The sequence below is a fragment of the Peromyscus eremicus genome, chromosome 15 (genome assembly GCF_949786415.1).
Source record: "Peromyscus eremicus chromosome 15, PerEre_H2_v1, whole genome shotgun sequence".
Classification (NCBI taxonomy): domain Eukaryota; kingdom Metazoa; phylum Chordata; class Mammalia; order Rodentia; family Cricetidae; genus Peromyscus; species Peromyscus eremicus.
In genome coordinates, this window is record NC_081431.1 from 39562050 (window position 1) to 39632923 (window position 70874).

The window sequence follows — 70874 nt, forward strand, 5'->3', positions numbered from 1 at the left end:
TGTGAGGGTTGAATGAAACCGATGTTTCTCATTGGTATGGTACAGAACACACGGGACTTGCTCAACAAATAAATGCAATTCTAATAGTTATGGTGGAGGCACCTGCTGCCCTGTAGAACTCATTGACGGTCCAGTTGATTTGCCTTCATCTCCTTGGAGATTTCTATGTTTGTTTGGTTGGTTTTTGTTTTTGTTTTTTGAGACAGGATTTCTCTGTGTAGCCCTGACTGTCCTGGAACTCACTATGTAGACCAGGCTGGCCTTGAACTCAGAGATCCACCTGACTCTGTCTCTTGAGTGCTGAGATTAATGGCATGCACCACCACTGCCTGGCCCTTGGAGGACTTCTCAATGGACCACTTCTGTGAGGGCAGGATTTTCCTGTCCTGACTGCGTTCCATCGGTGCCCCTCTTTGGACACTTGTGTTTGTTTATGTTCTATACTTTTTGTTTCCCGGTTATACTGTTAATTCCTGGAGGGAAGAATTGGTATCTGACTCATTTTCCACTTTCTGACTTTGCCCTATATCTTGTTCACGGTAGATGTTCAATAAACATAAATCTTCTCCATGGATGAATGCCTGAAAACACGTGTTCAATCAATTGCTCTGTAATCCAGTAACTTTCCTCAGATGTTTGTCCAAATGGCCCAACTGCTGCTGTACCAACTTAAAGAGACAAAACTCCGGACAGTGGAGCAGCCAGCACATGGATATGAGAGCTGCGTGTTGGTTTGGGTGGGTTCTCCAGCAATGCCCAGCACAGACGAATAAGCAGCAAGCGCCCTTTGAGAAGCAGTTTGACTGGCCCAGCTGGACAAAGGGCCAAATTCTAGACCGTAGATTTCAGCTCAAGTGACTAATGCTGATGATTCATGGAAAGGGAAGAACCAACCCTGATTTCATAATTATTGGAGCAAGAAAGGGATCAGAGAAAATGGTGTGAAATCGCCATTTGTGTAGAACAATGATAGTCTTTCCAAATGATTCGACCTTAATGGTTATATTAAATCTTTGATCATCTGGGCAACACATTCTGGTAGATACGAATTGTCACAAGGCGTGACATACTGTGAAGAAGAGTGTGACATCGACTTCCCCTCATCTTCCCTGTTCTGAGTTACTGACTTCACATCTGTCAACAGACATCCCTCTATAGTGAAGTGCCATTTTAGAAACCCAGCTAAGTGCCGGGCATGACTTATGGCCGTAGAGGCACCAGATGGGTCCCATGGAGAATGAAATTGTGGTGTCCTTGGCCAGCAGATATGCTTCTGCCAACTCCCACTGCCCTCTCTCCCTTTGGCCTATTCACCTCTTGCTGACTCTGAGATCTCCTCCAAGATGTCACCTTCTCTGCAAAGACTTCCCGGAGAGCCCACATTGACATGCTAGCCCCTATGGTGCTACTTTGAAATCATCTTACTTATCCCCACCATGCCCTGAACTTCTTGGACGATCCGAGAGTTCATGGTGGGTGGGGAGGATTGTTTCATTTCAATTTACTTTTAATCCTTAGTGACAATCACAAATTTCATATTGATATTTAGATAGGAGAAAAAGCAGGAAAACAATAAGAAAGTAGAGAAGAAGTGTGGTTCAGTACAGCAAGGAAAAGCACTGTGCTTTTGAAAGCATCTTCCCCAGGAGGCCTGACTCTTACTTAATAGCTATCCTAGCTCCGTCTAATCAGGGAGGAGGTGTGCACACCCCCACGTGTGTAGAGAGAAGGGGGTAGAATGAGAGTACTAAGTTATCAACCCAGAGGCTTTATTGGTAAAGCAGGGGGTTAGGTTGTCAGGGTTTTCTCTCCCTCAGAGGTTCTTCAGGCATTACCCCATCCCCAGCCCAGTGCATGGTCTTTGGCCTTTCACCCAAGACCAGAACATCACACTGTACATTGCTTACAAGTAGAGGTTACCTGTAAAATTCCATCCTCGGTCACAGGGCTGAAGTATTTTCCAGGTTGTAATTCCTAGGATTTGATAATGGTATTGGAGAAAACAGTGGGATGGATGCCATTGAGTATAGATCGAAGTCATTGGTGTGGGGATTTAGTGGCATGCAGGTAATAGAGTCTGTCAGCTGTGACTCTCAACACCTTCCTTTGCCTCCTCCTCAGGGACCCACTCTCTGAGATATTTTCGTTTGGCTGTTTCGGATCCTGGTCCCGGAGTCCCTGAATTTATCTCTGTTGGGTATGTGGACTCACATGCTATCACTACATACGACAGCGTCACTGGAAAGAAGGAGCCAAGGGCTCCATGGATGGCAGAGAACCTGGCACCTGATCACTGGGAGAGGTACACTCAGCTGCTGAGGAGCTGGCAGCAGACATTCACGGTGGAGCTGAAGCATCTACAGAGGCATTACAACCACTCAGGTGTGATTACAGCAGATGAGCGCTCTCCCTCACTGAATCCTTCCCAGAAGGCCCCGGGCTGCCCATGGCCAGGGTGACCAGTTGCTCCTATCCTCTGTAGTCTTTGGCAAAACCCAGAAAATCAAGTGGATGGGGTTCAGTGCTCACCATCTCCCCTGTGGCTCTTCCACACTGTCCTTCTGTGAAAGCCCTTTATCCCTTGTCCCCATATTCCTAGCCCATTAGCACCCAACAATTTTCTCTCTTCTAAGTTTGCCCACCTTGGGTTTCATTTTCTGACGGTTGGGCTTCCCGATTTGCTTGTTTCTGCACAGAAACGTACTATATGAATTGTCCCAGAGATATTTCTGGCTCCTGCACATCTCTTGCTCCTACACTGCACTCAGAATAGCTGGAAAATTTATCAATGAATCATTCCAAAGATAGAATAATTCCCCAAGGCAGGCATCATTGTGACCCTTTGACATGCAGCAAAGTACCCCATCGATGTCTGTTAGTATGTGAGTCTACAAAACAGGAGCCTTCTGGAACTCAAATCTGTAGGCCTGTGTGGTGGTGTCTTCTAGGGCAAAGAGTGCTTCCAGCCAAGCTCCATCATCTGAGAAGCCCCTTGTTTCTGCTTTCACCCATGCTTCTACAGCTTGTATGTGTTTCAGGGCTTCACACTTACCAGAGAATGATTGGCTGTGAGTTGCTGGAAGATGGTAGCACCACAGGCTTTCTCCAATACGCATATGATGGGCAAGACTTCATCATCTTCAATAAAGACACCCTCTCCTGGGTGGCTGTAGATAATGTGGCTCACATCACCAAGCGGGCGTGGGATGCCAATCTGCATGAGTTGCAATACCAAAAGAACTGGCTGGAAGAGGAATGCATTGCCTGGCTGAAGAGGTTCTTGGAGTATGGAAAAGATACCCTAGAAAGGACAGGTAAAGAGAAGAGAGAACGGGCTGGAGAGATGGCTCAGAGGTTAAGAACACTGGCTGTTCTTCCAGAGGTCCTGAGTTCAATTCCCAGCACCCATATGGTGGCTCACAACCATCTGTAATGAGATCTGGCTCCCTCTTCTGGCCTGCAGGGATACATGCAAACAGAACACTGTATACATAATAAATAAATCTTTAAAAAAAAAAAAAAAAAAAAAGAGAAGAGAGAACGTTGTTCTCACATCGGAGAAAAATCGGCTTTGTGTCTAACTTCCTCTTTCTGCAGGTGATATTCACTCTGTGCTGAAATCCATCTCTTGGTTGGACTCTTCTGACCTGTAAGCCCCCAAGAGAACTCTCATTAGCTATATTTTTAGCAGCATCTTGACAAGCCTTAGCAATTCCACTTGTCTTGACAGAATGTAGTGCCTCCAAGGGCACCTCTATCAAGAAAAGTCCTCCGTCTCCTGCCAGAGAGAGGTCGGGAAAAGCTTTTGAAAGCCGGGCAGCTGTTGCAAATTATTTAAGAAGCAGGGGTTCACTGGGGTGTGAGTGAAAAGTTGGCCTATGAAGAGGAGCTGAGGAGGACTGGGTTTTCCTTACTTGGGGATTAACAGGACGATTCTTCTGGGTATACAGCTCATCTTCTGCCATAAATACATGATGCTGCTGGTCAACTTCAGCAAACTGCAGAATGTTTCATGTTTGATGGGATGATTCAAAATGTTTCAGGAAATTCCCTGAACACTATAGACCTTTTCCCATGAGAGTAATGTCCAGCGGGGGGACTCCCCAGAGCTGTGGCAAGCCCAGGGTGGAGAGGATGGGTTTGGACCACGGTTGTAAACATGTCTAACTGTACAGGCTTTGGAGGCAGACCATTCAAGCTTCACGGTGGCTTTCCTCCCTCCTTGCAGAGTAACTATCATAGGCTCAGTGGTTGCAGTTAACAAACCCATTTCAAACAGGCTCGAGCACATCCTATTTGAAAACAAGAATCCGAGCAGCCCGGGGGAACCTAAGAAGCCAAAACCAATATCTGAATGCTTTTCTCCACGGGGAGTGGGGGAGGGGCGGGCAGGGGGCCGAAGCTACCAGTACAAATGTCACATCTTCGTGGCTTCTCCATTCCACAAGACAGGCTACTGCCTCCGAGTACTTGTAGCCTAAATAAATAAATCACAAGAGAACTGGGACTGGCCTGAGTTGGATCGTGTGTGGCCTCTTTAGCTAACGACTGTGACCATCAGAAAAAGCTTCAAAGATTTGCAGTGGGCAACAGCGTTCTGGCAATGACTAACAGTACAGCCAACAAGGTCTAACTGAGGAGATTCACCAGGGATGTCTAGTGAGGTCTAGGGGGGGCCCCAGTAAGGGGTGGGGAAGAGCCTGAAGAAGGACACTATGAGAACAGCATTGCGCCGGCATGATCTGAAGGGCAGGAAGAGGAGACAAAGCTAACAGAGCCCCGCAAAGGTTGATGTGTGGAAAGGAGATCCTTACAGTGAGAGGTGTGGCTGTGGAGGGATGTGGCCCTGGGCAGGACTGCAACCTGGTAAGGTTGGTACTTCATCATCAGCTTGCTGCTCTCTGGCTAAGGCAGTCCAGCAGGAACCCAGGGGCAGAGCAGTTCTAGAGATACAGTGTGAAGGCCTCGGCAGACCAGAGAAGAGCAGAGGCTAGATCCGGGGGCCCACCAACAGACACCAGCTGTTACACACTGTTTGGGTAATGGTGAAAGAGGGGGAATTAAGATGAATACCTCATAGGAGCTCGTGTCGTGAAGGCTTGGAGTTATGTCTCAAAATGTGCTGTTATTTGGCAGGAGGAGTCTCTCCTGTCAGGAAAAAGTGCAGCTTCTGGAAGGTAAGCTAGCCAAGCCCCAGTCTTGAGTAAAATAGGGTAATAGTGCCTACTTCACAGAAATTAGTGAAAATAATATGAAATGTCTGATAGCCTAGGTCTGGTTAAAATCTATGGCCAGTCCTGGCCACCCTTAACCACGAGGATGTTTTAGGCTGATTCTCATCAGATAGGGAAAGGGGAGATAGTTTACTTTCTGACTTGGGTATGTCTGCCACATAGCTGTGTTAGTTATTCTTCTCACCTCTGTAACAAAATGCCTGAAACAAGTAACTTAAGAACAGGAAAGATTGTTCACAATTTCAGAGGTTTGGGTCCATCCTGGTGGGAAGGATGTGGTGAAACAGTTTACATCACAGTGCACAGGAAGCAGAGGGAGGGAGAAGGGCCAGGGCGAGATACAGCCCCCAGGGATTCCCCACAGGGGCCTACTTCCTTTAGCTAGGCCCCACCTTCTGGGGTTTCCAGAACCCCGCAGAGTAACACCAACATCTAGAAAGCATGGATTTAACACACGAGCCTGTGAGGGACATTTTATGTCCAAAGCATACCGGTAGCATTTGCTCCCAGTTGCCTGGCCTGCTGCTTGTCCTGAGTACAGTACTGGGCAAAAGGTTTGAAACGCAATCAGAGTTGCTAAAATTTGAGGTTTAGAGGTCACTAGCTAATTCTATGGATCCTGCCTGGCTCAAAAGTTGTTTGGATCAACCAGGAGGAAGCTGGATTGCATGGAAAGAATGTGGAAAGTTTGACTTCAGTGTACATGGTTTCCATTCCCTATCTTGAGTGTCATAGTGGTGTCTCAGCCTTTTGGTCAAAACCCATGTCTTGGGAGGTAGATTCATTTCTTGCGAGCATAGTAAAATGAAAAAATTCTATTGGCAGTGTTTTATTTTGAATATTGGGAAGTCTTTTCCTACAACTAAATCCCATGCCTCAGGTAAAAGACAAGGGAGGTATGTCTGCAATGAAGGCTCTTCCCTGTATCCACATGTCAGACAATAAGGTGGAGATGAGGAAGTGGGTCTCACAGATGAGTAGGAAGGTTCTCCAAATAGTGTGGTTGGTTTTGATATGGCTCCATGACCAATTTCAGCTGGAAATGTTAAGATGACACCATATGGAAAATGAACATATTAAGTCATGAGGAAGCAAGCTCACCAAGGGATAATAACCCTGGGCTGGGCATGGTGGTACCTACCCGTAATCCTAACATGCAGTAGGAAGATTGCGAGCTCAAGGCCATCTTTGGGCAGAGAAATGATGTCCCCTCCATCTCCCATCATTGTTAGAGCCCTTCTGTAATATTAATTCCTGTAGCTTCTCTGAGGGCACATGAACTATGACATGTGCTTGTATCTGATTACAAGTATCGGAGCACCAATCTGATAGCGCGGTGCGATTCAGAGCCTCCGTTGACCTGAGTTAGCTGTGGTTTTTCATTGTCACTAAACACAGAATCGGGGTCTATCGCATTCTAATCTCCAATCTCTTGGTGAATTACTTATCAAGACAGTCATTTACACATGTTGTGACTTGCTTTTCCTTGACACATAAGGGTATTCCAAAGGTGAACAGTCAACAACTCCAGTACACTCTCCAAATACTTGATGCTGTATGCCTTTTCTCCCCTTAGAGACAAAATGTGGTTCAACTCTGTGTGTTTCCTTGACTGTTCTCTAGAAGGAAGTCTACAAAATCCAAATCTGATGTTGATGAATCTGGGTTCTGGCTCATTCTCAGTTTTAGATATTTCTTTTTTTTTTTTTTTTTTTGGTTTTTTGAGACAGGGTTTCTCTGTGTAGCTTTGCGCCTTTCCTGGAACTCGCTTTGGAGACCAGGCTGGCCTCGAACTCACAGAGATCCGCCTGGCTCTGCCTCCCGAGTGCTGGGATTAAAGGCGTGCGCCACCACCGCCCGGCTTCAGTTTTAGATATTTCTTGCAGCAAAGAAAATTAACTGGGGAACTTGGCTGTGTTCCAACACTAAGTGTTTGTTACCCAGGACCCTCCCCCTTACTGTACCTGCTTCTCCCTAGAGCCTCCTGTGGTAAGAACGAGTCGGAAGGAAACTTTTCCAGGGACTACAACGCTCTTCTGCAGAGCTCATGGCTTCTACCCACCAGAAATTTCCATGACGTGGATGAAAAATGGGGAAGACATTGCCCAAGAAGTGGATTATGGAGCCGTGCTTCCCAGTGGGGATGGAACCTATCAAATGTGGGTGTCCGTTGATCTGGACCCTCAGAGCAAAGACATTTATTCTTGTCATGTGGAGCACTGTGGCCTCCAAATGGTTCTTCAGGCCCCTCAGGGTAAGTGTGGGGGTGGTGGCTGTCTGGGGAGCAAGACTGAGGAAAGAGATGGGAAGCTGTGAATCCTGGAAGGAAGGGAAGCTGGGCCACTGCCTCATCAGGTGGGTGGAACAATAGCAACAGCTTTTTTTTTTTTTTTTTTAAGATTTTTATAATTCATCGCCCCACCCCACCCCACCCCCGGAGCTGAGGACTGAAACCAGGGCCTTGCGCTTGCTAGGCAAGCGCTCTACCACTGAGCTAAATCCCCAAACCCCGATTTTTATAATTTTTATTTTTAATTTAAAGTTTTTTTTTTCTTCCCATTTTATGTGTGAGTTTTTTTTGCCTGCTTATATGGCTATTGTACCACATGTGTACGGTGTCCACGATGGCCAGAAGAGGCCATTAATTCCCCTGGACCTAGAATGATAAATGGTTGTTAGCTACCATGTGTGCTGGGAATCCAACCTAGGACCCCTGGAAGAGCAGTTTCTGCTCTTAATCACTGAGCCATCTCTCCAGCTCCAACAATGGTTCTTCTCAATCAGTGTTTCTCAGTGTTTAATTCCCGTGCTCATCTATAGTCTTATGAATTACTGAGGACCTCAAGCAGCTAACGTTTGTGTAGGTCATACCTGTTGCTGTTTCCTATATTACAAATTACATTTTTTAAAATAGCTGGGCAGTGGTGGTGCACCCCTTTAATCCCAGCACTCTGGAGGCAGAGGCAGACAGATCTCTGAGTTCAAGGCCAGCCTGGGCTACAGAGCAAGTTCCGGGACAGCCAGGGCTACACAGAGAAACCCTGTCTTGGGACTAAATAAGTAAATATAAGAGAGCATAGGCACGTATTCCACTTGCTGTCAGATGATGAGGAAGAAGAGATGACAGATGGGGAGCTTCCTGATCATCACAGTGACGAGGTTAATGCAGGCGGGAGAAGCAACTTGGAGGTTTTTCTCATTTACTTACTCACAGAACCAGGAAGAATTCTTCTAGTGGTGAACACGGTCTCTGGGACCATAATCCTCACCATTGTCCTGGCTGGAGTTGGTGTTCTGACCTGGAGAAGGTTCCGGCGTGAGAGGCATGACACACTGTAGGGGGTGCTTGTGCCCCCCCCCCCCCCCCCCCCCCCCCCCCCCCCCCCCCCCCGCTGCGGCTCCCGAGACTTCTGTTTACTGTATCTGCCACGTGAGTTCCATGTAGAAATGGGTTGGCCCTTGTGTTCGGGTCACTGGAGGGCCTGGGACAATGTTCCCTCTCTATAGAGAAAGTATTTCTTAATTTTCCTGTTTCCATAACCATTCTTCTATCCCAATCATATGAAAGTCCTCCTCCTGCAAAAGTCATTTCTCGGAATATGAAATGTTTTAAAGTCTAGGCCTTTGGAAAATAGGACTTGAGATAAGGAAGGGAGAAGGAGAAGCAGGAGATGTGCTTTTGATGGCATAGACAATAAATCCATCCATTAAACGTGTACTTTAAGCACCATACTGGCTCATGGGAACAGCAATGAAAAAGACAGCCATGACCTCATGTCATAGAGCTGATGGCGTAGTCTCAAAAGGTCATTTTCTAGCTCTGGTTTACTAGTTACTCAAGCTAGTCACAGCAATTATCAGTGAAACCCGGATCAGGCTCAGAAGCTGGTGGGCTTGCCTTTTCTTGACAGTCATGGACTGGAGCCCAACCCAAGTGATACTGTACGTGTGTGGTACTAGGTACCATGGGACCGATCCATTTGTTGTTGATTGTTTTTTACTCTTTGCTCTTTTGGCTTTTTGGGGGGCCCACCATCCAGCTCCCAAATAAATCACACACAGAGGCTTATTCTTTCTTATGAATGCCCGGCCTTAGCGTGTCTTGTTTCTAGCCAGCTTTTCTTAAATTATCTTGTCTACCTTTTGTCTCTGGGCTTTTACCTTTCTCTGTTCTGTATTTTTTTTTTTTTTTTTACTTCTTTCTCTGTGGCTTACTGTGTAGCTGGGTGGCTGGCCCCTGGAGTCTTCCTCTCCTCCTCTTTCTCGCTCCTTGATCTTTTCTTCCCAAATTTCTCCTTCCGTTTATTCTCTCTGTCTGCCAGCCCTGCCTATCCTCTCTCCTGCCTAACTACTGTCTGTTCAGCTCTTTATTAAACCAATCGGGTATTTTAGACAGGCACAGTAACAGTTACTTCACAGTAAACTTCACAAAGTAACTAAACAGAGTTACTTCACAGCTTCACAGAGTTAAAAAAAAAATGCAACATAAACGAATGTAACACATCTTCGCATCATTAAACAAATATTCCACAGCATAAACAAATGTATCACATCTTCAAATAATATTCCACAACATCCACTTACTAGAAAACCAACTAAGATAGCTGGTGGGTGAGCAATGTTTCCACTATAGAGTAAAATATGAATCCTAAACCAACTAATACATGCATCTCAAGAAGAAAGTTCCTGCTTTTTATCTTCTGCAATTTGGAAATTTTGAATTAAAATTTGTCAAGTTCTAAGAGAATCTTGAGAAAGGCCAAAACTGTCAGTGATTGCTTCTAGATTTTGCTGAATAGTGCATATATTTTGAGCTGTGAATAAAAACACATGTAACTGACTAAAACCTTCTTTTCCTTTCAGAGCAAAAAGAAGTCATCTACCATCCCACACAAGCCAGTGAGTGTAGCTCTCTCTCTCTCAGAAGCCATGGTCTCTGCTCTCAGGCACCCACGTGTCTGTGGTCGGAAGTCTCCACCATACTCCTGGCACAGTGGGGATTAGAGAATTGAGCATTTGTGACAAGAAGACAGGAGCTAGACATTTTTCTTTGTTCTTTGGCTCCTAAAGAGCTGCCAGTGTTCAGGCTCTTTATGGACTCCTTTATCACAGCCGACTTCAAATACAGTCTGTCTCATGACCCAATACTTCCCAACATCTTATTTCTCCATGGTGATTTACAAGTAGATTACGGAGTCTCAGAGCTGCAAGGAACTCTCTCATCCTAGCAGGAGATGTCTTCCTATAATGCCATAGACTTGGGCATCCAGCCTTTACTTGACACCATGTGAGGGTACCCTATTCCACCACAAAACAGCCATTCTTGTTCATCTTCTCTCGTGAGAATGTTTACCATGTAAGAACTTTGACTATCATGGCTATCATGACTGTGTGTGAATCTATAAGTAGGGTTGGACCAGCCCATGAAACCAGCCACCAAGTTTCTACAACAGCCTGTGAATGGACTAGTCATTAAACACGTATCATGGCCTAAGAGGAAACAGAAGCAGCCTGTTCATGGCGGCTCTGCCAGATAGCTTGGAATATTGGAAGTGTGTCTAGCTGGGTCTATGGCAATGGCTTCACTTTTACTGCTTCTGTGAGAAATTAGAACAATAATTTATCAAGCTGTATGTGCTGGGTCTCCTCAGGAAGCTGAGGCAGGTGAACTGTATGTTTGGGGCTAGCTTGAGCTACTCAATGAAACTCTATTTAAAAAACACAAAAAACAAAACCAAAAAAAGCCTTAACTGACTCCTGAAAGTTGTCCTCTGACCTCCACATGAGTGTCATGGCACAAAATACACCGAATAAATAAATGTAAACATCTTATAAATGTGACAATGTGTTATGTCTCAAAAAATAGTCCCCTCCTCCCCTTTTGGTGTTGGAGACTGAATTAGTACAGAAAAGACAGAAGATAGAATTGATCTTTGAGGGCTAAAGGTGTAACTCAGTGGTGTATCTCAGAGAGCTTCCTTAGCATGTGTGAGGTTCAAGGGTCAATCTTCAGCACTTCAAAAACACGTGCGCGCGTGCGTGCATGCGCGCGCGCGCGCACACACACACACACACACACACACACCACCACCACCACCACCACCACCACCACCACTAACAACAACAACAACAACTATTAGAGTTGCCATTGAATTAATTCATGTTTACTGATTACAGATGTTCAGTAACCAAGGTCTACGAACAATGTGGTACCATAATCTAAGTGTGACAGAGAACTTCACCACCACTTCAATTATGCTTAGGCTTTGAGTTGTCTTTGCTGAATATTTTAAATCAAGAACACTACATGAAGAACCTGTTTGACTGGTTTTGTTTTAAACTCCATTTATTATCTGTTTTCTCTTTAGCATGTACAGACCAAGGTTTTGTCTAGAAAATGGCAAACGGGGCAAGTAAGAAGGGAAGCAGTTTGAAGAGCAGTGTGGGGGCTGGGCATGTTGCTCAACTGCTAGACTGCTGGATTAGCCTTCAGAAGCCCTGGGTTCAATTTCGCAGGGTAACATAAAACCAGGCATAACAACACACGCCTGTAATCCCAACACCTAGAGATGGAGGCAGGAGGATCAGGGGTTCAAAGTCATCCTCAGCTACGTAGGGAATTGGAGGCCAGATTGAGATACATAAGACCCTGTAAAAATAATAATAATAAAATAAAAGCAGGGTGGTGACAGGTTTCTTGACGCCCTCGTTTACCCTGTCTTGTTCCAGCAATTTCCATGTTCTGACCCCACCCTCATCTCTGAGGAATTACCAATTTTTTTTCCTCTTCTCTGTTTTTTGGATGGAGAGAAGAGTGTTTTTGCTTTGTGTCATAAGGTCCGTTAGTTGGTCATTTTTCTGGCAGGGTCCCATGAGGTAGTCGTATTTTGGTCATCCCCGTCTGAAGCTCTGTCCTCATATGAGCAGGTCAAGTGTCCCCATGAGGGAGTCGGATGGATGCATGAGGAGGAATACCAAACGCCAACGCATTCACTTGCTGTCAGGAGCAGAACGGCCACATGGGTCACGTGGGTCAGGGACTAGTTTCAGCTGGGCAGCACATCCTCTAGTAGGGGACTTCACATGAGAACAAGCACATCACAGAAAGGGGTCTGCTGACCCCAGACTCGGGGGCCCAGGGACATACTCCTTTACCTCCTATTTTTTCATAACAACATATTAGTTCACAGAATGCTCTCTTGGGAGAAGGGGTTTGTCTCAAGCCCCAAACAGTGGACAGCAAAGTCAGAAAGGAACTCAGGTTGTCCGTCTCCAAAACCTGAGTCTTCAAGCCCCACTCACTGGACAGCACTGCCGTCCTTAGATGATAACCTCCACTGGCCCTTCCGGAGCGCCTCTCCTCAGATGCTTGTCCTCATCTAACCTTTCTCTCTCTGGAAAATCTCCACATCTTCCTTTCACTTTGGGCTCCCTTTCCTCACAGTCCTTCTAACTTGTAATTATCCCCAAACCCACAGGCTATGTAACAAACCCCAAACTTAGTCGCTTCAAACAGCAATCATTTCAGCATCTTTCATGGCTCCAATAGGGCAGGCATTAGGGTAGAACTTGGGGAGGCAATGCTGGCTTGGATCCTTTCCTAGAACTGTAGACAATCGGCGACTGGAAGTAAAACAGTGAAGGAAGCCGTGGGCACAACATAGGTTGCCTGTCGTCAAGTCAAGCCAAGTTTGCTCCAACCCCCAAGCGGGGGACTCTCTATTGGCTCTATATGGGTTAGTTTGAGCTTCCTCACAACATGGTGGCCTTGGAGCAATCAGATTCTGTAGGTGGTAGTGAACTCCGCTCACCCGGTATCACTTTGGCCATACTCTTAGTTGGCCAAGAAAGTCACCAAAGCCTGCTCAGTTTCAAGGAGAAGAGGCATAGATCCTGACACTCAGTAGGAAGATTGTCAAAGTAACACTATGAAGAGCATATGTGGATGGGAGTTGCTATTTGCCTAACAGGCTTTGCTACAGAAAGCCTGAGGGTTCCGGTGCCTCCATCTTTGCCTCTCAGCATGAAGGTCAAGCTCTACTGGAGGGGACAAGGTGATGCTTTTCAATGGATTAAATGAGCAAGGACCCTAGGGTTCGTAGGTGCCCTGGGTATAAGGTTTCTGGAGAGAGTGCAGGTGCCCTGTACCAAGGGGACATCTTGAAGCTTTCATTGTGGTCTCCCTTGTCCACTTCCCCTCTTCTTCCCACGGCTGACAGGGCTGACAGAAAATGCAACACATACGTGAGTAGCTTCTCATGTAGAAAGAGAAGCTGTCTGTACATGCCACTAAAAGTTTGTTGTAGATCTTGTTTGATCAAAACACAAAATTTTGCCCACTTTTTTGGTTTCTGTTTTGTGAACCAGCAGAGCCACAGCTAACCTATAAAGGACAGTTGTGGCCAAGACCCTGTCCAAAATAAAGACCCTGTCTTAGTTAGGGTTCCTATTGCTATGATGAAATGCTGTGATGAAGAGCAACTTGGGGAGGAAAGGATTTGTTTGGCTTACACTTCCACATTGTAAACCATCACTGAAGGAAGTCAGGACAGGAACTCAAACAGGGAAGAAACCTGGAGGCAGGAGCTGATGCATGGAGGGGTGCTGCTTATTGGCTTGCTCATCATGACTTGCTCAGCCTGCTTTCTTTTCTTTCTTTCTTTCTTTCTTTCTTTTTTTTTTTTTTTTTTTTACCTTTGGAGGGGGAACTACGGGTTCAAGACAGGGTTCATCTCTGTATCCTTGGCTGTCCTGGAACTCTCTCTGTACACCAGGCTGGTCTCAGACTCATAGAGATTCTCCTGCCTCTACCCCTCCCGAGTGCTGGGATTAAAAGTATACTCCACCACCAACTGGCTATTAGCCTGCTTTCTTATTGGACCCAGAACCAGCAGCCCAGGGATGGCACCACCACCATGGGCTGGGCCCTCCCCATCAATCACCAATTAAGAAAATGCCTTACAGCTGGATCTCAAGGAGACTTTTTTTTTCTATTGAGGGTCTCTCCCTTCTGGTGATCCTCGTTGTGTCTGGTTGACGTAAAACTAGCCAGACCAGGTCACGTGGCTTGGCCTGTTGAACACTGAGTGGACTTTGACCTCCTTTGCCCTGTTGGTGGGGGGATTCCTGTGCAGCTGGACTTTACACAGCTACTCTCCATACCAATAGAAAACAAATAGACCCAACACGGAAGTAATCGGATTCATTTGGAAGGGAGGAGTGGCGGTGGGGATAAAAAGATCAGTCCACCCTACAGGATGGAAGCAAACGCTCTCCTTAATTCCTCCAGTTAAAATTACTCCAATCATTTTACATAACCACGGTGTTTATTTGTAACAATCTATTTTTAAAATCTTTATATAACGTTTCACGGTCAGCTTCCATGATGCCTTGTATGTAGTAGAAACTCAGTAAATTCTTCTTGAGTGAGTCAGTACAGTTATTTTGATTAGCCAGTCTTCCTGTGCTGGTGCCAAGGAACAGTGTCATCTTACAGCTGAAGTCACAGAGGAGAAATAACCTGAGCCACCTCAGGTACCTGGGGGTTAGCAGTCCATAGCTTTGTCTGAACTCTCGATGGATTTCAGCAGCATTAACGTTTTAAAAAAGTTACATTCATTAGTCTTTATATGAGTGGGGGTGGGGGCAGGGCACGTGCACACCATGGTGCATGCCATGGAGCAAGTCATGGTATACATGTGGAAGCTGGTTTGGTCCTCTTTACTTACCATCTAGATCAAACTCAGGTTGTCAAGCTTGGTAGCAAGTGCCTTTAGCCGGTGATTTGTCTTGCTGGCTCAACATTCTTTGTCCGAGAAACTTCGATACAACACCTCCCCACACCTCCGGATTGTACAGTGTAGTCCAGGCTTGCTCCTCTTGCCTCACTGCTGGGGTGGTCTTACAGGCCTCACTACTACAGCCACAGTCTCATCTAGATTTTGCCCTGTCTGTGAGACTAGATCCCAAAGAGTCTACCAACTTCTACCCTCGGCCACTGTAAAGGTGTTAAAGACAAGGACAGAACTCTGTGCTGCTTCCATGAGGCTGTCTGTTCTTCGTTCTCTCTTTTCTCCTCCCTTTCTTTCTGTTTTTCTAAGACAGGCTTAGTCCAGGCTGCCTCAAACTTGCAACATCCTTAGGTATGTGTTACCGTGGCCCAATAAGGAATAAGGTTTGCATTCTCATTTTCTCTGACAGAGGGTCTCATGTAGCCTAGGCTAGACTCAAACTCAATATATAGCAGAGCTGAACTCCTAGTCTTCCTAAGACACTGTTCTTCTTTTCTAAAAAAAATTATTTTTATTTTATGTGCATTGGTGTTTTGACATGGGTGTTGGGTCCCCAGGAACTGGAGTTACAGACAGTGTGAGCTGCCATGTAGGTGCTAGGAATTTGAATCCCCGCCCTCTGGAAGAGCAGTTAATGCTCTTAACCACTGAGCCATCTCTCCAGCCCATCACTGTTCTTCTTGAAAGCTATAAAGACAAGGAGCTTGGCCAGACTCAGAAGGACAAATATTACATACTTTGTTTCATATGCAAAATCTAGATATAAACACAAATATAAAGGACATGGAACTAGAAGGGAGAGTACCAGGGAAAGGAAGAGATCTAAGGGGGTGGGAAGAGAGAGGCGACAAGAGAGGGAAATTGGGGAGGACGGAAGACCAACAGTTCCGTGTTTCTCTTGTAGGTAGAATCTAGATTTGTGAGGTACTTGAGATGGAACCGCAAGGGCTCTATCCTGGAGCTATCTGCCCAAGCAGAACATTTCATCAGTACACCCTCTCCCTTCTCCCCTACCCTGTGTGTTACTGGGAATCAGATGAAGGACCTCAAGCACGCCAGCAAGAGCTCTGCCCCTGAGCTCACGGGCCAAAGCAGAACATTTCAGTTCTCGTCAATGCGGGTCTGGGAGGAAGTGCGGGGAAACTGCTCCTTTGGAGGCTTGGCCCTGCTTGCTTTTTCCTCTCTTGCGTCCTCCTACTCAGAGTTAACAGAACCCAGCAGGGGCCTCTGCGTGTGTCCCTGGTGGGGGCTGGGTGTGAGAGAATGTCTGGGGCCAGAAGGTTGGGAGTCTTGGCGCTGAGGGGCTGAGTGACAGAGTGGCAGCTGGAAGGCTGCGCTGGCCTGGAGCCCCTGGCAAGGAGAGTCCGGGTCGGAGGCAAGTGCCGTGGTAGCAGCCAGACCTCCGAGAAGTGAAAGAGGTGAGAAGGGGAGCCAGGGAGGAGAAACACAGCTTCTGAGACCAAAGTCGCCTACAGAACACACAGCCAAGGAGCGGGGCCTACAGGTTGAGACCCACCGAAATGGGAAAAGAAGTGTTACCCAAGGGGGAAATAAGGCACGCAGACCCAAGCCCCAGCAGCCTTGGTCTCTTTTCCTTCTTGGGTATCAGGGCGGAAGCTACGGTAACCGGAAGGAACTGAATAAAAAGCTCCTGGTTGTGTCTTGTTTCTCTCCCTTTCCCCCCTGAGCAACACGACAGTAGAATAAATAGAGAATTCCAGGAACACTCTGAGAAGAAACATGCTCTAAGAGGTATCAATTCTAGGAAATTTTAAGGGACTGTAATAATAAAACGCAATCGTTTGGAGTCGCTTCCGCTGCTGAAGCACAGCCCTCGCCTGGGCTCAAATACCTAAGCACGCGCTCTGCTCATTACTCACAAGACAGCTATGGAGACATAATCTGTGTATCACCCACAACAGGAAGTTGTCAAACCAGACAGAGCCCCAGAGGCTGAGTCTATGGGTTGCCTATCACCCTACTTAAAACAAAACTAATGGAATTAGTCATTGGTCCCTGTGGATCCCCACAGGGGAAGAGCAAGCTGCTTTAATCCAATTTTGTCCTTTCCAAGTGAAACTGAAATCAAAGATTTGTAAACTAGCTGTTTAGCTAGGCATGGTGGTGCACACTTTTAATTCCATCACTTGGGAAGCAGAGGCAGGTGGATCTCTGTGAGTTCAAAGCCCCCGTCCTGTGTCTCTCCTCCACCCCCACCCCACCCCCATCTATATAGTGAGTTCCAGGAACATGGGTTCCTGCCACAAGGAATTATTAGTTTCTTTCTGGCATTGTGCAAGCTGTAATAGTGTTAATCCCAAAGATTCGAGGAGAAAGACCACCAACCCAAATCATCATGGCCAAATTAATTAAAGCAAGCAATTAATTAAAGTAAGATTTGTTATTTGCATACATGGGCTGTCTCTCCCTAAAAGCCAGGTTTAAGAGATCAGCATTGGATGTGAGGAAGACAAGGTTTTTATAGCTCGGGGAAGGGGGTTTCCAAATGCGGGGTTTGGTGGGCAAAATAGATAGAGTTACAGAAGCAGAACATAACAAGGTGGTCTTAACAACAGGTAGTCATAACAACCTTTTGAAACAAAGGTAGGGCTTCAAGATGGTCATTGTAACTTTTTTTTTCCCCCCCGGAGCTGAGGACCGAACCCAGGGCCTTGCGCTTGCTAGGCAAGTGCTCTACCACTGAGCTAAATCCCCAAGCCCCATTGTAACTTTTTAAAACAAAGAAAAGGTTGCTGTTTCCTGGAACAGGCAGGACAGAACCATTTGTAGTTAAGGTTACAGATGGGGTATAGCCCAGTCCTTGAGAAACAGAAATTTAATCATAAATAGCAATGAGTCTCGTTAGTCTTTACTATAAGATGACTTTGAAGCTTAAGATGGAGGCAGGCTGGTTCACTAAAGCCACAAAGTTTGTTTACTCCAGTTTCTTAACGTGCCACAGTTATTGATATTCTGATGGCCTTCATTAGTTCTCAGCCATTCATATAATGTAGGTTCCATGAGGCCTAAGACTCCAGCGTCTGGGACGAGAAGGTACTCTATATACATGCATATTGACAGTGAGTTGCTGTAAGCCTACCAGGAGCCAGGTAACATAGTGTGGACCAAAAACACACTGTCAGTTCAAAGCGGATCGAAGCCAAATATGAGTGACTCTGACCCAGAAAGGAGGATTCAGGTGGACATGTTCCAAAAGACTCTCAGAAATCAAGACACTTACCGTAGCTGTCAGTGTCTGTCATCTGATGGCATTCTTAGTCTGTGAGTTGGTGGAAACTATTGGTCTGCTAAGAATACATTCCAGGGCCAGCAAGATGGCCCAGTGGGTAAAGGTACTTCCCTCCAAGGCTGACGCCATGAGTTTGATCCCCAGGACCCATATGGTAGAAGGAAAAAAACTGACTCTGCAAGTTGTCCTCTAACCTTCCACACATGCCTGGTGGACTGCATGCCTACACACACACACACACACACACACACACACACACACACACACACACTCACATACATGAATAAATAAATAAATGTCACTTTTTTTTAGAAGAATACAATCCAAGGGTATTATCTGATGGTTAAAAAAAAAAAAGAGCATTAAGTTAGATACAGATGGGGTCAATAGTTGACTATTCAGAGGACTGTGGTGGTTTGAATGAGAAATATACACAGAGACCCATGTATTTGCCAGTAGATACCATTGTCCCATTCTGCTGGGGATGTTTCTCAACAAAGTCACAGGTTTCTGTGGTACGAATGTTGTTTGTCCCCTAAAAGGCTTGAGTATTTGGAGCATAGTCCCCAGGCTGGTGGGATCGAGAGACTTAAGTCAAGTAGGGGTGTGCTCAGTTTTTTTTGGGTTTTTTGTTTGTTTGGTTGGTTGGTTGGTTTGGCTTTGTGTTTGTGTTTTTTTCAAGATGGGGTTTCTCGGTGTAGCCCTGGAACTTACTCTATAGACCAGGCTGGCCTCAAACTCACAGAGACTGGCCTGCTTCTGCCCCGCAGGTGCTGAGTTAAAGGTGTGCACCACCACCACCAGGCGCATTTCTATTTTAAAAAGTAGCCCCTGGATTTTGGTTAATAGAAGAAGTACAACTCTGTGTGCTTTTACGGTTTTAAAAACACAGGCCGGTATGACTTTAGTGAGCATGAAATGGAAGGGCCCATGTTATCTACGCTGGGGACTAATGAGGAAAGGAAGGGGGTGTGGAGAGCTGAGTGTCACTCTCTCCCTGCAGCAGCTGGAGTGGGCTTCCAGAACCACAGGCAGCTGCTGTGGTGAGATGCTCTTGAGACAGCGAGTTTTGATTCTTTAGCTTTCTTTTGCCTCCCTCTCTTGCTTGGTCCCCAGCAGTAACTCTCCTGCTGAGGTAAATGCTTTGTGGCTCTGTTGCCTGACTCTTAGCTACTCTGTGTTGGTCTTTATGTTTGTGTACAGCTTATTAATATGAGTGGAATGGGAATCCCTTAGGCGTGCTGATGGAATCGCGCCTCTTTCTCTAAGTGTTGGGTGATCTCAAATGATACAGCTTCTCTGCATCTTGGTTTTATAAACTACTGTGTCTCTCGGCATTAATGGGGAACTCGAGGGGTATGTGTGTGTGAAAGCATACACGGGACATGGTGCTTGCTATGTGTTTTCCTTCGTGTTTTCTGCAGTGACCGCTCAAGTTGTCTCACATAGTTACAGCTGCCTGTTATCCAGTGCTTATTCTGTCTGAATGAGGCACTTCCCACATATATGGCCACTTCTTCATGACAACTTTGTCAGCAGATCTCGTCACATTCTGCTGGTTACGTTTCTTGACAAGGTCACACGTTTTTTGTCGTTTGGAAGGATGGTGCTTGTCTCTTAAAAGGTTCATGTATTACACATGTGGTCCCCAGGACGGCATTTTCAAGAGCCTTAGGTCAAACAGAAGTATGTCCTCAGAAGGGTTTAAGGCACGCATTGCTGTTGGAGTCCTGGCTACAGTCTCTAAGGCTTCCTGTCTGGCCGTCTAATTTCTTTCTCCGGCACATGTCCCCATAATGACATCATAAAATCCTCACAGAGCCAGGTCATATCAGCAGCATGGCCTTGAACGTCTAGAATTTTTTTTCCCCCAACCATAGCTTGCCAGCCACCTGTGGTGGTGCACACTTTGGATCCCAGCCCTCAGGAGGCAGAGGCAGGCAGATCTCTGTGAGTTTGAGGCCAGACTGGTCTACAGAGAGAGATACTGAGTTCCAGGCCATCCAGGGCTACATATAAGACCCTGTAGGTGTGTGTGTGTGTGTGTGTGTGTGTGTGTGTGTGTGTGTGTGTGTGTGAGTAGCTTGCATTAGGTACTATATGGTAGTAATGACAAATGGACTAATACATTCAGTAAGTGGCAGAGTGTGAACCAAACTCAACTTTTTCTCCACAGACAACTAACTGCGCTTTCTCCAGAACAAAACCCAGTAGACACTCAAATGAAGCTTGGCCAACATAATGAGTTTCCCACCCACTCAAAACTATGACCTACAGTGATCTTGGGAACAAAGAAATTCAAACATCTTTTCCATACTTCAGAAAATTAGTAAAACTTCCTTGCAAATTTGTCAGAATTTTTTTGCTCAGCCTGTGATGATGGGACTTTAGTGCTGAATAAGGCTTTAAGGGTCAAATGAAGTTCCTGCACATTTCACAGACATGTCAGCGAAGCTCACGGGTAAGATTCATTGCTTGTCAGTTCTTGGCAGCTAGGGCTAATGATGCCTAAAGGGAAAATGGAAAACTTGTCACCTTGCAAAGGAGCTCCCCTGAGATGGGTCCAGGAATATGTGGCTATGGTACCTGCCAGAAACCATCTACTTCACGTCTCTCCTTCCACAGATGAGAAAGTTAGGGCTTGCAGAGAAGAAAATCATTCACCAAAAGAAAAGTTGAAATCAGTGACCAACTTCATAGCCCGATGTAAATATTTCCAACGTCACCAGCAGCTAAGGAAACAGCGGCTACCGGTACACAGCGATACCACAGGTAAGAAGACAACAGTAGCTACCACTACACATCTATAAAAACAGCTAAAGCTGCAAAAAAAAAAAATGTGGCGAGAAAAAATGCTGGAAAGAATGTGGAGGAATCTGCTCTCACCCCTCGACGAGAAACGTAAAAAGGCACAGCCACTCTGCGCAGCTTTGGCTATAGAGTGAGTTCAAGGCCAGTCAGGGCTACCTGAGACCTTGTTTCCAAAAACAGCGAAGGGGGAAAAGCCACTTGTTTGGGGGAATGTTTGCAGCTCTTTCCACTGGTTTGAAATCTCACAGATGAAAAACCCAGGACGGTGAGTGCCTGGCCCTTGCTACTCTACTGCCTCTCATGATCTGAAGATGTCTGTACCCAAGGTGACTGTCATCTACCCACGGGTCCCAAAGCTCTCAGTGCTAGGTAGAAGGAAGCTCCAGAGGATCTCCAGAGGATTTAAGTCTTGTTTTCTCAGACAGAGGCTGCCTTTGTTCCCCTTCCTGGGTCTTATCTAGTGCTTCTTTCTTAATGGGACCACGCTGGTCAACTCAAGGAACAGATTTGAGTTAACGGCTGACTCCCTTAGAGACAGTTCCTCATTGAACTTATTCACAATTGTGGCTAAGCATAATGGCCAGAATTTGAGCTATGCTGGCCATATATTTATCAACCTAATCCTGGAGCTGGGCAGTGGTGGTGGCACATGCCTTTAATTCCAGCACTCAGGAGGTAGAGGCAGGAGGATCTCTGTGAGTTTGAGGCCAGCCTGATCTACAGAGCAAGTTCTAGGACAGCCAGGGCTACACAGAGAAACCCTGTCTCGAAAACTAAACCAACCAACCAAACAAACAAACAAACAAAACAAAACAAAATAAAACCAACCAACCAAACAAACAAACAAAAAACTAACCTTGGTCAGTCTATCCTAAACGCATTTCTCTCCCCTTTTGATTCCTCCCAGCACCACCCGCTTTCAAGTTCATAAAGACAATAAAGGTTCTCAGAAATACCTTGACACTCCCAATCACAAATGGGCCTCCATCCTGCCTCCTTTTATTCTTTTTTCCCCTCAGTCTCAGCAGTGTATGGGGTCCTCTGCCTAAGGCCCCAGATCCCATTCTTTCCTGATTTCCCTCAAGATTTCTCTCTACCGTGTATCCCTTCTCTCTGCTCTGACTTCAGCCTCACAGAGTAAGATGGACGACATGTCACGAAAAGGCAGAGATTCCACAGACAGGAGGCCAAGGGTTTGACTCCCTGCTCCATCTACTAGCTCTAGGATCTTCAGGGAGGGCTCTGTGTGTGCAGCATATATACATGTTAATGTGCGTGTGGATGCGTGTGGGGACCAGAGGTCAATGATAGATACCGGGTGTCTTTCTTTTTTTTTTTTGGTTTTTCGGGACAGGGTTTCTCTGTGTAGCTTTGCGCCTCTCCTGGAACTCACTTGGTAGCCCAGGCTGGCCTCGAACTCACAGAGATCCGCCTGCCTCTGCCTCCTGAGTGCTAAGATTAAAGGTGTGCGCCACCACCGCCCGGCACTGGGTGTCTTTCTTGATCATTCTCTACCTTACATTTCCAGACAATGTTTCTCACTGAACCAGAAGCTCACCCACTCAGCCAGGATGGCTATCGGATGAACTCCCCCAACTTGGAGTGAAAAGCCCCCGTGTGCAGCTGTTACATGATGTTGGGAGTCCAGACTTACACCCTGGCACTTGCATGACAAGTACGTTACTAGCTAAGCTCCATATTAAGGTTTTTGCTTTGTTTTTAATCATGAAATACATAACAAAATTCACCATCTTAACCGTTTGGAGGTACATAGTTCTGCAATATAAAGTACATTCACACTGTTGTGGAACCAATACGCGGGGCTTTTTTAACCTTAGAAAATAAAACACTGTGTCTACTAAACACCAATTCCCTATCCCCTGCCCCCTTCCCTGGTCCCTCTAAACTCCCACTGTACATTGTGTCTCTGTGAGTTTGACTACTCTAGGTATTCCTCCATGTAAGAACAATCTCTCTTTATGCTTGACTCATCTCGTTCGGTTTTGTCTCCTCAAGGTTATATAATAGTATATCTATAAGCACCAACATTTTCCTTGAATCCCAGGTCCTTCACATGCTACTGAAAAGACTAAATACAAAAGGGAGTTGATGTGGGCTGATCTCTCTCCTTACCTTTGAGCTTTCCTATGCATGGGAAGCCACCCTCTGATAAATCTCTTTCAGCTTTCAGAAACCCGCAAAAGTTCCTAGAATTCTCTCTCTAGTCTTTCATCATCTTCACAATTTCAAGAGCAAGCTGCTAGCTGCCTTCACTACCTCATGGCCCCATCACCCTTTGAGGCTCTGCAGACAGAATTCTCTGACCACCTAAATGTTCTGCTAAAGGACTTGTTCTTGGTGGTTACCAGAAAACTCCCAACTACCCAATCTGCACCCATTTCTCCTGCAGGAGACACCGGGATTAGACTCTGCTTCCTTGGCTTTTGACGTCAGTTTGTAGCATTCTGAAATGGTCAAAGTACAGTTATGAGTAAAGAGAATAAAAGTGTATGTTCTAATTTTTTAAAAAAATTATTTGTCAGGAGCTGGAGAGATGGCTCAGAGGTTAAGAGCACTGGCTGTTTCCCAGAGGTCCTGAGTTCAGTTCCCAGCAACCACATGGTGGCTCATAACCATCTGTAATGAGATCTGGTGCCCTCTTCTGGCCTGCAGGGGATATACATGCAGGCAGAGAACACTATACATAATAAATAAATCTTTGAAAAAATTATTTGTCAAGTATTTTTGTGTGTATATGTTTTGTTATTGTTTATTCTTTTAGCCAGGTCATCACTAGTGCTGGATGGACTGGAGCTCTCTGTGTAGATTAGGCTAGCCTTGAACTCACAGATACCCACCTGCCTCTGTGCTAAGATTAAAGGTGTGTGCCATCAGACCCAGCCTTATCAAGTATTTCTGAGCACTAATAAAGCGTGTTTAAGATTAGTGAACAATACAGAGGAACGTGCCATTCTAACTAAGCATGGTTTAAGGGCAGAGGCCAAGTTATTAAAGGTTGGATTATGACTGCCTCTTCCTGTATCTCCCATTTTTTCTACGCAGTTTTCCTGTGTGCAGTAGAGGGGAAATATCTAAAACTTCTTTCTCTCACACCATAAACCTCGGCCTTAGCTCTCTCCTTGTTGTACGGCCTGTCTGTACCCCAGGAAGATGAGCTGTGTGAGGGCTAATCCTCATTGCCAACTTGTTTGAATTAACAAACGCCTAGGGCGTTAGGGAATCATACCTGCGGGTGTGACTTGAGCCTGTTTCCTGAGAGGATTAACTGAAAGGGGAAAACCAGCCCTCGACATTGGCCACGTCATCCATTGGCTGCTGTCCTGGACGGCGTGGAAAACAAGAAGAAAGTCAGCAGAGCTCAGGCATTCTGTTTTCTCTCCTTCCTGATCTGCCCACATGTGAGCAAGCAGCCTTACCCTCCCGGCTCCAGGCCACCTGCCATGTGACGGATTGACAAGAACTCAGAAGCAAAACAAACATCTCCCCCGACCCCCAAGCTGGTTTGTTTTTTTTTTTCAGGTGTTTGGGTGTAGCAATGAGAAAAGTAACTAATTTGGATAACTTTGTCCTTTTTGATCATACCCTTAGTCCATTTATTTATGTGTGTCTGTAACAAAACACTTGGCTTTATTTATTCACTTATTTATTTATTTTGGGTTTTCGAGACAGGATTTCTTGTGTAGCCCTGGCTGTCCTGGAACTTGTTCTGCAGACCAGGCTGGCCTCGAACTCACAGAGATCCACCTACCTCTGCCTCCCGAGTGCTGGGATCAAAGGCGTGTGCCACCACCACCCAGCTACTTAGCCTAATTTAAAAGGAGGAAAGGCTCATGGCTTCAGGGCTTCACTCCATGTTTGGCTGGATCATGGCTTCAGGGCTTCAGTCCATCCAGACCCAAGCTGGATCCATTGCTTTGGGTCTGGAGTAAAAAAAGAGGTCATGGCTGAAGAAACATGTACCAGAGCCTGCTCATTTCATGGCAGGTGGGAACCAGGAAGAGTAAAGAGGTGCCAAGATGCATCATTGTAGAACATTCCCCAGTGGTCTGCTTCCTCCAAGCAGGTACAAATCCCGTTTCTTTACCCACCTCCCAAATAACACCAGTGGTTTCCTATTGATTAGCTCAGAGTCGTCAGGGTTCAGTCACTTCGGCGCTTCAGTTGGCAGGATCAAACCTGTAGTCTCTGATGCTCTGGGGGATATTTCATATTCAAAATATAACAATAACATACGGAGGGGGAAAGTGCACAGAAAATACACTAAAAAATAAGGCCTTAGGTTGGGTGGTGGCGGCGAATGCCTTTGATCTCAGCATTTGGGAAGCAAAGGCAGGTGGATCTCTGCGAGTTTGAGGCCAGGTTGGTCTTCAGAGAGAGAGAGAGAGTTCCAGGACAGCCAGGGCTACACAGAGAAACCCTATCTCAAAAATCAAAATAAAACAAAACAAAACAAGGTCTTGGAAAACCCATGAGGTCATGAGCACCAGTGTGAAGGAATGGCAGATAACTTGGGAGCTAAGGTGGTACAGTATTCACATGTGTGGTGTCCGCACATGTGTGGGCATGCTTGCCTGTGCCTGTGCACACTAAGCCAGAGGCCGACTTCGAGTGTCTTCTTCCTCTATTGCTCTCCATCTAATTTTTTGAGAGAGGTTCTCTCTCGCCTGGAGATTACTGAATTAGCTGACTAGCTAGCCAGTCAGCAAGACACACACACACACACACACACACACACACACACACACACACACACATCTGCCTGTATCTGCCAGCTCAGTGCTGGGGTTACAGGCACCTGTCACCAGGCCTGACTTTTCTGTCAGCTCATCCAAACTCAGATCCTCAAGCTTGCACAATGAGCACTGTACCCACAGAGCCATCTCTGCAGCCCAAAGGCGCTATCTAAGCACTGAGCCTCCCGCCTTCTCCTCCCGGAGCATGGTGCCAGGCATGTGGGGACAGCAGCTTGCACCCTCCACTGGTTACATGGGGCCTTTCCAGCAGAGGGGGAAGCTGGATTGGAATGCTGGCTGCTCACCTCTTCTCTCACCTGACCTGAGAGGCAAGGCTCCCTGACGACTCTCTTGCCAGAAGTAAGTTTTTTGAGCAGAGAAGAACCAAACTTAGTATTTCACACACATGTTTACAAGCTTATCTTTCCTTAATCTCGATTTTCCCAAATACGGGCTTTTGAGACAACGATCTATGTTTGCAATTCTTGTCAATACAACCAGATTTCCGTAAAACAACCTCCAGAAATGCTCTGGATTCTAACTGATAGAGGACTGCAAGAGAATAGTCAGTAGAATTAACGTGCTAATGAGGTACTAACACAGCTTTGCTCAGGATTAACACATTCAGGAGCCAACCAATTAACTGCCCTTCCTAATACCTCCCAGGCATTTTCTGTGTTCAGAACTCAGTAAAGCTGCTGGCCTATGTAAATCTCAGCTCTCCGGCGCTTTTTGTTGTTCTTTTTGCAAGGGCTGATGCACATGGGGAGTGGAAGAAAAGAATGGCCTTCAAGACTGCTGGGTGATAAATCCCAGGGTGAGCTACCCCATGGTTAGACTATCCACACAACCACATGTGGGTTCAGGTCACCTTCACACATTCATACCCACTGGGGTCAGAGCAGAAGCTGTGTTCTCTGGGTTGTAAATGTTCTACCTTGCCTACTGTTCTGGAGCTGATCTTCTCCCCTAATTAACATCTGTCAGTCAAGCAAAGCTTGTCCTTGCCAAAGTGAAGAAGAATATAAGCCTGTCTGGATCTGAACGTCTAACGCTTGAGTCAGCCCCAGACGCCTGCGAAGGACAGCCTTCAGAAATTTCACACCACACAAACACTTCCACCCTCTCTCCTTACACTGACAGCCCTTCCAAGGTGTCTGAAATAGCTCTCCTCTTCGCCAGGTTTCCTGTCTATTAAGACGTTTCAAAAACCAGATTGTGTGTGATGGTGCGTGCTTTTAATTCCAGCACTGAGGAGGCTGAGAGAAGAGGAATCTCTGTGAGTTCAAGGCCACCCTGCTCTGCATACTGAGATTAAGCCAGCCAGGGCAACATGGTGAGACCCGGTCTCAAAACAACAAAAGTAAAACACACAAAGCAAGGGAAGGTGTTAGAAAATGTTTTATATTTGCACCTCTGTGTACTGCACCTCTGTGCACTGCACCTCTGTGCACTGCACCTCTGTGTACTGCACCTCTGTGTACTGCACCTCTGTGCACTGCACCTCTGTGTACTGCACCTCTGTATACTGCACCTCTGTACACTGCACCTCTGTGTACTACACCTCTGCACCTCTGTGCACTGCACCTCTGTACACTGCACCTCTGTGTACTGCATCTCTGTACTACACCTCTGTGCACTGCACCTCTGTGCACTGCACCTCTGTGTACTGCACCTCTGTATACTGCTCCTCTGTGTACTGCACCTCTGTATACTGCACCTCTGTACACTGCACCTCTGTGTACTACACCTCTGCACCTCTGTGCACTGTACCTCTGTACACTGCACCTCTGTGTACTGCATCTCTGTACTACACCTCTGTGCACTGCACCTCTGTGTACTGCACTTCTATAAACTACACCTTTGTACACTGCACCTCTGTATACTGCACCTCTGTGTACTGCACCTCTGTATACTGCACCTCTGTGTACTACACCTCTGTACACTGCACCTCTGTGTACTACACCTCTGCACCTCTGTACACTGCACCTCTGTGTACTGCACCTCTGTGCACTGCACCTCTGTACACTGTACCTCTGTGTACTACACCTCTGCACCTCTGTACACTGCACCTCTGTGTACTGCACTTCTGCACCTCTGTACACTGCACCTCTGTGTACTGCACCTCTGTACACTGCACCTCTGTATACCTCTTCTCTCTCCTAGAGAGGTTCCTTCAAAGGAGATCAGCTATTTCTTTGTCTCTTGAATCATTAATTGACCCTCACGTGCTGGTTGTGAGTCTGTGCAAACCATTGGAAACACTGGAGCTGAAGAGGACACAGGAGGAGCAAGTCTTCCTGGAATGTCAAGGTTAATCCTATCATTTCACTATTTTGCCTATCTGCCAAAAGAAAAAATTCTAGTTTTATAATATAGTCTCTCTGTAGACAGTTGGGAGAAAATGAAATGCTTTATAAATATCCCAATCCTTTCCTCTACCATCTATCTGTCCGTCCATCCATCTATTCATCATCATCCACCCACTCGCCCACCTTCAAGTGCCCTTTCAGTACTCGAGTGCCTCCTGTGGACCAATGTGCTGAGCCCTGAAGACACACACCCGGGATGAGATCCGCCTTCTGGCCTCAGGGAAGTCCTGGTCTAGAAGGACACAGCCCTGTGATCAGACTTTGAAATAATATGTCACTGTACATAAAAAAAAAAAAAAAAAAAAGTGTGCAAAACCTAGGGCTCAAATCCTATGTTTCCAGGAGCTGAAGCTGGCGGCGAGTTAATTCACAGAACAGGCTTCGCTGCTTTAATTCCTCTTGGGGATACTTGGAAGGAAATTTTAAAACAGCAAAGCCCAGGATCCAATGTGATATGTTTAATCTTTGAATCCACCGAGGTAATAGTGTGGTCCTTGCCTTTTTCCACCTCACTCCTTTATCTCCAGGCTCCTGACCTTCTCAAAGGTGAGCTGCTGGTTGTTCCCATTGTTTAGCTCAGCGTGTGTTTTCCCTTCCCATCCACATCCCTGCTCTTGACAGGCGATGTTTCAGGACCCCAGAGAGCCTGGGCTGGCAGAACACACGGATGTGTGGGAGTGTGAAGAGCAGTCTTTCAGGGAAAATGACGAACAAGAGGGACAAATGGCAGGCATGGAGAGCAGGGAAGGAGAAAGAATGGAGAGAAAAAAGAAGCCAGGCCGAGGCTGCGGGAGAACAACTCCAGCCCTTAATCCCTCTCTTCAAACCCTGGTGCTGAGCAATTTCTGTAACCGGGAGTCGGGTTTCTGAAAGGGCTGGCTGTGACAGTCTTTCCAAATATGGGGGCGAGGTGGAGCAGAATTGCAGGAATACCAGAGGACCTGGCTCATCCGCGCAGCCAAGTCTCAAAGGCCGATTTCCCTTGGATGTGATGGACTGAGGGTGTGGCGGGGGTGGGAGGTGGTAGTGTAGAAAACCCAGCATCCATCATGCGTTGCTTTTGAAAATTATTATTTTGGGGCACAAGCTGTTTCCTGTCTTTAAAGCCTATTATCTAGTTCCCGTCCAGGTGGAGCCCGTGCTGCCTGCTAATTTAATCCCCTGGGTTTCCCCTCTGCCTTCAAGATCTGGAGACATTCAGGCTTCCTAAAGAGGGCACCTTTGTGTCTTCCTCCCCTGAAGGCGCCCATCTACCCTGGCAGCAGAGGAGATGCTATTTTGGGAAACAGCAGCTGAGGAGCCGAGGGTTGTTAATTGTTTGTCAAATCCTTCCACTCTAGTTAGATCTCATGGAGAAAAGAGTGAAGCCATAGCCTCTCCTACACTCTCTCTTCCTCTCCCATCCACAAGAGGGAAAGGGAAATGGTTCTACAGGCACACACACACACACACACACACACACACACACACACACACACTTAAAAAAATAAACCCACTTATTCATTGAAACACATCAACTAACATAATATTGGTCCAGGAACCAACCAAAATAGTTTGAAAATCATGCCTGGTGCTGGAGAGATGGCTCAGCAGGTAAGAGCTAGTACTGCTCTTGAAGAGGACCTGAGTTTGGTTCCTAGTACCAATGACAGGTGGCTCATAACCATCTATAACCCCAGCTCCAGTAGATCTGACATCCTCTTCTGGATTCTCCGGACACCTGCTTTCATATGTCACAGACACACCCACTCCCCCATATATACACACTTTTAAAAAAATCTTCAAAAATCACTAATCACTTGCAAGAAAAAAAAAAGCCGGGCGGTGGTGGCGCACGCCTTTAATCCCAGCACTCGGGAGGCAGAGCCAGGCGGATCTCTGTGAGTTCGAGGCCAGCCTGGGCTACCAAGTGAGTTCCAGGAAAGGCGCAAAGCTACACAGAGAAACCCTGTCTCAAAAAAAAAAAAAAAAAAAAAACCAAAAAACAAAAAACAAAAAAAAAAAAAAAAGAAAAGAAAAAAAAAAAGCATAGCAAAGCAAAACCAGCCAAACAAAATATTCATGGTAATGGAAAAAGAGATACTGGGGATTTTCTGAAAATCACATTTGTTCATACTGTGGCCAAACTGACTAAGCACATCCAGGCTCTACCACCACGCCACTGACACGTTTGACAATGATCCCACCCAGGCCCACTCATCAGAACACTCATCCAGCACACGTTTACTCCATCCGGGCAGGGGCAGACTCAGAAACAAACAGAAAGTTACACAGGCTGAGTAAAAGCTGCTCAGGACTCTGACCTCAGCAGCCCCTTGGGACTCTGAAACTTTCTAAGTGTTAGGTCAGCTAGTGAAGGGGCAGGGCTGGAATGCAAGCTTCTTTTTCTTACAAGAGAAGCACTCCATGTCGTTACTGAGTAGTTCTTTTCTCCCTTGGCCAGTTCTCATATGAACTCTCTCTCTCTCTCTCTCTCTCTCTCTCTCTCTCTCTCTCTCTCTCTCTCTCTCTCTCTTTCTCTCCTCTCTCCCTCTCCCCCCTCCCTCTCTCCCTCTCCCCCCCTCTCCCTCTCTCCCTCTCTCCCTCTCTCCCTCTCTCCCTCTCTCCCTCTCTCCCTCTCTCCCTCTCTCTCTCCTCTCAACAGGGTCTCATCTTGTCTCCCTTGACCAGTTCTCATATGAACTCTCTCTCTCTCTCTCTCTCTCTCTCTCTCTCTCTCTCTCTCTCATCTCTCTCTCTCAACAGGGTCTCATCTCTCTATGAAGTACAGTTTTATCCCCACTTCCTACTTACCCTGGTGCGCCATGATACTTAGCTCCTACTTGGAAACTTAGAGAAGACCTCTTGTTACTTTAAGGGAACTCTGAAAGGAACTCTCTCTCCCATGAATCGAGATGCGAAGACTTTTATAAAATGATAGTGGTAGAGGGAAGGAGATGATAGCTTTGCCTATGTGGCAGTCATTTACCCCCAGAAGAGCTCAGAGTGCCTTATATGCCTGCTAATCCACACACTTGCTCTGGGCCAGACAGCAGGTCTGAAACTTCCTTTTATACTAGGGGAATGCCCGTATCAATAAATACTTACTCAGAATTTGCTTAGTCAAAATGAGCACGAGATGGTTGGAGACTTGGGGTTTTCTGAATGAGCATTCGTGTTTGAATTGAGATCAGCTGTGTTGACTGGTGAATTAGAAGGGGTCCTATTGGTTACAGCAGTTAGAGCAGGAGGGTGGGGCAGACTTTCTTACCGGCTTAACAATAAGGTGCTGATTCTCACTGGTGTTTTCAGCGTATCGCTGGCCCACAACCGATGGTGAATAGAACCAGCAGGCACTCTGCTACTTTTTCAGTCATAAAACCACACATCTGTAAACAGGGAGGTGGGGTGCAGACAAGTACACAGTAGCATCTTCCAGCACTTTATAATGTTCAGGGGAAATAAATGTGTCTACAAAACAGCTGTATGTATAATGTGTGGGTTAAATAAATTGTAAAGCAGTTATATAGGTGTTATCACAAATGGGGGTTATAAGTAACAAATAATTGGGGAGAGAGACAGAAAGACAGAGACACAGAGACAGACAGAAGTGTGGGGGGACGGGGAGACAGTAGACTATCAACACCAATGGGCACTGAAGGCTTCCTGAAAGAAATAATGTGTAGAAATAGGATAGAAACTGAGAGGTTATTTCACTGAGGGAACAGGAAATGAGATGCACACTTCTATTTCATTTTGGGGGGTTAGTGGTCATACCAGGGATTTAGGTATGCTAAATATGCATTCTACCACTGGGCTCCATGCCCAGCCCTAAAAGATAGACTTCTGGGGTTAGAGTATGCATGTGTGTTTGTGGGCACAGTTGGGAGCCAGATCCTGACTCCTGGTGTCTTCCTCTATTGCTGTCCGCTTTATATTTGGAGACAGGGTCTGGACCGAGTACAGGTACCAGATGTGGAGCTTACTGTTTCAGCTAGACAGTCAAGCCAGCAAGCCCTTGGGATACACTTGTCTCTGTCCTCAGAAGCATGCTGCCATATACAGATTTTGGGGGGGGTACTGGGGAACCCAACTCAGGTTCTTGTGCTTGTGAAATAAGCACTTTACCCATGGAGGCATTTCTGCATCCCAAGATAGACTTTTGTTTGTTTGTTTGTTTCGAGATATTCTTTTTTGAAACAGGGTCTCACACTGTAGTCCAAGTTATCCAGGCTAACCTTGAACTCATACCAATCTTTCTGCCTCAGCTACGAGTTACACATTTAAGTAGGGATATTTAGTTGGGACACAGATGGTATTTATTTGTGTTCTCAGAGAAGTAGATTTGAAGAACCCTAAACTGTTAGATCTGGTCCAAAAACAATCAGCTTGGCTACTCTTCTCAGTGTCTAGACTAATGTAATATAATCACCTAGGGAGCTTTGAAAAATTGTGTCCCCAGAGAGCCTCTAATTTAAGGGTCTAGATGTTGAAGGTCTCTTCAGGAATGCTAATGTGCGTTATGTTTTGAAGGTTACTAGCCACTTTCCCAAGAATAGGAGCATCTCCCTCCTCCCTGTGCCCAGACTTAGGCTGTGAGAAGTGCCAGTGGGCTCCAGCTCTATCCAGTTCTGGCAGTTTGTCTTTGACATTGTATTGTGTAGGATTCTGGAGAACAGCCAGAAAACTGGAGTTCCCCACAACAGTCATGGGAAGCCTTACCGTGGGTCCACCCCCCAACCCCTGGAAAGGATATTGCATAAAAGCAGATGAACCTGTACTTCCAGTGAACATCAAGACTAGAGAAAAGGTCCACCCCAGCACCCCAGGAGGGTGACACTACCCAAGAGAGCACCCTCAGAAGTTTATCTGCACATTTGCATATTGTTTGTTTTGTTGTTTGCTTTAAAACAAATTCTCCTGTGACTCAGGCTGGCCTCAAACTGAATTCCCTATATAACCGAGGATGACCCTGAAGCGTGTGTGTGTGTGTGTGTGTGTGTGTGTGTGTGTGTGTGTGTGGTTTTTTTTTAATGATTTTATTTTTATTTTATGTGCATTGGTGTTTTGCCTGCATGTGAGTCTGTGAGAATCCCTGGAACTAGAGCTACAGACAGTTGTGAGTTGCCATGTGGGTGCTGAGAACTGAACCCTGGTCCTCTGGAAGAGCAGCCAGTGCTCTTAACCGCTGAGCCATCTCTCCAGCCCCCAGGCCTTAAAGTCTTAATGGCCCTGCCTCCATCTTCAGAATGTTTCGATTATAGGTATGTGCAACCACACCCTGTTGGCATGTTTGTGTTTTGAATTAAAATACTGCTGGGATAGTTTATGTGCTGTGGTGTCCAGGTAAGTGCTCCGTGGCTTCTTCCCACCTTCGCCCGATCAATGTTTCTATATTGTTGTAAACATGGCACATTCTTACAGTTTCCTTTGATTTTATCTTTAACGCTGCAACTGTTTCATGTTTCATGTTCTTTCTGCTTCATCTTCCTTGTTCTTTCTCTCCAGTTAAAGACATTTGCTAATTATCCACAATATGCTCAGGCATATTTACAGGGCTGTGCTTCCCTACCTCCTTATTGTCCCTAGGTCAGTTTTGTCTAGTAGAAATAGAACTAGAGTCATATGTATAAAACAACCATAATATAATTATATAATAACAATATATTATATAATTATACAATATGAAATATATTATAGAATATAATTATGCAATAAATTTTATATAAATTATTTCAATCCAATATAGCAAAATTTTTGTCATTTTAATACATAACTATCGTACAAATATTTTTTATGATTTCCATTGTGATTTGGGGGGAGAATTTTGTTCTTTCGAGACAGGGTCTCTCTGTGTAGTCTTGGGTAGCCTTAAACTTCCACTGATCTCTTTCTTCCGCTCACCCCAGCACCTACCTGTGTGGGGTCACAGGCACGCACCACTACGCGCTGCCACCACACTATTAATGAGGCATTTTATGTTCTCTTCTTGATACTAAGTTCCTGAAACCTGCTGTGTATTTTATATTTGTCCCACACATCGCTTCAAAATATGACACAGTACATGGGTCCTTGGGGGGGAAGGGGCGGGGAACACATCCTGTTTTGATTTTTAAATTGATTAAAGTCAATAAAATGAAATGCTTAGTATCTTCGGTTGTACCAGCCACATTTCATAGTCACTGCATCCCACCTTTTTGGCAGTAGAAGCTTCCTGATCCTAAGTGCTCGCTCCCTTGAGAGATGGATTCTGGAGAGTCCATTTTGTTGGCTCAGGATTAGAGGAAATCCTGACAATAGGCTGCAAAAGCACAATTACAAGTTAGCTGACATTTACTAAGCCCCCATGACGTGCTAGGTCCTGATGAAATAAAAAGGATAACCATAGCAACAGGTAAGACTTCCTAAGTGCTTAGATGGGCCACAGCCTGTACTAAGCAATGCAGGTATCTTTGTTAGTCCCATTTTACGCAGTAGACTGGGGCGCAAAGCTAGGATGCAGTTTTCCCATTTCACTAGAGGTGAAAGAACATTTTGAAGCTCCCACAGAAAAAAAAAATAGATCGAGGCATTACAGCCCAGACAGAGCCTCACACACTCAAGTTTGGATCCTACCATCCCCACTAACGGCTCTATGTCTTTGGGAAACTGACTTCCCTTCTCAGAGGCTCAGTTTATTCATCTATAATGCCTGTAAGCTGACCATCACGGTGCTTGGTGGGCCTCAGGATTATTAGAGATTCTACATAAGTAACCCCTCTGGACGTACTACCATGGCCGCTCTAATTGTTACAGTATTGGAATGCCCCCTGTCAAGTGATGGGACATCTTCCCCAGCTCTTTCCCCTTCCCGCCTGTCCTACAGGAGCCTCTGAAAGGGCTTTGACACCTAGTCTGATGGTTAGTGTCTGTGTCCCATGCGTCATTCCATATTTCAACTACCCCTGCCTTTGATGAGGGCACAGGCTGGGAGGGGTACCGGGCATACAAGGAGGAAGTAAGTGATAAGGGCAGCCGTGAAGGAGTATAAAGTACATGGGGCTAATGGTGGGATAGTTCAGCTCAGATGGGTCAGAAAGCTTTCTCAGGCCCCATTAGCAACCTGTGTATATCGGGCTGCATCCCAGATCATCACTTCATCATTGGAGTTCTTTTTTTTTGTCTCTTACATTCGTGTGTGTGTGTGTGTGTGTGTGTGTGTGTGTGTGAGTGTGTGCAAGCGCGGCTATGATCCCCTAGGTATGCTTATAGGGAGGCCAGAGTCAAGCATCTTCCTCAATCCCACCCCACCTAATTTATGTTTTTCTTTTCTCTGGTAATTTCCATACACAAATACAAAGTATTTAGATCACATTTAAATTCCCTTTTACCCCTCTTCCAACTCCTCCTGGAAGCCCACATCCTCCTCTGAGATCGTCACATCCTCCTCTTCTTCAACCCACTGAGTCCAGTTAGTGCTGCCCGTATTACCCGGGTGTAGGGCCACTAACTGGAGCACGGGCCACCTACCAGGGGTCACGTCTCCCTCCCTTAGCAGCCATCGCTTGCCAAAAGCTCCTCAGCTTGGGGTGCGGCCCCATGGGCTTCTCCCCTATTCACGCTGGAGTTCCACCTTATTTTTTGAGATAGGGTCTTTCCCTGAACCTGGAGCTTGCCATTTCAGCTAGACTGGCTAGCCAGTGGGTCCCTGGAAGCCAGTTGTTTCTGCTCCCCGGCCCAGGGCTATAGGCATGCACCACTAGGCTTGGCTTTCTATGGGGTACTGGGGATCCGAACTCTGGTCCCTGTGCTTACGCAGCAGCAAGCCTTGACTCACTGAGTCATCTCCACAGCCCCCCAACCTCCCTCTCTCTCTCTCTCTCTCTCTCTCTCTCTCTCTCTCTCTCTCTCTCTCACTCTTTCTAGTTCTGTCTAGTTCAGGCCTTCTCAATAATCCGTTGCCTCAACTTGATTCACAGAGGCTTTACAGTTGAATGGTCACCTGCATACCGATTGTTCTAGAATCCATCCTGTGGTTCTCTTATTATGGGGAAATCTTTAGTCCCTGTGGCCCCATCTCCTCGTCAGGGCATCCACGACTTACTTTCATCACCTTGGCAACCTGACAAATGAGATACGTACTCCCTGTACACTCCATCCTTGCTTTGCTGCTTGGAGTCTGTGGATTCTACCTTAGGGCTTTCAGCAGCTCTTCAAATGTGCTTTCCTTACTCCAGTTTTCATCTGTGGTCCTTCCTTCTCCAGTCCCTTCTGTTACTCCCAATTCAAGTGTGGGGGAGCATGTTCTAATAACTAAGGTGTATGGATAGTGAACATATGCCAGTGTTACGCTAGGAGTTTCGTATGTGTAGTAAGTGTTTTGCTCTCACAATGCTCTAAGAGGCAGGCACTGTTACTTTCTCTGTAACCAAATGAAACAGACTGAATCAAAGAGAGGTGAAATAACTTTCCCAAGGGCACTTAAGCCAGTAAGAAGTGGAGCTGCGATTCTGACCGCAGCAGCCTGTCCTTGTAAGCATTGTTTTACAGTGATTTAAAAGCTCTCAAACTTGTCCCCGTTGACTGTGGGAGTCTGGTGAGCCCTAATGCCTTGGCCCTTCCAAGATGCTTCAAAGTCCTATTAGGAATATCTGATCCCTAGGAAGCCCTACTATTTCCAGGTTTATCAGAAAAATTGGGTGGGAATAGGGCTGATGTCCTGTGACTTTTTTTTAAATAAAATCAAAATAATGCTTGGTGGGCGTGGTAGCACACACCTTTAGTCTCAGCACCAGGGAGGCAGGGGCAGGCAGATCGCCAAGTTCAAGGCTAGCTAGTTCCAGGGCAGCCAGAGCTACACAGGGAAATCTTGTCTTAAAAAAACAAAATAAGCCGGGCGGTGGTGGCGCACGCCTTTAATCCCAGCACTCGGGAGGCAGAGCCAGGCGGATCTTTGTGAGTTCGAGGCCAGCCTGGGCTACCAAGTGAGTTCCAGGAAAGGCGCAAAGCTACACAGAGAAACCCTGTCTCGAAAAACCAAAAAAAAAAAAAAAAAAAAAAAAAAACAAAATAAATAAATAAATAAATCTTAAAAAGAAGTGCTGATAAGAAAAATAAAGCTTTGAAAGACCCAGGTCATATACCTGCCCATGGTCATTAGCCAACTCACTGAGTCCACTCAGGATGGATTGTCAGTTGGCCTGTAAGTTTAAACAAATTGTGCTAGACAGGAGCACAGGGTATCACTGTACACCCGTGTAGGCAACACTTATTATGTGGCATCGAAAAATGTATCTATGAGACACAGTGTTACCTAGTACACTCTCGTGTCTCCCTGAATAGGTCATTTGTAATGCAGTAGGCTCTATCGGCTTACTGAGCTGCTCTCCTTAGGAAATCTGAAGAACGCAGAGCAAAGTCTTCGTTGCTATAAAGATTAGATGCTGACTTGGATTCCAATACTCAATAAAAATTTTGTTGTTGTTGTTGTTGTTGTTGTTGTTGTTGTTGTTGTTTTTGTTCTTGTTTTCTTCAAGACAGAGTTTCTCCGTGTAGTTTTGGTTCCTGTCCTGGATCTCGCTCTGTAGACCAGGCTGGCCTCGAACTCACAGAGATCTGCCTGCCTCTGCCTCCCAAGTGCTGGGATTAAAGGCATGAGCCGCCACCACCACCCGGCTCAATAACTATTTGTTTTAAAAAGAAGAAAAAGAAAGGAAGAAAAGATTTTTCAAAGAAAGAAAATGGAGACCCTTGTGTTGTTAATGAGCATATGTTACTGTTGCTACGCTATACTTATTTTCTCTCCTTCTCTGTGCGAGCTGAAAATTCCTAGAACAGAGGAACTCTGGGCGATAGCAGTAAAATAGTGGTCAAAGATAACGTGACCAAGCCATCACCTCTGAGGGCACCCCGATTGTGACCCGCCTGTGGTCAAGCCTACCTCTCACTGGTACTTACCTATTGCTTGGCAAACCCTGTTGTGGGATCAGGGCAACTTTCTGCACAGATTCCATGAAAGCTGTGTTCAATTCTGTTGTGTCTAAGAGCTGTCCCTCATCTTCCGCTAATAAAGTGCGTGTATACGTGCTTTCTCCTTTTCAGAATTGCAACCAAAAGACTGTGAGGTGATTTACAAAGTCATCAGGCACCAATACAATCTTGTGGACCTTTTACTTTTAAGACTCAGTGGATGGGCTACATTGTTTGATGGACACCCTCCCCCGTATTATTTTAGCTCGGCATAAAACAAATTTACAACACCATTATGGGAACCAGGACTTCTCTATTTGTATTTTTAGAACTTACTAGATTTTCCCAAGGGTGGATTAGTCAGTCACTGTGTTAAAAAAAAAAAAAAAAAAAAAAAAAAACCCAAAATCAACCAAACAAGCAAACACTGCGGGGAAGTAGGTAACATCTTCTATTTATTCCATTTAATCTAGGTGACAACTGAGAATTTAGGGAACGGAGTGAAAGATGTCAGCTTTAGGTGAGAACCAATGACGCTGTACCTGAATGCTGTTCCTTGATAAGCAAGAAGCTTGGGAATTCCTAGAACCTCCCAATTGTTTGTGGTCAAATGCTAAGAGTGTGACGCTCATGGGAAAGGGGCTGACTCGGAAAGAACATCTCAAGTATCGCGTACAGTTTGTCGTTCAGGGTTGTCCCCGCCTGGTATTGCCATAGCTTCCATTCCTGCCAAGAAGTAGCATGAGCAGCTGGAAAGGGCGCAGGAAACGAGTCGAACTTTATTATGCAGTAAATTCCAGCACTCTAAACGAATGAAAGTTCCAATAGTTCGGTTCTAGTGAGTTTGGCCAAGACAGCTCACAAATCGGAATCCCTAACGACAGACAAGTTATGTGGGCCTCACTCACCTACACCGCTGCCTGGGAACCCAAATCCCACTGCACTTGCTCCGGGGGCCGCCGGCGATCGCCCCCTTTAAGAGCTTGCTCCGCGGGACTGATGTTTGAACCGGCCCTGGCGCCCCTCCTCCGCCTCCGATTGGCCGGGGGCGGCGCACGAGGCGCATCGGCCCGCCCAGAACGGTTGGCGGCGCTTTGTGATTGGCGTTCGAGGAGTCTATATAAGGTGCGGTGTGGGCTGCCTCCGCTCAGTTTAGCCACCGGCCCGGACCAGGTCTGTTGTCTGAGGCAGAGGCGCCGCGGGGACTACGCGTCACCAGGTCTTTTCTCCACCGAGCTTTCAAGCCGCCGGGGGTGCACCCCAGAGGCGAACCCGTTCCCGCCCCACTCTCCTCTCGCAGCTTCGGAACGCGAGCCGGCGTTCACCCCCATCGTCTGGGCGCCACTCTCGAGAAGCGGAGGCAGGATGGAGTTCAAGCTGGAGGCTCACCGCATCGTCAGCATCTCCCTCGGCAAGATCTACAACTCGCGGGTCCAGCGCGGCGGCATCAAGCTGCACAAGAACCTCTTGGTGTCGTTGGTGTTGCGCAGCGCCCGCCAGGTCTACCTGAGTGACCCATGTCCTGGCCTCTACTTGGCCGGCCCTACGGGTACCCCGGCGGTGCCACCGCCTCAGCAGCCCGTAGAGCCGGTGGCCGGGCCACCCTCCGGCTGGGGAGAGCCGCCCCCGCCGGCCGGCCGCGCCGCCTGGCCGGATCCCGAGCCGCAACCTCAGCGCCCCTCGGTGTGCCACACGCCGGGAGCGGGAAGCTCAGAGCCCGTGGCCACAGTGGCCGGCGCGGGGGACGCCCTCCGGGGCGGAGAGGTGGACTCGGCGGCAGCTGCTTGGAGCCGCGTGGAGCGTCCGCGCGCGGCGGCTTCGGGAGGCGGCTCGGACACGTGTCCCGAGGGGCCCCGGGCAGCGCGCCGCCCGTGCGGCTGTCCCCCAGCCCGGGAGGAGCAGTCCTCCGAGGACGGTTCTCCCGCGCCACCCGCCCCGTGTCCCAGGAAGCGCGGCGCAGCGGGAGTGGGTGGTGGCCGCGCTGGCTGCCCGGCGCCCGGCTCGACCCCTCTTAAGAAGCCGCGCCGGAGTTCGGAGGAGCAGCCGAGCACCGGCGAGGAGGACACCGACGAGGAGATGGAGACCGGGAACGTGGCAAACCTCATCAGCATCTTCGGGTCTAGCTTCTCGGGACTCCTACGGAAAAGCCCTGCGGGCGGCCGGGAGGAAGAGGAGGCGGGGGAGAACGGCCCGGAAGCCGCCGAGCCCGGGCAGATCTGCTGCGACAAGCCGGTGCTGAGAGACATGAGCCCCTGGAGCACAGCCATCGTGGCCTTCTGAGTCCCCGGGGCCCGAGCGGCTGGAGCTGGAGCAGCGGGCGTCCCCGAAAGTGCGGCCGTGGCCTTTCCCGGCCTCGAGGACGAGCCGAGACCGTAGGCGCTGGGCGCGTAGGGGGAGACTGGTTGCTGCCGGGCAGCACATCGCCCCGGACGGGGCAGCCCGGCTGAGCCGTGGCTCTCGAGTCTCACGCAGAGACCTAGAGTTGGAGGCTTATTGGAAGAGGACGATCGATCGTTAACTTTTGTGTCTCTCTCTATGTGTGTGTGTGTGTGTGTGTGTGTGTGTCCATGTGTAAGTTTGTCTTATGTTGAGACTGTTCTGTGGTTCTGGAATGCACCACCCCTTCCCCGGGGCTTGAGACTTTGGGGGCGCAGACAGGGACTTTCCTCTGCCAGCAGCACAGAAAAGGAAGCTGCTGAAAGGCTCGAGGCAGGGGAGTTCCCCGTTCGATCTTGGGGGAGAGAGGGACTTTACACACTCTCATGCAAGCTAGAACCTCATCGGGGCGCGGAGTGGCGTTTCCTCACAGGATTTCCTCAGACTAGAGGGAGTTCGTCTGGAGTAAAGACTTGTATTATTTTTCTCCCTCCCCACCTTTCTCTGGCACAGAAGAAGCGCTTCTACCCTGTGATTACTCTGGGACAGCAGAACATTAAGGGACCTTCAATTCCCCAAAGGGGAAAAAAAAGCTTGATGAACTTCACAGAAGAGTTCAAGCTTGGAAATACGGAGTTTATAGAGAAAAGATATATTTTTAAAAGCTCTAGCTCAGAACTTACTACACAGTGCTTTTAAAAAAGTGTTTAATGAAACAAAGTTTACAGACGAGCTCTAAGTGGAAGGACCTTATGGTTTTGTAGATACGGTGACTCCAGTCTTTGTTGTATAAAGGTTGGGGGAGCTGATAAGGTTTTTGTACAGTATTTTCTCCTCCTCTGTATTGATTTTTGTATAAAAATGTAACTTTACGTGTCTGACACGTATTAAATATTTTGAAGCAACTCAATTGCCTGTTTGTATGTAATCACCTGTCTGGGTTTTCAACACTGTGGGGGGAGGGGCAGCCAGGCTGGGAAATGGAAGGTGTGGTTCTTAGTATCAGTCATTGACAGACTAGGGACATTGTTGGTTGACTTGCGTAAGTATCAAGAGAGACACATTGACAGGGTTTTTGTGTTTTTTTTTTTTTTTTAATTTTTTTCACACATCCCCATCTCAGAGGACTGCTGATAGATACTGATATCGATGACTGGCAGGTTCTCTAGTCATCACGGGCCAGTAGGTTTTCTGTAGTCTGCTAATGGAATCTTTAATGGTAAATAATTTCAAGTGCCAGGTTTTGAAGTCTTTCCTGTCCTCAGATGTTCTCACCAAAACTTTGTCTCCTGTTAATTTATAGACCGTGGATCAGTTTCTAGATTTAAATGTGTGTGTGTGAGGGGGGGTAGATAATAACTTCGGAAGTCTATTAGGACCAAACATGAAGAAACCAATGAGACTGACTTGTCTAAATGTTCAGACCCATCTCTGTGTTCCACTAGATGTCAAGATTGAAGTTCTATTTTTCCCCCTAATTTAGTTGTAGAAAGTAAACACATTGGTGAAAGTGAAATTATGTGTATCATCGAACCAGAGGAGGAAGGAGGCTAAGGAGGGTTGGGTAAATTTAATTCTCATTTAGCAGAACTTCCTGATTCGTTCTTGTCACCTCCATGATGACATAAGTGTTTTGGTCATGATAAACAGATGACAGCCAAGTCGATCTAAGGAGACTGTTTTGTCTAATGCAAAATGTTCAGTATTTAAGAGGTAGTGATCTCTTAGGAGCAGCCCAATTAGAGACTGTGTTTTAAAATATAATTGCTAGTACTTTAAAAGATGGCACCAGTTTCTAACTGAATAGAGTGCTTAGGAGACAGGAGAAACTGAGCAAAGAGACAAAGGCTGTATCGCCTTAGACAAAAGGAGCGTGTGACAGAATGCCTTGGCCCTAGCCTAAGTTGCAATTATATGAGCTGTCATAGTTAGGAGGCCATTGCTTTGCTCTTCTGTAAGACTGACTGGTTCTTTAAGCAGGGGAGCTGTTAGCTTTCTACTCCATCACTGTTATAATACATACATAGAATAAAACATGCTTTAATCGGGGTATTATTGAATTGCCCTCTTTTTCTTTTAGACATTAGCTACTTAAGCTCTCTTATAACTGAGGCTCCATTAAGCGAATCTTAAACCAAAGGTGTCCAAGGCCTTAATTCTGCAAACATTTCCTGTTGCTAGAATGCAGTTACGCTTGAACAGCTGTCTCGATATGCTTTTATATTTGGAAGGGGTGTCACCTGGTGTGGAGAGAGCTGTGTGTTTGTTTTAGATGAGACTAAGGTCCCTCTCCATCCTTGGTTTTACACGAAGATGAACCATGGGACTATGCCTAATTTAGAGAATGGAAACTGGAAAAAGTTTTTACAGCATCTTTTTGTTGCACAAACCAAACAGTGTAACAGCATGGGCTCTGGAGCCAGGGGGCCTAGATTTTTCATACCTTAGTCCTGCCATGTTCTTCTGAGGCCTTGGTAAAAGTACTTGAGTACTTGCCTCATAAAGTTGTAAAAATTACTGAGTTAATGTTCTTGGAAAGTATACCTACAGGGCAAAGTGCTGCATGCAGGCAATCCCCAGCCCTCGGGAAGCTGAGGCAGGAGGTTCTCCAGTTTGAAGCTAGCCAAGGCTACATATTGAGACACTGTCTCAGACGCCAAACAAACCAAGTACCTCCTACTTGGAAAGCACTCAAGTGTTAGTTGTTATTGTTGCTATAGAAGTGAATTATGTGTGTAAATCAGATGCTGTGCTTAGAGACTTGTGTCCATTTGTAGGAAAGGAGGAGAAGGAGGTTTCTATTTTTAAACGATCGGATCAGCAAATATGGGTCCTTTCTTTCCTCTGGACCCTTGGCAGGCATGAAGCTTTGTTCTACTAGCGGTCTGTTGCTATGTCTGCCTCACACCAACCCTGTGACTTTCTTGGATTTTATCAGCTCTATTTTCAGGAAGGAGTAAACAGGAGTAAAAATTCACAAAGAACAAAGTTCTTGTTGACATACAAATGCATTCAGTGATGAGTAAAGGAATAAAAAAAAAATAGACCATAGAGCTATGTTTAGCTCTAATTGCTGGGCATACAATGTTCCTTAAACCATGCTTGTTGCTAGGCCTGGATGTCTTGATGCTCAGGTAGGATTATCAGAACTGGAGAAGATACAGTGTGACTAGAAACCATTTTGAGTTATCTAGCCTTTTTGGAAGGGGACCACTTTGAGAGGGACCTCAGTCTCTTCATTAAATTAACCGTTCTAGCATTAGAAATTGAACCTAGGACCCCAAACATGTTAGATGGTCATTCTACCACGGAGCTGGACCCCCAAGTTGAAAACGTTTAACAGCTATGCAAAAGGGATTTTTGGGCAGGCTTGGTGGCACGTGCCTTTAATCCCAGCATTCAGGAGGCAGAGGCAGGCGGATCTCTGTGAGTCTGAGGCCAGCCTGGTTGGTCTACAGAGCAAGTTCCAGGACAGCCAGAGATACATAGAGCAGGGTCTCATTAAAATAATAATAATAATAATAATAATAATAATAATAATAATAATAAAAAGTTTTTTGACAAGTACTCCAAGAAGATCACATGAACAGAGAGTAAGTAAAGGTGACAGAATTTAGTTCAGTACCTCTCAGCCATGTCACTTTCAGAAACCATCCTTTCTGTTTGGGGGAAACCACTAATGATGGGAAGCTTGAGCTGCTGCTGCTCCCAAACACCTTGGTTCTTTCTCTGTGGCTACTAATAGCATTCCCCTTCCTTCCACTGGTGGTAGATTAGGTTCAGAATGGGGAGTTGTCAGGAATGTACCTTTCCACTTCTTCGGCAGAATACTCAGAATAAAACATGCTAGTGTTGGGAATGTCGTTAATGACAGAACCGACCCCATTTTATCCCTGGGTTAACCCGAGTCTCTTCAACTTACTTGGTGTGAAGACGTAGCTTAGAGCCAGTGTGCTGTGGTCTAAAGCCTCATACTGTGGCGTAGAGTTTGACAGAAATGTATTTCTTTATAGTTATTTCTTTTTTAGTAGAGTTAGTTCAGTTCACTGAATATCCAAGAGACTTCTGGTCTTTTGCCCTAAATATTTTATTCTTGCCCTGTTTGTGAAATTTTCATTCTCCCAGACTCCCTTTTATCCCAGCAGTTCCTAAAAGAAGATGAGATGAAAAGAAATGCTGATCCACCTTCCGTGACTATGAAAGGAGCCTTTACTGTGAGGTGTAGTGCTCCAATGGGGAGTGAGGTTGGCTTCCCAGGATTCCTGGCACTCTGGCCAGTAATGAGCAGTTTGTCTCTCAGCCTTTGAACCATTGTTCAAATTAAAAGTTCTACCCAGTGGAAAGCTTTGGGAGGAAAGACAGTAGATGCGGAGTTGATGTTAGGAGTCACTTCACTTTTAACTTACTTACATCCTTGGACTTTTTCAGGAATAGTTCTTTTTCTTCTCCCCCTCCCCACCTCCTACAAGAATTCTCTGTATAGCCATGGCTGTCCTGCAACTCACTCTGTAGACCAGGCTGGTTTCGAACTCACTGAGATCTGCCTGCCTCTGCCACCCAAGTGCTGGGATTAAAGGTGTGCGCCACCATATCCCAGCCAGTAATAATAATAAGGGTACAACAGAGAAAGACTATGGAAGCAAAGAGTGTAAAATACATACATCTGGTTGAATGTCTACTTCCTGATTCGGTTTTCCCCCATGTGTCCAAGCACCCCCCCCCAGTGGGAATGCAGATTTTAAAAATAAAAAGCCTCTCTAGCAATTTCTCTGTCCCAGAGGGATATAGCCCAAATCATCTTTGCTGGACTGCATCCTGGGTTTTGTCTCAGGCCTTTGGAATCCTACAGGCAGAGAAGGGGAAGCCTCTGAGGACCACATTCCTAAAATGGCCTCTCTCTGGTCTGTAGACCCACAGCAATCTCCACCACTGGATGCTGCCCACTTAGGGACGAGGACTGGCTGACGTCTGTGGAAGCTGTGGGAAGAACAACACTAGCACCATGGAGCATCTCCAGCAGGTGACTCAGGTGCAGGGTAGGCCTGTGATGCTTGTGGGTAAGCCTAGACTTACTAAAGCATTTCCTATGATATGTTTTAAGACCTGGTCACGAGGCCGGGGTCATAAGCCACATCCCTAACTTACAGGAGGAAGGTGAGAATTAGCTGTTCCTGACTCCTTTAACCAAAGTTAATGCTGGTTCCAGCTCTCTGCTTGCTTTTTATCAGTTGGACCTCTGCCAACTTTCCCAGTCCCTAAGGCAAGGCTCCTTTCAGTTTTTTGGATTTTTTTTTGGGGGGGGGGCGGGGGTTTGAGTGCTCAGGGATATGTTGAAAGTCCTGTTGCAACTTATTCCATTCATCCCGACCCTGCCTAGCAGGGCATCAGCTGGGAGCTTGTTTGCTCTGAGGTAACACAGGGAAAGCAAAAAACGAGACCAAATTAAACCATTCTCTTCACCTCAGCAAACCTGGGTTCCATGGACTCCACACAGCAAGGCAGAAGATGCCCCAGGCTGCTTTTCATTTCGGTTTCCCTCTTGCATCCTGGATAAGCATCCGGTAGGGCTTCTCCAAGTTGGTACCAACTGCCAATATCATCCTGACCTTCACGGCCCAGATACGTGCATCCCTGCTGCAGGTGGCCCTGTTTGGCTCTCTGGTCTTCTTCCATCTCACTCTCCTGAGAGGGTACTCACACTCTCTGAGGAAGTCTCTGACTGCTCAGGGAAGAGAGCTATGGTTAGGAAAAACGACAGCCTGCTAAAAGAGAGTGAAGATTAATATTTCCCGACCATGGAACTTGCAGAGAGTCTCCCAACACTCTGGCCGCTGGAGATCAAGCCACAGCTGTGCTGGCTGGAAGTTGTCATCCTTTCTCTGTGCCCCACCAGATCCCCAGTCCCTGCATAATAGCAGGGGTGGGTAAGGGAGTCTACTCACTGGAAACAGGAGCAGCAGCTGAAACCCGGCTTGGCTGGTGGCCAGATGCAGGAAAGGAGAGGGGAAGCCAGAGGAGGCCACACGTGGGCTCCCCAGCTTCTCCCCCAGCCTGTGCTGAGACGGCATGTGCTGCTTTACAGAACAGATAATGAACCTCAGGACCACTTGGATGGAGAAATCCAAAAGGCCTCTTTGCCTGGTCTCCCCCTCTAGCCTTTGATTGATCAATAGAGGCTTTTTTTTTTTTTTTTTTTTTTTTTTTTTTTTTTTTTTTTTAAACGGGGAGAATGGCTAGAAGTGGAAGAGAGGGCCCTTATTTGCATCATGCACCAAGAGTCTACCAGCAGGAAGAGGCTTGTGAATCCAGGGTTGCGGGGGAGTGGGCAGTCACGGTGAGGAATTGCCACTGAGTCAAGTTCTCTGCAAGAGGTCTGCTGTGGGCCAAGGGAATTTAGGGCAAGCACACCCCGCCCACCTTCTTCTCCCTGGCTTTTCTTAAGCTGTACCTCTTTTCTTCAGACAGTTTCCAAGTTTTATTTTTGGTTTGGAAAAGGGTGAAAATTCCTTGACATCTGCCTTCAGCAGCTCCCTTCCCCCACAACGTGACCTACTTTAGAGACGAGAGTGACTTTTATTTTTACGGCCATGGGAGAAATCACTGAAAGCAAAGAAGCTGAAGTTGAGGGACTTGGGACATTGTCTGGGGGTGGGGGAGGTTACTGTCCTGTGATTTCTGTAGGTGTCCCCTAGCTCTAGCTCCAGACTTTTAAAAGATGCTTTCTTAGCGGCACTGTGAGAACAGCTGTAAAGATGTGCATGTGGGTGATTGTGGTGCGGGCTGGCCCAGATGTCCGCTGCTTCACAACCTCCTGGTCACCTCAGCGTCAGGCATCTGGCCTCCCAATGTGGAGCTTGCTGATGCACTTGGGGCTCCTGCAGACCTCCATGAGAAAAGGGGAGAGAGCTGCTTCTCAGGCCAGACAGAATAAACGAGGTCACCAGCAAGCAAGCTGTACATCTTGAGTAGTCTAGTGAGACCTCAAGTAAAAGCAGATTTCAAAGTCACCCCCACCTGGCGCCATGAGACCCTTCCGAGGAAGGGACTAGGAACCCGAAACTGAAAAATGTGACTCAACTCAGGAAGTCACTCATTTCTCTTGGTTTCTGTGTGTGTGTGTGTGTGTGTGTGTGTGTGTGTGTGCTCGCTTTATAATTGTGATTAAAAGATAAATTGTTTGTGAGGCAAAGTTAAAAATATATTTAGGAGGCATAGACCTTTAATCCCAGCACTTGGGAGGCAGAGGCAGGTGGATCTCTGAGTTCGAGGCCAGCCTGGTCTACAGAGTGAGTTCCAGGACAGCCGGGGCTACACAGAGAAACTGTCTCGAAAAAATTCCAAAACCAACTAACCAACAAAACAAAACGATGTAGATATTAGGCCAAATACACGTAAAATAAAAGATAAGGAAATTCATTTTTAAAATGTAAAACAAAAGAAGCAGACATTTCTACTCATCTCACAATCAATGTGAATTCCTCAGCTTTCGGTTCCTGGGGGCCTAGCTCCCTCTTGCCATTCCTTTCTTCACAAGCTGCCCCTGGCCATATGGAATGATTTACAGTCGGAGAAACATTCCTGCAGGCTTCTGGACCTTTCTATATATCTTCCTCATGGGGATGTGGTCAAGTTTAGATACAGTCCTCTCAGAGCTATGAGAGTAAAGCCTCTTGCTCACTTCGGCAGCACGTAGACTAAAATTGGAATAATACAGAGAAGATTAGTGTGGCTCCTGCCCAAGGATGACATGCAAAACTGTGAGGTGTTACATATTTCAAAAGAAAAGCAGCCCCAGTGAGAAGGGAGAGCAGCAAGCCAAGGCCTAGGGGTGAGAGGGCCTGGAAGCAGGGGCTGCCGCAGGAAGAGGCCACCCTCAGAGGGAACAGGTGAGGAGAACCAGGCGACTTACTGCCACGGGAGGGGAGCCACAGAAAGGTCATGGAAAACAAGGGGCGAAGAAAATTCCGCGGAGCCGAAGGTTGTCGTGGGTGAAATTGAACAGGTTCTGGTAGAAGATGAGAGAGAGAGAGAGAAAGGGATTAGAGGGTGTGTGGAGGGACAGCCGTGGAGGCTCTGGCTAGAACTTTCTTCTCCCCTTGAATTGGCATAAAAGTAAACAAGAACTAAGATGGCAGGAAGGAGCCGAGGCCAACTGAAAAGGCCTGCATAGTCTGAAGCAGAACCAAGGGAGGCAGGAACAGCTAGCTATACTGAGGATGAATGGGGTTTGAATGTGTGCGCGTGTGTGTGTGTGTGTGTGTGTGTGTGTGTGTGTGTGTGTGTGTATGTGTGTGTGTGTGTGTGTACACACACATTTTTATATACATATCTATACATACATACACATAACACCTAAGTATGTGTCTTAGCCTGAGGAATAAGCACCCACTATTCTGCCTTCTGTAAAATACCAGAGACACTAATAAATCACTCCAGGGACCTTGTTAGCCTCAGCCTACATCCTCTTCTTCCCTTCCAATCGACGAAGCCCCTTGCAGTTTACACTCCAACATATCAGTTGGCAAGGTAACAAACTGCTGTAGGCTTCTGGAAAATAAAGGGATGGTTTCCCGGAGCCCTACCTAGTACCACCAGCTACCACGCCTAAAGACAGAGATTTCTGTTGTACCATCCCCTGAATGTGTTAAGAGTTTAGGACATTGGAATGTAAGTATGCTTCTCGAAGAAGGCAGGGTTTGGTTTTCTCGCCTGCAGAAAGCACACATATGTACACTTTGTATGCCCACGTGTGAGCACGCACATGCTTCTAAGTTATTCCCACTTGGAGAGCCCGTTATGAACGAAATTTTCTCTCCCTTCCCCTTCCCACCAAGTCTGACCTCATCTGTCTTTTTCAGTGTTATGGAGGATTAGTCGGAGGCTGAAAACAGGTTGAGACGTGTCCAACAAAGAGGCTTCGGCTACTGAGAGAGAAGTGAGAGGAGACAAGCAGTTTTAGGTCGGCTAAGGCAAGTGGCAGGAGAAGAAGGAGAGGAAGGAGGAGTGGGAGAGAGTAGCGTGGACGGGTGGAGAAGGCAAGAGAGACAGATGTCTGTGATGATTTCAAGAGAAACAAGACTAAAATAAGCTCGGAGTCAGAAAACAGGAGGAATGTGAGAAGCAGGAAAAGGTAACGGGGCTGAACTGCAGATTGTGTGGGAGAAAAGTCCCGCTCAGGTGGAGAAATAACCAAGTCCCCCAGAGCACAGGGCAAACATGTAAAAGAAGGAATAGGTCCTCTTGGTAGTGGGATCATTTCCTGTTAAGAGTATGACAGTGATTTACAAGCCATCATCGTTACTAGACTTCTGTCCGAGCGTTTTGAAAAGCTGAGGTGAGGTCTTGACTTGTCAGTCGGTACATGCTTAGCCCACCCAGAGTCAAAATCAAACCTGGAGCTCGAAATTCCTCCAGTCTGTGTGCTTTCTGTTGTCATTAGCTGAAGCTATTTCTAAAAACAAACAGATCGTCTCCTCTCCCAGTTTCTACTGTCTGCATCCAGGGCCTTCTCCTGAATTTTGTCAGGTTCACCTACTTACATCCCTTCTCAGTACCAGGATTACAACGGAGTTCACCTCTCCCCTCCCATCCCGCTGGCAAACACATCTGACTCCTTGTTAAACTTACAGCATCACCTCCACACTGGCGCTCATTCCCATGCCCGCTTCCCAGCTTCTGCCGTCACCACCCTTGAGTTTAAATACCCAAGTCAGCCTGTTTTCCCTTCGGCCCCAACACTCCGCTCCCCAAGCTCTAATAATAACTAAGAGGTTAGTCATCCTGCAAAGTCCTTTGGTGATACTATCAGTCTCTGACATCCCATATCCTCTATGAACCCTTCTGTCTGTTGGTCAGCCTTTCATTCAACCATCACTTACTGCCTGGTCTATGCAGGAACGGGATACAAAGATGAAAAAGGAACTTGATGTCTGGACAGGAGAAAGGCTAGACAAATTGATGATTACGATTCAGGTGGAATACTACAATGATGTAGGAATGTTGATGAGGAATGCTCTACCTAAAGAGAGTACTAAGGGAGGGGGGATTATTTTACTGCTGATTTCCAGATGGAATCAGCTAAGTTGGGAGTATAGGGAAAATCATTTCAGACTGATAAGAGTTGCATGTACGAAGGTCCTGAGGCGAGGAGAGTGGGTAGCAGCGTACCTTAAATGCTTCATTCTGATCAGGGTACGAATGGGGAGTGGAACATAGATTCACAGATTAAAAAGATCAGACTACAGAAGGCTAGGTGTGCCAGATGGGGAGTATGGTTTCATCTTAAAAGATAATGGAATGCTTGCCTAAAAACAGAAGTGGCCCTGGGAGTCAAGGAAGACTTTGAAGATAGAGTGGGACCCAGTTGGATATACATCTGGGTCTAACACTACGTGAAACCAGGAGTTAGGACAGGGAGATGAGGGGGCTAGGCAAATATCATGATAGCCCCCTAATAACTCAGTCAAGAACTAGGCCTCAGTTCCTGCACATACTAGGCCTGGGCCAAACCATTCCCCAAACACAGGTAATAACCAAATAAGGACAAAGCCTGGGACTTGTCCAGACTTACCCTAGAATGGAAAAGCTATAGCCTTAAGCCCCTGCCCCCAACTAGTCCTAACCAATTAGGAATGTACTAACATAATTGCCACTCATTTAAACCAATAGTAGATAAAATGCCCTAACTGCCCTAGGAACTCCCCTTAGCTGTGCTTAAAAGGAGCTTGTGTGTGTGTGTGTGTGTGTGTGTGTGTGTGTGTGTCTGTCTGTCTGTCTGTCTGTCTGTGTGTCTCAGGGTCGTCCTCATTTTGTACAGGTGAGCAACCCCCCCATGCATGTGGTATCATAAACGCTCTTGTTGATTGTATCATGACTGGTGGTCTTCTGGGGACTTCTTGCAGACCCTAACGGGGGAGAGAGGGGAGCAATGGCTATGGCAGAAAGGAAGGGACAGCTAGAGTCTGGTCAGTAACCCAGGGAGGAAGCTGGTGGTTTATAATGGAGTCCTAGCACAGGAAGCAGAGGCAGGAGGATCAGGTTTTGGCACCAGCCTGGGCTAAGTAGTTAGACTAATTACTTAAAAATTTTGTTACATTTTAATTTTACGTGTAGATGTGGGTCTGCCACAATGCGGATGGGGAGGTCAGTGGGAGTCCATTCTTCTCTTCCACCATGTGAGTTTGGGAGACCAACCATACTCCTCAGGCTTGGAGTCACGTTGATGGCCTTGAGAAAGTTTTTTTTTTTTTTTTTTTTGAAAGAAAAAAATTCAGGTGAGAAATTATTGGGACCAAAACGAGCAGTGGGATCTACTATATTTGTCTTGTGTTGTCATTCGTGGACATGTTTAAATGTCTAGACATTTCTTACCTCTCCTGGAATGCCACTAAATCACCACGTCTTTGAAGGCAGTAATGGCAAGAACTCAGTCTTATCTAGGTACAGGCCTTTCTGTGACAAGATCTGCACTGATGTCCACAGAAGCAGAGGAAGAGAACCAATTGGGGGACTCATCTACTAGCAGTAGGCCGGAGGCTGCTTGGAGCTAAAAGGATTGTGGGGGTTCTTTCACTCCGACCCCACACTTCCTGCAGCCCAGCTGGTTTCCCACTCCAGGTTCTGAGAAGCAAGTTCTGAGTCACCCCCTCTTTCTTAGCTCCTCTGTAGCAGAGAGATCCAAAGGACATGGGCTATGGCAAGGGGAGCGAAAGAGCACACTGTATTCATTCTCCTTATAACAAAGAACAGCGGTGACAGCGGCCTAGCCAAGAATTCGGTCTTGGTAATGGTCTTCCTCTTACTCCTGGGACCCTGCTTGTGCTAGGGATGGAATTTCACTTGAAAGGCAGGAGGAGGCTGGTGGAATTAGCCCCCAAGAAGCTGGGGAGGAGGAGGGCTTGAGGAAGGCTCCGGCCTCTCCTGCAGGGAGTAGAATCGAATTAGTTAAGCTGCTTCTCTGGTTGCAGCTTTAGGCTCTCTCTCCAGTAATTGCTTGTTTACTCACTTTCCGGATCTCAGAGGCTGTTGGACTCCTGCTGCTCTGGGAGCTGTGGGCTTACCTGACCCCTCCTCTTTCCACCTTTCCCTCTGAAAAGAACCCGCTGGGAAGGAACAAAGACCAGAGTTCAAGTCCTAATGAGGTCTCCAGTGAGGTAGAGGTGGTAGCGTTCATTCAGTGCCAGGCAGGGAGCAGCTCAAATCCCTGAGCCAGACCTTAAATTGGCTGTTGGCCGGGTGCTCAGAATGAGTACCCTGGGGAGGTGGGCAGGCCTGGGGAACTCAGTTTCTGGGAGAGGGGCTCTACAGTACAAACACCCCTGCTGGGCCCATTTCTCTCATAACCTATAGTTCCTCCCCTAGAGAGGGCATTCGAGCCCCGCGATGTGATAAATCCTTGAAAAGCAGAGTGGATTAAAGATGTGATAAGCACAAGTATGCAAATCGCACCCACAAAGAAAACAGAAGATAGGCGAATCTTCCCACCCGACTATAACCGTAAGGGCTGGTACTGTTGCTCACGAAAGGGGACAGATGTTTGTTCCTTCATTAATGAAGGTCATTATCTGCATTCCTATTGTGAGGGACGCTCAAGCACTCAGTTCAGAAAGTCTGTGCCTCTGGAGGCCAGGGATTCTGTAAAACCACTGACCAAGGAAGGGGTAAGACCCTGCCAGCCAAAGGTGTCCACGTTTTACCTTTTAATTAAGGCACATTTTCACTTACTTACAAATGGCTAGAGCCGTAATAAACTTACCCTTGTGAGACACTCCCCCCACCCCCCCGGTCTAACAAACAAAGGCAATTGACTACAGAAGTGAGAATATGAACCTAATTGAAGAGTTTCCTATTGCTTCCTTAGGGACATGAGTCTCTTTAGGCCTCTGCCTTGCTCTCTAAGTTTGATTTCTCCCCTTTGACCAGAGCCCAAGGGAGGCCACCAGAGTCTCTGGCAGGGGAATGAAGAGCATATCTCCAACGGCATCTGGGCTACATCCGCCCTTCCTTCCCTCTGCTGCACCCTGACTCCAGCAGTACTCACGGGGCCCCTCCAAAAGACATGTTTCCCTGCTTCCTCCACCTAGACTGACCTCCCCGCACACCCGCTGAATCAATTAACCCCAGAAGACGCTTCTGTAATGATTTGCTCCCGTGTTTCTTTTCCTGACCTGGCTGTGCCCTCCCTGCTTCTCAACCACATTCATCTTTCTACCCCTCAAGAATCTGGCACCGACTTGGGGCTGGCTGGCTGTTGTATGAGGCGACCCAGGTCCTGGTTTGCTCATTCGGGCTGATTTTCAAGCTACTGAATCTTTCTTCGCCTTAACTCCTTCGTTTAAAAATAAATCTCACCAATTCCAGCTCTCACGGTTCTGAATTAAAAATGAGACAACGGTGGAAGTCCTGAACAAAACGCCAGGTGGTGGAGGTGGTAGGGAGGGGCACTCAGCTCGAAGGGGAGACATATTTATCTTAGTCTGCTCTGGCTGCCATCATGGAGGAGTATACACAGAAAGTTGTTTCTCATCTCAGTTCTGGATGCTGGGAGCCTGGCCTTAGGATGCTAGCTGGATGCACCCTGGTGATCACTTCATGGCTCACAGACAGCTGGTTTCTTCTGTTCTCCCTTGGCAGAACTGTCTCCTGTAAGAATACAATCCTGTTAGATTAGGGCCCCACCCTCATGACCTCACTTAATCTTTTATATCCTACAGGCTCCAGGTATAGTCACGTGGGACAGTAGGTCTTCAACATATGAATACGGGCAACAGTAAAGAAGATTCACAGCCAGGTAGAACCCTTCAGACCAACTCCTCCCCCACCCATTTCACAACCACAGTCCGTGAATCTTGACTTGTAAACAATTTGCAGATGTCTCAATAACTAAAGTGTTCACATTGTATATCCTACGGCTTATGAAGACTATTCCATCCATTGTTCCAGGCTCTCTTTACGGATTTCAGATGAGGAAATGAGACCCGGATCTCATGTCTGGGTCCTCTACTTTCCGAGTCTTTCCACCATGCCAAGATCTCTCTGTCAGATCTACTTCAAAGGAACACAGGGCTCTAAGACCCGGAAAGAACCAAGTCCTTCCACTATGACCACAGCTGAAATGTTCCTCTTGAAGTTGCTTCTTCCTGGGTCCTTTCCTCCTGCCCTGGTATTTTATGGTCTGAAGTAAAAAGCAAAACCAAACGATAACAAACAACTATACATGGAATGACAAAAATTGTTTTTAAGAAAGAACATTACAGATGCAAAGTATTAACATTTTATTACAATTTGAGGACAATTCCAAAGCACTCTGCACACGTTCTTAGTGCATTTCTTCCGGATGCTCCGTATAACCAGGACAACTGTAGATTTACTTGTACCTATTCGCTAAGATAAACATTAACTTAGTTTAGAAGCTTCCAAGTGTAAGGGCCTCTGACCTATAGGAGTTCACATTCCAATGTCAGTATATTCTGCTCCTTGGAAGCCAGGGTCTGCCCCCGACACTGACCTTAATCCTGACCCATACCCTGGTAGCCGGAGACACTGTGGGGTCCACAAAACTCTATACTCAAAATGCGCGAGGATCATAAATGGTCAAAACCTTAAGGATGGTTAGATCTTAGCAGGGAGAAGCAAGGACTTGGGACCACCCACCCAGTATACGGACAAGGGCTGGAGGCCCGCGTTCCCTAGAACGCAGGACGATCCCAAATCCCGTGGGCGACACTTGCTTTGGCCCCCTGCGCTCCAGCCTTGGGCGGCATTTCCCCCTAGTCCCTTTCATCTGACCACGCAGGACCAGGATCCCCGGGCCAAGGTCTCCTCCCATCCCAGGAGGAAGGGCGGGGGACCCCCGGGAGGCTCGGAAGGCGCCTGGAGGTCAGGAGGCTGCACAGGGACCTGCCTTGCGTGGGACTTCCTCCAGCTCCGGCTTTCCTGGCGGGGCCGAGGGGGAGGGGAGGCTTCCTGCGCCGGCGCCCGCGGCGGGCCCCGGTGCGGCCCAGGCGAAGCGCAGGCCCGGGCTGGCCAGGCGCCGCGGGCGGGCGGGGGTGGGGCGGGGCCGGCCGCGGTCGGAGTTTGAGCCGCAGCCTCCGTTGCCAGGGTTACCGGAGCGCTCGGGCGGAGGGGGGAGGCGGCCGCGGCGAGGGGCCGGCGGTGCGCGGCGGGCGGGGCGGGGGCGGTCGCTGCCTGGTCGCCATGGGAACGGCGCAGTTATTTCCAACCCCCGGGCCGTGCCAGTGGCGCGCTGCCAGGGTGCGAGGGTATTGCAGGACAGCGGCAATCTGCTGCGGCCGAGGGCGTAACAATGCGCCCCTTCTGGAGCGCGGGCCCCGCGGGCAAGAGGTTCCCGCTGATCGGCGGGGCCGCCCCCCGCGCGGCGAGCCTCTCGCGGGCGCTCCCAGCTGCACGTGCTGCCCCCGCCGCCGCCCTCGCCAGACAAAGAGGGCCTTCCTGGGCGCCTTTCTTGGGAACCCCCTTCCCTAGCAGACCCTTTGATTCCTGTGCCTCCTGCCGTCTTCATCGCTCCCTTCTTCCCACCCCTCTCAGCTGCCTCCTGGAGTGCCGTCCTTTGTGCTTGCCACCTCAAGTTTGGCCTTCCCTCCAAAGCTGTCTTAACCAGGACTCCATCTGGCCCCTCCCCCAGTCTGTCTCTTTGGTAGCTTTGCACATTTGTTGTGAGGCCGACTGCTCCGTCTCTTTATGTTCCTCAGCTCCACGTTACCTTTTCTGCGGTCCTGCCCCCTTTATCGAACCTTCTTTCTATCCTCAGCCTCGCACACGACTCTTGCAGAAACTCTTGACATCTCTCCCGCTGCGTCTTCCCGCTTTTCCGTAGTTTTTCTCAGGGCCGGTGGGACAGAAAGATTGCAAATGCCCACCTAGGTTGAATCTTTTTCATCGCCCACCCTTTTTCCCCCTGCAACTGTAAAATCACTTCATCTGGGCTCTGTGAGTGGCGCTATGGGAATCTGTGGGTCCTGTGGTCACCAGTCTCTTTGCTTGGAAATTCAAGTAAAGGTAGCTCCTGGAAACCCACCAGAGACTCCTGAAACACTCTGAAGGCTAAATATTTCTTACTTCATCCCTGCTTCTCACTTCCTGCTTTGTTTTGCACCCCATCTGGATCTTCTGGACTACACACACACCTCTGTACTACACACGCGCGCGCGCACACACACACACACACCCCACATTGTTCATCCTTTGGCACCAGCTCTACAAGAGGAAAGGGCAGGTCCCCCTCTCCAGGAAGGAAGGTGGGGCAGGGTAGCGCCTGCAGGAAGGGAAGGAAAAAGGAGGGAAGGAAGGAAATGGCCACCAAAGAAGGTGGAATCTGTTGGGAGGGCTTTTCATTGTTTTAACTCCTTTCCTCTTTAGCTACGGAAAGTCAAGCCCAAGGCCATCCCAAGAACCAAGGTTCTGCTGCCCTCTGCCAGGGCCCCAGTGAGGGCTCCCAACATCATGCCTCAAAACTAGACTAGAGGCCTTAAGGAAACCATAGACTGAAAGCAGACAAGGTTAAGGGAATGTGACACATTCTCTAAATCCTTTGAATCATATTCGGGTCCTTCCACAGCTAGTAGAACGATGCCACAAAGAACATTCTGGGCCTAAGAGTGTCCCAAGACGTGGTATGGAGAGAAGCTATTCCAGGACACACAGAGACATAACACACCACAGACATGAAGCACCTGAGAAGTGAAGGTGGGCAGGTCAGAAATTCAAAGTTATCCTCAGGTCCATGGCAATTGGTAGGTCAGTCTGAGCTATATGCCACCCTGTCTAAAAAAATCAAAAACAAAGCTGGGTGGTGGTGGCGCACACCTCTGATCTCTCTGAGTTTGAGGCCAGCCTGGTCTACAGAGCTAGTTCCAGGACAGCCAAGGCTACATCACACACACACACACACACACACACACACACAAAACAACAACAACAACAACAACAACAACAAAACCCTGTCTTGAAAAACAACCAACAAACAAAAGGCAAATGCTAGGCAAATCATTTAATCTCAGTGCTTGGGAGGCAGAGGCAGGCTGAGCTCTATGAGTTTGAGGCCAGACTAGTCTATAGAGTGAGTTCCGGACAGCCAAGTCTATGTAGAGAGACCCTGTCTCAAACAAACAAATAAACAAACAAAACAAAACAAAACAAAAAACTACGAAAGAGGAAAATGAGGTGGAACTTGAGCCTGGAGGAGGCAGAGGTCTACATGACCAGAGTCCGGTGTATCTTGGAATTTGTGGAAGTATTTACATTCAAAACAGTATTCCCGGGGCTGAAGGGTTGTCTTCCAGAGGACCCAGTTTCGAGTCCCAGCATCTAGATATAACAGCTCACAATTTATCTGTTACTCCATCTCCAAGGGATTTGAAGACCTCTTCTGACCTCCTTGGACACCAGGCATGCATGCAGTACACATACATATACGTAGGCAAAACATTCATACACATAAAATAAAATAAAAATAAGTGTTTTTTTAAAAACCGATATATTTATCCAGATGTGTGGCGCTCCTGCCATAGGGCATTCATGTGAGGTGAGAGAAGAGCTTATAGAAGTTGGCTGTCTCCTTCTCTCATGTGAGTCCTGGGGATTGAACTTAAGTCTCCAGAGTTTGTGGTAGACACCCATACCCACTGAGCCATCTCATGGGCCCCACATATTTTTAATGTGTGCATTTCCTTTTCTGCCCAAAGAGAGAGAAAAAAAAAATCATAAACAAAAGCTCTCAGCCTTAGAACTATGCTTCAGGTGAGGAAAATGTCCCCAACATTTCCTGAGGAGCCCACACATCTGCTCTTATAGAGACGCTGTACGACTTCACACAGAGTTTTATACTGTATAAAGGGCTCTCGCGCACCTCATGCCAACCATTATCACCATGCCTATTTTGGACCCTTTCCCTCACGTACTTCATTTTCACATCTTAATTTTGGGTCCTGGTGGTCTAGGGCCTTGGGGGATGCTAGGCCTGAGCTATCATTCGACTTCATCCTCAACGTTCACTCAGTAACTAAGAAAATGCAGCCGTTCTGGAAATAAATATTCTTTAGTATGTGCAGGCCCCGGTGATACAGTGATAGGCATGCTGTCTATGTTGATGTTAGCTCAGTGGTCCAGTCCCCTGAGTGCTCAGTTACAGAGCAGAAGAGATTTGCTTGTGATGATTCCTTCGCACAGTGTGTCTTTGCTACCCTGTTTATACAACACACTAATGGGTAAGGATTTCCCAGCCAGTTTGCTGGCTCCATTAACAGCAGCTTATTTCTTGAAAGCCTCGGAGGTGATAAAAATTGACCTGTGTTTTAGAAGACCTTTTCTGAAATCTAGTCCAAGGTTAACCTGCTGCTCTGTTCCTGCCATCTTATCTCACCTAAACACTTAAAGCCTGGAGACAAAAGCTTGGCCTTGTTCTTTTCCCGTGTGTCATTTGAGGAGTTTTAGTAACATTTCTGGGGGCTGGGGAATGGGTCAAGTTTTTTTTTGTTTTTTTTGAATGGGTCAAGTTTTGAGGGACCTAAAACTCTAGGGATTTTGTGTGTGTGTGTGTGTGTGTGTGTGTGTGTGTGTGTGTGTGTAGTGCTTTGGATTAAATCCCAAATGTTGGGCATGCTAGGCAAGTGTTTGTTTGTTTGTTTGTTTGTTTTAACCATTGAGCTGAATCCACAGCCTCTTTAGGATCCTTTTGTCTTTTTTTTTTTTTATTATTTTTTTTTTATTTTAGATTGCTTCCTCGTTGTCAGAGGATGGAATGGAGGTGTGGACAGTGGTCTGGTTGGAATTAGGACCAGTGTGAGCAGAACTGTGGGGCTTGGCTTTCCTTCCTACTGTCTCTCTTCTCCAGTGAAGGCAGGTGCTCTATTGGAAATCCAGTAGTCCAGCGATGAATGGGGCGTGAGCTAATGGCCCATTTTTCCTTCAAGATTCTGCAGTTTTGAAATATACTGGTGACCCAGCATGAAAGGAGGAACTCTGGCTTTACCAGGGATTCCCTACATCTAATATTTAGTTTGAGTGTGTACTTTATATGGTTGCTATGCTAGAAACCACGGGCTATTCAAAGATACGAACAACGGGCTTTAAGATCTTTGTAGAGGCCACTAGCACATGGGATAAAGTGAGGCAGGAAGGATTCCCAGCCAGATAAGGATTCCTGTCTACTCTTCCACCGACTACTCAACCAAAAGCCAAAGAGTTGGCCTCCTTATTCTACTGCTCTTATGGATTCTTTCTTTTGACATGGCAGTCAGAGATCACTAACAACCATCTGGCTGCTTTGATCTTTAGGGGAGGGATAGAAAAAAGAAACCATGACTTGAGATAGAATGGCAGAGTGAGAGAAATTATGTCTGTCAGAGTAAACCCTGAGTAAAGACTGAGCCCACCCTGTCAGCAAATGCTGGGACAGAAAAAAGAAAACCAAGAGACATTCTGATAGTGAGAGATGAAGGCAGGTAGGTCAGAAATTCAAAGTCATCCTCAGCTCTCTGGCAATTTGGAGGCCAATCTGGGCTATATGCCACCTTGTCTCAAAAAACCAAAACAAAAGAATCAGGAGGAAAATGAGGTGGAAATGAACGGGCCCCTGTAGGAGGAGGTAATGATGTGGATCAGACAGTCTGTCACTGAGCTCCAAGAAGAAACGGGGAGGGTTACCTGTTTTGTTTCTCTTTTAAAATAAGGTGAGTTTGCTGAAGGGCTTGGACTTATGAAGACAGATGTGCTTTGTGGGTTCCTAGCAGGAGCCTAGGGATGACATTGATGGGTATTTATCCTGGCTGCTGTGGAAGACGATGAGGTCACAAACATTCGGGCAGTTTGCAATCAGCTCGGGATCCTTTGCTCTTTGACTATAGGAAAGGAGTCCTGATGAACCCCAGTTGTTTCCCCCAGAACTGTGCTCAGCACCTCCCTCCCCTAGGTGTCTGTAGGGCTTATCAGGACCTCTGAGTCCGAGACAGTGCTGAAGTGTGAGGGTTGAGGTGACACTGAAGGATGATGAATGCCTGGAGTCCCTCTTAAGGGTTCTGATTGGCTTTCCTGTTCAGGAGGCAGTTTCAGAGCACCCTGGGGATGATCTGCTTTATTGATTTATGTCTGTGTGTGTCCTGGAATAGCTTCTCTCTCCCACAGCCTGGGACAGTCTCTGACATCATTCTTTTAGCTGTAGAAGGACCTGAGTATGGTTGGAAGGACTTAGAGAGCGTGTCACATTCCCTTAACCGTGTGTCTGCTTCTAGCCTACGGTTTCCTTAGAGTGCCTGGTCTAGTTTTGAGGCATGATTTTGGGAGCCCTTGGATCCTAGTCTGCTGTAAAGAGCAGAACAATACTGCAGTCACAGTAAAGGCCACACCCCAAATTCCCTGAGATCTAGGACCAGAGGATGAGGTGGGAATAGTTGAAAGGAGAGATTCAAACACCAGGGTTTGAGTGAGTCCTGCTTTTGGGTACTGGCTGTAGGGTGAGGTGCCCATCTACCTCTGTAGACCTGTGCTGTGGCCCAGGTCATCTCAGGTACCGGGAAATCGGAGCGGGATTCTGTGCGGGATTCTGTTTTTCTCTGAATTTGAGAATAGGCTGTTTTGTGTGTGTGTGTGTGTGTTGCTCTTGTGTGCATGCAGATCTTCTCGGGGGTCTGTGAAGAATGAGCAGAAGCCAGGGGCTCCGTTTGACAAGGGCTCTGCAGGGGAATTGCAGGATGCAGTTGTGAGCTGCAGGAAGCGCTTCTCCTGCCTGGATGATGGATGTGACAGGCTTCTGTGAGAGAGGCAGCCAGCTGCCAGTTGCTGCTTTCCTGGTATTAGCTCTTACTGATGGGGTTCAGCTGGAAAGCCCTGGCGGGTATTATGCACAAGCCAAAGGAGGGCCAGAGGCACCTCACCTGAACCCACGGGCCCCAAGGGCCCTGACACTTAGGAGGAAGCCCATGGAGTACCTACCAGCACAGCCAAGGCTGCAGAGGGAAAGTCCCGAAGAGATGGAATAGCTGGAGAGACGGATGCCTACCTGGTGCATGAGGTAGAGTGCCCAAGGGTGAGGTCTCATGCCCCGTGCCCCTCATCAAGCTTTGAGAGCGGAGTTACTGACACATGGCCCAGGCAGTTCTGGTCCAGCCATTCTTGGATATCCCCAGGTCTCCGAGCCTTCTCTGTGAGCCTCCTGCACATCCATCCCCACTTGCCAGCCTTTGTCTTGGGTGGTTTGACAGTTCATCCTTGGCTGAGATATTTAAGAGCTAGTTGGAGTCAGACTTCCATGAGGGCTCAGCTTGAAATCCAAAACTGCATCCAGGCTCTCTAGCAGCAGGCATTTAAGGCTTTGTGTCTCATCCCCACCTGCTTTTCTCTTGGTTTTGTTTTTCTTTCTTTCTTTTCTTTTCTCTTCTTTTCTTTTTTTAAAAACAGTGTCTCATATGGTCCAGACTGGCCTCCAATTCACTTTGTAGCCGCAGATGACCTGAAACTCCCAACCCTCCTGCCTCTACTTTTCAAGAGCTGAGATTACAGGCATGTGCTCCCATGCCTAGCTTCCACTGCGTTTTTTAAAAACTATCCAGCATTTGTAGGTAGTGCCGGTCGTCAACCGGGAATACCGTAGTTACCATTTTCCAGAGAATTCTGGGCTCTCGCCAGTGTCTCTAACCCGTGCCGCCCTCTCTCCCCGGAACACTCTCATCTGTGCCTGGCTCATCTCATGAAGCCTTTCAAAGAGCTTGTGTCTCATGTTTCCCAGAGGTCCTTTCCTGATGCCCTCTGCTCACCAGTCTGGAGGAAGGTGTCCCTTCTGTGTCCCCCAGAGGAGTGTGTGCAGGTCCCAGTGTCCATTTGTGTCCCCCAGAGGAGTGTGTGCAGGCCCCAGTGTCCATCTGTGTCCCCCAGAGGAGTGTGTGCAGGTCCCAGTGTCCGTCTGTGTCCCCCAGGAGTGTGTGCAGGCCCCAGTGTCCATCTGTGTCCTCCAGAGGAGTGTGTGCAGGTCCCAGTGTCCATCTGTGTCCCCCAGGAGTGTGTGCAGGCCCCAGTGTCTGCCTGTGTCCTCCAGGAGTGTGTGCAGACCCCAGTGTCCATCTGTGTCCTCCAGAGGAGTGTGTGCAGACCCCAGTGTCCATCTGTGTCCTCCAGGAGTGTGTGCAGGCCCCAGTGTCCATCTGTGTTCTCCAGGAGTGTGTGCAGGCCCCATTGTCTGTCTGTGTCCTCCAGAGGAGTGTGTGCAGACCCCAGTGTCCATCTGTGTCCTCCAGAGGAGTGTGTGCAGACCCCAGTGTCCATCTGTGTCCTCCAGAGGAGTGTGTGCAGACCCCAGTGTCCATCTGTGTCCTCCAGAGGAGTGTGTGCAGACCCCAGTGTCCATCTGTGTCCTCCAGAGGAGTGTGTGCAGACCCCAGTGTCCGTCTGTGTCCCCCAGAGGAGTGTGTGTAGACCCCAGTGTCCATCTGTGTCCTCCAGAGGAGTGTGTGCAGGCCCCAGTGTCCATCTGTGTCCTCCAGGAGTGTGTACAGGCCCCATTGTCTGTCTGTGTCCTCCAGAGGAGTGTGTGCAGGCCCCAGTGTCTGCCTGTGTCCTCCAGGAGTGTGTGCAGGCCCCAGTGTCTGTCTGTGTCCCCCAGGAGTGTGTGCAGGCCCCATTGTCTGCCTGTGTCCTCCAGAGAAGTGTGTGCAGGCCCCAGTGTCCGTCTGTGTCCTCCAGGAGTGTGTGCAGACCCTGCTGCTCGTCTCTTTAATCGGATTGTGGCGATTCCATCCTTAGTCTCGCCAGCAGGGAAACACTTTCTTCTGGGCTTTCTCGGTGTTTAGCCGAGAGCCTGATAAGAAACTGGAGCTTGCTCATTTGTTTAGTTGCTGATTGTCCATGTCCTCTTGTCCCCAGCACAGTGTAAGCTCCCTATGACCAAGAACTTGTTTTCCTCATTCTCTCTTAAACCTAGTGTTAGCACAGCCTGCGACAAATATCTGTTGAATGAATGCATAGAAGTCATGGGCTATGATTCACTTTTTACTTCCCCTGGAGTGTCCTAGTGACCTCATGTGAGGTCCTCAGCATACCAGATGGTGCAGTGGGACATGTGTCCAGTGTTCATCGGCACTTCTGATCTCTGCTGGATTCTTTTCCAGGCTGTGTTGTGGTGCCCTGTCTGTGGAGGAGACCCAGCTCTGTGTATAAATCGTGAAGTACAAAGCGGTTAGGCCTTGTGAGCATGAGCCAAGCACATGGATAGATAAATCCTATCCCCTTTTCCCTTGGTAGATCCTCATTTTGAGATACACTTTGATTTTTTTTCTCAAATGGGACTGGAGAGATGGCTCAACAGTTAAGAGGTCTTGCTGTGTAATCGTGAGAACTGGAGTTCAAATCCCAGCACCCGTGTAACAAGCTGGGCATCCCCTAAATGCCTATAATTTCACTTCTAAGGGTTTGACACACCTGGCCTCCTCCGCAGGTACAGGCACCTATTTTTCCTGTTCCTCTCTCTCTCTCTCTCTCTCTCTCTCTCTCTCTCTCTCTCTCTCTCTCTCTCTCTCTCTCACACACACACACACACACACACACACACACACACACACATTAAACTTTAAAAAATGTTTTCTAGGCCGGGCGGTGGTGGCACACGCCTTTAATCCCAGCACTCGGGAGGCAGAGCCAGGCTGATCTCTGTGAGTTCGAGGCCAGCCTGGTCTACAGAGTGAGTTCCAGGACCGGCACCAAAACGACACAGAGAAACCCTGTCTCGAAAAACCAAAAAAAAAAAAAAACCAAACATTTTTTTTTTTCTCAGATGGTTCTGTAGGAGGGGCAAGACCCTCAGCGTTGCCTGCCCTGGCTATCCTGGCTGTCCTGGCTTCACACCCTCAAAGGTAGTCCTTAGGAGCTTTTGTTCCAGGCTCTGCTTTGGGAGAAACTCGGCTGGAAAGAACCAGTTTCCACTTTGGGCTCCATCACTAGTTCTAACTTTGTGTCAAGCCTTTCGACCCTGCTTGCTTCTCTTTCCTCGGAAAAGTGAGTGCTCCCCACAAATGGGTTCTGGGATATTCGGTCAGGTTCAGTCCCCTCCTGTACCGGAAGCAGGCGCTAAGGCAAGCTCAGGGTGTCTTTCTTCTCTTCTTCGCTGTTTCTGTAGCATGGCTTGGCCTCCTGGCTGGTGAGGCCTGGGGAGCAATGATGTTAAACACAAGCCCCACTCTGGTGGGAAAGCCAGACCAGGAGCAAAGGGTGACTAGGCCGGATGACTCAGGGATTTGGCAACTGGATCATTCTTGGGAGCATTCTGTAAACATTGGTCAATAGAGTCTTGCGACATGCCTGGCAGGTGGGAGGCGGGGAGAAGCAAGGGTGTGGAGGATGTGGAGGCAGGGAGGAGGCCAGACTTGTTGCTCACAGAGGCCAAGGGTGACAAGTCTGAGATGTTCCCTCCAGCACACTGGCAGGAGACACCTTCACAAGCAGGCTGTGGTGATGATGAGTTCTCTTTGTGTCCCCACTTCTTTCCCACCAACCTCACAGAATCCTTTGGCTGCAGAGAGCGGTCCCAGAGTTCTTTATACCCCCTGCCCAGACACCTCATGCTCTGAACCCAGAGAATACCAGGAGTCCAATTTCCGGTCTTACAGGGGCTGGAACCAGGGTTTGGGGAACAGGGCTCTGTCCAGCTTTCTCTTAGCTAAGATACTTGTATATCTCCTCAGCCTGCAGGTGTGGTTAGGTTCTGGGTGCTTTTTGCCCAGATGCTCCTGGGAAGCACGGGAAACACTCAGGAGGGGTGGGTGAAGTTTCCTGGCTTTTAGATATTACATCTCAGAGTTGTGAGGCCTCTGTGTGCTACCCACCATGGCTCAACAGTGAGAGATCACAGGGGGTTCTCTCTCCTCAGCAGCCTCCATCATCCCAAGACAATCACAGAGAGAGGAGATTGGGGCAAGGTGCATGGCTCTCCTGCCCCCAACACCAGTGGGCCCCTCCTCCCAGAGATACCTTCCTCTACCTCCAGGAATTGATTCCTGTCCTCCTGGGAACACCTAACTGGCGGTGCAGAGGGAAAAAGGGGGGTTGTAACATATTGACAGCTAGATATGGCTTCTGTGTCTGCTTTTCTACCTCCCTGACCCCATCTCCTGCCTTCTTTTTTTGGTGACAGCTAGAGGTAGGAGGCCTGAGGTCTTCTCCCATGTGGCCAGTGAGTCACTGGTCATACTCCTGCCTTCAGGGGCCTTGTGGTCAGGTGCCTTGGAGACCCTTTGTTCTGTGCTTAGCTCACACTGATGGCCCCAGGGGCCTCAATTCCTCAGTCGCTAGACAGCTACAGGCTATGGAGGCACTAGAGGAGTGAGCCAAGTAGATGGGGACTTTCTCTCCAGGGGAGAGACAGTCATGGAGAGGGGAGGGGAGGAGGAGGAGGAGGATGGAAACTGGGAGGTGATCGGCAGGGAGAGAACTGAAAGCTAAGTTGCCAGGGGATGGCATCCCTAAGGGGCAGTTCCAATGCTGGTGCAGTCACTTCCAGCTGAGCACACTAATCGTCACACATGCCTCTACGGCTTGCAAGTCATCACAGGTGCGGGGCTAGCTTAGTCAAACTCCTTGAATCCCTCCTCCCCCCTTTCCATCTCTTTCCCCCATCTCCACCCTCCGTCCTATGGTGATGAGTGAACTGTGTCCTTCACCCCATGGTGGTTCTCAGAGTGTGGGGCCTGGGCCAGTAGCATCCGCGAATTAGCTAGGTACTGGACATGCAAATACCCTGGCTCAGCTCAGAGCCAGGGATAATCTGACCCTGTCAGGATACAGCCCAGCCACCCTAGCTTATCAGGCCCTCAGAGGGATTCAGAGGCTCTCAACCACTGCTTTGTCACAGTGTCCGCAGGAGTCCAAAGGAAACCCTGTCCATAGCACAGAGGCAAGGGAGGTTTGGGTAAATGCTCTACCGAGCCAGGTTCCTGGTGAACAATATCACCCAGCCGTTTGCAAAAGTGACTGGAGGCTCCGGCCAGCCGCAGACAAGAGTGGCCTCCAGGAACGCTGAGCAGGCTGTTTGGGCTGACCCTGCTCCTGCAGGAGGGAAGGCACAGAGGTAGAACTGCTCTTTTCAGAGCCTTGAAAGTGGGAGGGGATGGTAAAAAGAGACAGAGAAGACAAGGAAGAAGCAGAAAGGGAAATGACTTAAGTAGAGAGCAGCAGGAGGAATGAAGTTAGCTCAGGAGTAAAGACATGGTTGGTGGGCAGCCTCTTCTCTGGAAGGGGCCTCAGGAATAGTGTCGTTTGGTTTTCTGGGTGCTTCTGGGCAACGGTGCCAATGTATGGAAGCATGGGGTATGGTAGAAGGGATGAGCAACCAGGAGAATCGGCATGGTGATGCAGGCCTATATCCCAGTATTTGAGAGGCAGAGGCAGAAGGGTCCCAGGTTTCAGAGCAGCCACCTGAGCTAAAGTGTAATCCTATTTGAAAAATGCAGACAAAAAGAAGAAGGAGGAGGAGGAGGAAGAGGAGGAGGAGGAGGAGGAGGAGGAGGAGGAGGAGGAGGAGGAGGAGGAGGAGAAGAAGAAGAAGAAGAAGAAGAAGAAGAAGAAGAAGAAGAAGAAGAAGAAGAAGAAGAAGAAGAAGAAGCAAGTCCTGAAAGATGAACAATTTGGACATGTTTGTTATGGCTTGAGGCAAGTCATTGTGGCCAAACTATACAACTGGAGTAGTAGTCGTATCAATTCATTTATCTGAAAACAGTGCTTAAAAGGATAAGATGAGACCCTTGTAGAAAAAAATCCTTGGAAGTTTAAACTGTTTGGTACCTAACAATGCTAGGTGTGTGTGTGTGTGTGTGTGTGTGTGTGTGTGTGTGTGTGTGTGTGTGTTGAATTCCAAGTGCAAGTGAAATCAAGGCAGTCTGGGATGTTAGAAAGACCAATGGAATAGAAGTCAGGAAGTCTGTATTCTAATTTCTATTTTACCTCTAGTCAGTATCATGACCATGAGTCAGTTGCCTTCCCAGACCTTTAGGCCTCAGTTTCCTGATTGTACAATGGGAGCCCTCAGCTAGACCATGTTTAATGGCAAGATTTAGCTGCCTGTGGGTCCAGGCATTTGTACAGTTGGTCCTCAAGGTCTTGACTTTCAGGTGAGCTCCATGATCATCTTCTCTTTGCCTCATTGAGAGAAACCAAAGGGTGTGGGGGACGACGGCATACTTTAGGATATTGTTGCTAAATCCGGGATTCAGACCCAAGGCATGAAAGATGGAGACAGAAGGCAGAGCTGGAAGGCTGCTGGGAAGGGTGATGTATTCTCTGAGGCAATTTGCTGAGAGTCTGGGTGATTTCTTTTTTTTTTTTTTTCTTTTTCTTTTTCTAAAACCTCTGAAGCTTAGGTTGGCAACTCATAAACAAAGGAGTTCCCGAGAAAGGAAGGCAAGTGGCTGGCTTTATAGACTTCGGTCCTCCCGCCTCGCTGGCTTCACGACATGGAGATTTGAATTCCTTGTTTTTCTTTATCCCATCACACGTGACAACTGGAGACAAGCAGAAGGGAGGTTGCTTACACTCTACAGCATCTCTCCCTCTCCCTTAGCTCGGCCTTATGCAGGCTCTTCAGAAGCATGATGGAGGGTGGACCACTGCCTGCAGGGAGGGAAAGGAAGAAAGTCAGGGTTTCCAACTCTCCTGCATCCCAGGCATCATCTCTGGTCCTGGCCACCTGCCACCGATGCTCCCACCCAATCCAAGGGTGTTCACCCCAGCCTCACATACATTCTTTCTGTTCTTCCTTGTTGGGGGCCACTCACGACTCTGGGAAACAGATTAAGTGGTCAAACCGGTATCAGAGCACCCCAGGGCCCTGTGAGGCTGTAGCCTCCTTTCCTGGGAACGGCCCGAGGCTATTTTACTCCCTTAGTCAGCACGGGGCGGGAAGGGTGAGGGCCTGGGAACGGCCAGTGGCGTGAGCTTCTGTGGCAATTGTACCTCTGTAAACACAATAATAGCAGGCCCAGGATTATGGTTGTCACCCCTGATAATTATCAGCTACAGTGCCTTTCTCCCTAGGTGGACCACACCGAGCTCATCACCTCACAGGGGGCTGCGGTGTGAGTTCCAGACTTCCAGATCGCTTCCTCCAGTTGCTAGGCAACTGAGAGCATGTGCCGGGAGCAGGGTTCTCATTTAGGAAAATCTCCCCAGGTCTCCCAAATTACTGAAGTCTAAATGGATTGTTCTCCAAGTGGGGACCTTGCATGACTGACTGCTCCCCTGGGAAGGTCAAAGGCTGTTCGAAATGAAGGACAGGCTGGGTTGATAGCAAGTGAGGGATCCAGCCTATGCTGGGGAGTGGAGTAGGGAGGCCACTATTCAGGGCATGGGTCTGAAAATGTCATGCTGGGTCAAGGTTAATAGGACCCAGAGCAACAGTCCCTGTTGCATCCTTGTGGTTGGGATGAGAAGCAACTGTGTCTGTCTGCCTTGTCCTGGACAGAGAAGGCCTTGACGAGGAAGTTGGCTTGGTGTGAGCTGGCTTGTTTTGGTGGCAAGCCAAACCTGCGTGTGTGTGTGTGTGTGTGTGTGTGTGTGTGTGTGTGTGTGTGTGTGTGTGTATGTGTGTGTTAGGGGGACAGACCCTGGTATGTTTTGTTCCACTCGCCAGGCTCCCTGGTACAGCGTGTGTGACCACAGGGAAAGGGAAGATTCGTGGAGCTGCCTTGATGTCTTGGTGAAGGTGACGGAATTTGGCTCTGCTCCTCCCACTGCAGCCTCCCACCGCTGACTGCACTGTGTTAGGCACCCTTTGTGACCCTGTTCCTGAGATTCTTAGTTTCTGCATCACATGGTGGGACAGAACTGTGAAGAAAAAGAAGGAGCAGGAAGTATTGGTCCTGGTTTCTGGTGACCTCGACCCAGCATGTTTTCCTGGGTTTTTATTTTGTTTTGTTTTAAAACAGATTCATGCTATGTAGCCCAGGCTGGCCTTCGCTTCTATTGGACTTGTGTGTGTGTGTGTGTGTGTGTGTGTCCACATGTGTATATGTGTAAGGGTACATGTGTATGGAGGCCAGAAGTCAGTGTTGACTGTCTTCTTATCTTGTTTCTTTTCTTTTTCTTTCTTTCTTTCCTTCCTTCCTTCCTTTCTTTCTTTATTTTTTTTTTTTAATTTGAAGTAGGTCTCACGCTGAACCCAGAATTTACTAATTAGGCCAAAACTAGCTGGGATGTGAGCTCCAAGCATCCTCCTGTCTCCCCTGGAGTTACAGATGCCCACTGCTGTGCCTGGCTTTTTACATGGGTGCTGGGGATTTGAACTCAGGACCTCATGCTTGTGCCGCAAGCATCTTACCCACTGAGCCATCTCTCCATCCACTCCTGTTAGATCTTTAAGAATATACCGTGTACAAGGTGGAAGTTCCTAGCTGTGAAGAGAAATCAAAGACAAAAGCATTAAGATTTGCCTACATTTCCTTGCACTAAGGCAGGTGTGAGGGAGGGCCAGGAGGGAAATGAGGAGCAGCGTGACCCAGTTCTTGCTCTCAGGGAGTTCACGCTCTGACCAGGAAGCCGTCACATGCTCTTCTGCAACTGCAGGTCATTTTTCTTCCTGGGAATGAGCTGCTCACAACAGCCAGAGGTTGAGGCTTTGCCTAAGGTGGAGGCAGTAAGAACCAGTTTGTCTTCCCAGAGAAAGACTTGCTTGGGGCCTCTGCTCACCAGAATGAGCATGCTCAGATTGCCTGAGTCAGGCTGGGGAGTACCTCCTAGGCTGTGGAATCCCGCTGGGGCAAGTGCTGTTGGGAGTGGACGGAGAGGCGAGGCGTTCCCAGGGATGGGAGTTGAGGAGGTGGATGGGAAAAGCTCCTAAAAGGGTGGCTGGGTGCCAGCTGGTCCTGACCAGTTCTCCACCTCTTGCCCCGAGGAGATGGTGATAAAAAAAAATTGCTCAACCGCTTATGGCCACTGTACTTAAAGATTTGTCAGAGATCATCATGGTCACCTTCATTCGCATTCAACAAGTGTGACCCAGATGTCCTTCCCATCTTTCAAAACCATCTTCTCTGAGATCACTATTCCTGATCTGTGCCGTTTCAGCTACCGGCAGCCTTCAGTGGCCTTTTTTCCCGGGTGCCTCCATTTCTCTCCTTCCTACTTCCTATCTCTGCTTTTCATGCCACCAAAATATCTCTCGATCCCACTCCTGGGTCACTGGCTCAGTCCAGGCAGTAATTCGTTCGGTCGTCACAGTGACCTCCAGACTGATCTCGTGTGGAGCCTTCTCTGTCTTCTCTCAATCTGCTGTCAGAGAGTGCCTCTCTGGGACCTTCAAAATAAAAGCAAAACCAGTATTTTCAAAGAAAGACCCCCGGAAGCTGGCCCAAGCGTATTTGTGGTGCATC

The 70874-nt window shown here is 47.7% G+C and overlaps 2 protein-coding genes and 1 non-coding gene across 4 annotated transcripts in view; all 3 read left to right on the forward strand.

Moving 5' to 3' along the window:
* Window positions 1–8579, forward strand: part of LOC131925136 (major histocompatibility complex class I-related gene protein) — a 17943-nt gene extending 9364 nt beyond the window's left edge. Inside the window, exons 2-5 of one of the 2 annotated variants that reach the window (XM_059280407.1) lie at window positions 2122–2382; window positions 3039–3314; window positions 7213–7488; window positions 8449–8579. In XM_059280407.1, coding sequence (XP_059136390.1) covers window positions 2122–2382; window positions 3039–3314; window positions 7213–7488; window positions 8449–8573 — 938 coding nt within the window. In that variant the 3' untranslated portion in view covers window positions 8574–8579. Of the gene's footprint in view, window positions 1–2121; window positions 2383–3038; window positions 3315–7212; window positions 7489–8448 lie in introns of those variants that run through there. The other variant, XM_059280408.1, reaches the window with a different exon arrangement.
* A 30193-nt stretch (window positions 8580–38772) lies between these two features.
* On the forward strand, window positions 38773–41420 carry Ier5 (immediate early response 5). The gene has a single exon (XM_059280348.1). It carries the CDS (start codon window positions 39031–39033, stop codon window positions 40417–40419), a length of 1389 nt encoding a protein of 462 aa, XP_059136331.1. The 5' UTR covers window positions 38773–39030; the 3' UTR covers window positions 40420–41420.
* Window positions 41421–48185: 6765 nt separating this feature from the next.
* On the forward strand, window positions 48186–48292 carry LOC131925915 (U6 spliceosomal RNA). The gene has a single exon (XR_009383409.1). It is a non-coding gene; the product is annotated as a U6 spliceosomal RNA (small nuclear RNA).
* Window positions 48293–70874: the final 22582 nt, after the last annotated feature.

What these genes read in the sequence shown, in the direction of transcription:
- Ier5 (XM_059280348.1), top strand. Translation starts at nt 39,031, where the DNA reads ATGTGGGCCTCACTCACCTACACCGCTGCCTGGGAACCCAAATCCCAC.